We start from the raw sequence: 72,089 nt of genomic DNA on the forward strand, positions 1-72,089 counted from the left end.
AAAAAAGAAGAAAATTTCATAATTTATTAATTTTATGAATCACCCTGCATACTAGCCAAGCTTCGATGAAGGAGAATATCCTAAATATTGTTTTGTGATTACTCGAACAAAACCTCTCCGGAATATGAAAGCAATACGACTCGGATATAATGCGATTCAAGCGTCTATACATATTTATTGTGCATGATATTAAGATGGTATCAAGCCTTCAACACACAAACCGTATCGAATCGCTTATTTCAGAAGCCTCATAACTGACAAAAAAAAATTCGAAATTGAGTTTAAACAGGTTTCTTGTAGTCGATTGATTGACGTGGGTGCAGCAACCCAACCAAAACAACGGTCTGTATACGCTCATTTGGCGTTCTTGTCAGCCCGAAAAATTATAACCCCTACAAATAACAATGGAAGGAAAAAAATAAATTCACACATATATATAATAGGAAGAAGTATGTGGTAAAGGAGCGGAGGAAATAGACTTGAAAATAATCGTCAGCGTATGCAAGATCAAAGAAACATACTAAGATTCAATTTTATGGATAATAACAATTACTATATCAAACAGATAGTTTAAATTTTCTTCAGTTAGCAACCATGGTATTATTAAATTAATAAAAAGTGCTATATTAAATCAATAAAGATTGCTCTATAAAATCAATAAAGATTGCTCTATTAAATCAATAAAGATTGCTCTATTAAATCAATAAAGATTGTTCTATTAAATCAATAAAGATTGCTCTATTAAATCAATGAAGATTGCTCTATTATAAATTGTTGAAGTAAATTAAGTGTTCTAAGAGCCAAATACATGAAATATTTTTGAAAACGAGTTCTATGTTGTCTGGGTATATGCATAGTACGAAGTATAAAATGCATCCCAGATATATGTAACTTCAGATTGAGAAATACCAACTTCTTTTACAAAACCGCTTTACTCATTTGCAAACATACAAAATATACAAGTAGTGTATATAGAGGGAGTATCTTTAATTATTAGATGGGAAGTAGAGATGTATGCGTGATTATTTTTACTCAGAATGATACGGATAAAAGACTTCTGTATGACGAAAAGTTTAAATTCAAAAAGCAAGTTGACTCCATTCGCAACTGGGGAAAAAGAAACATAAAAGAATCGCACAGTTGATAATCCCTATAACGACAAGATGAAAATATTTTACGTATCAATGAATATATCAGATAAAGCTGTTACAAATGTATCGTTTCCCTTTCCCACACAGATGTTTCGTAGTAAATTTTCCTATATCGGACGTCATATCTGATGTAGACCAATCTGATAAAGATGTATGCACAAAAAACAACACCGAATGCCACTAATATGATGTATTGGCATTGAAGATAATGCTGCTTCTAGTTTTTCTTTCAATATGGGGTTTGGGATTCGCTGGTATGGTTTATGGATCATTTTTGTTGTATGAAATTTGCGTGTCATCAATAAGTTTTCATAAGCTTTTCTTATTCCCTGAATTTATTTTAATCTCCATTACGAAATTAAGGAAATAAGAAATTTACCCTATGATTCACTCCCGTAAAAACGTATTGAAAGATGTTTTTCCTTTTTTTAAAGAATAAATGTAAACAGGCACTGTAAGTATATTTTTAATTTTTAAAGGATACATTACAACTCAGCATTTAATCCCCTGCATTGGATTTATTTTTTAATTAGCTGAAATTATTGATTAACGGTAAAATATTAAGTTTGCCTTTATTTTACTGCCATCTTATAAAGAGATAAGATTTTGCTTAGTAAAGTTGAGTCGTTGTTTTACCTTGAATTCTATTTATAATTCAATCAATTTGGTGTGATTTTATAAATTTCTGAATACGTATAATTTCAGCAGCCGTCATAAAATGACTCCGACAAGAAATTAACTATATCTAAATAAACAAAAAAATATATAACATTTTTATATATAGCCGTACTTTTTACTGAAATGCGATCGAAAGATGTTCCGTATTTCAACTATGTATGTAGATATTAGGAACCTTTCGTGAATAAGGAATTATCAGGTTTTGTAGGCTTAAAATTTGGTTATAAAAAAGTTTCATTAAATATAATTTCATTTTAAGGTATATGAAAAAAGATATTTTTCATTCAACGAGAAACAATTAAATTCCTCATTCGACGCTTCATAATCAGCTTCATCAACTAGATTACCACCACCAGAGCCACTGTCATCGTATAAATTGCGAGGAATTTATTAATTTGTAAATATGTACGGCCTGATTATTTAATTTCCCTTGCCGCAACTCACGAGCGAAACGCTTATATATGCTAGAGACATACTTCCAATTAGATAAAATCTCCAAATAACGTGCAGAACTCAGGTACATTATGCATATCGCGAGAGGTTGTATAGTTTTATTAAAATAAAAAATATTTTTTATACGAACACCCTGTACTCAAAAACCGAATTACAAAGATGTCTCTCCCGATAAGACCAAAAAAAATTCGTCGTTTATAAGCGTAATATTCATTGTGATATTTGAATTCAAAAATTATAAGAAAGGCGAAAAAAAATAACAATAAGCTCTAATGGACAATGCAAACTTTTCCTTATTTATGTTGTTTTTTAACAACATTCCTCCGATTTTTGAATTATGATATTTCTACGAGTATTGCACTTATAACCGTAGAATCAGGAGGGTCAGGGAAACAACTTTTCAATTCGGTTTTTGAGGACTGGGCGTCCGTATAAAATGTCAATTATGCTATTTTAATGACTATACAACCCCTTGCAACATGAACGGCGTATCTGAGTTCCACACGTTACATAGACAATTTCTCTAATGAGAAGTATGCCTCTACGAGCAACGGTACGCTAGTAAAATGTGGCAAGGGGAATTATGGAATCGCCCTGTATAATACTATTCACGTATAAGAAACCTTCTTTTTTCGGGAACCAATTCAATTCTAACAGAAAAAAAGAGTTCTTTATACACCTTAAAACCCGGTATTTCCTAAAATACAAGAAAAAAAACTTGAGAAATGAAATTGTATGATCAGTGTTTTGACCATGTATTTACTATGCATATTCAAATATACGCTGAACCATAGGCAGTTAAATGATCATTTTCCAAATTTTGCCTGAATTTGCCTTCAAAAAACATAACTTTTTACTATCGCTAATACAGTAATACCTCTGTTTTCGTTAACTTCGGTTATCGCTGGTTTCGGCTTTCGTCGATTTTTTCTGCGATAAATTTGTGTCGGATTTCACCGATGACATTACGTCGCTGCTAATTTTCGTTCTTCTGCTCGTTATGCCATTGTTTCCCTTTGTGTGTGCAACACCCGCGCGTCTAGCCAAACAATTCCATGGAACCAAAGAAAGTTTCCAGAGCCAGTAGTCCTATCGAAGAAGGCCAAGAACACGATCGAGTTGAAGAAGTATATCATTGACAAATGCGAGAGAGGCATTGACATTGCTGAAATCGGCCCCACGTGCAGGAATTCGCCAATCGTATTTCGAAATCGACGAAAACCGAGCTATAATTGTATTACTTTTTTATATTTCTTATAAAAATGTATTTATTTATTTATTTGCACAACATTTAATATATTATTTATTAAAATTTATAAAAATACTTATTACAAGTGTTTTGTTCAACCGGCAGAGCACAATTTGCATAGGCAGGAAACCTCCACGAACATATCACTTCTAAAAACACGATAAAGTGATGAAAATATAAAGGAAATTGAAATAATAAACATAATTACATCAATAATCAAACACATATCTCGATTTTTCTTTTCAGTGAACATACCAGGATGCATTTCCAACAAACCCTACCCGATGGAAATCAACGCTACAAAAGAGCGTGTGGGCGATATATACTCGCCAGGTTTCAATGAAGGAAAATATCCTAATGGCGCGATTTGTGATTACACGATTAAAACCTCTCCGGGATATGTAAGTGTAATATAATTCGAACATAACACTACTCATTCGTTTAAAAATAATATGCACACCATTAGATACCATTAAACCTTTTATCACAAACTGAATTCATAAATATCGATATATCTCAAAGAACAACCACTACGACTCACCAGTATCAACCGCTCTTACACATTCCCTTTGCGGAATTTCTAAGGAATCGGTACACGCTGGTGCAACCTGGTGTAACGTGTAATGTGAGTGTATGTGTGGCCCAAACGTATTTATGTTGTCAGAGTTGTTCGTGGTTCGTGTTCTTGCTGGTGCTGCCATCAACTTCCACATCTCGAAGTGTATATGGTTAATGTTTAAATTCTCATGTTATGTAAGTATCATATTGAAGGTTTCCCTGCTATCTGCGGAGGGCCTTTTTTTTACAAATGGGGGAACGGCTCGCATTTCAAAGAACTGCTGTTCCCTGCCTCCACTCTCTCTTTTTATGTATTAACTTTTAATAACTGATACAAAAACATTGGAAGCTTCCATAACAGGAACTCCCCGTTAGGTGACACCTCCCGTGAACAGACATTTTTTGAACTGTTGACGGGTCACTATCCGTTAACGGACACTCCTCAGAAGCGGACAAATTTTTCGGTTCCCCCCCCCCTCCGGATGTCCGTTATCGAGAGGTTCTACTGTAATCTAATCCTTTTTAAAGGAGGACTTGGTGGGCTGTAGCCCAAAGCGGAAAGTACGGAGGGGCATCAAATTTGAGAAATAAGTCTCAAAAAAAAATTAGTAAGTAAGATAAGATAGGAAAAATAGCCCACAGGCGGTAAAACAATTAAATCTCCTCTGTCAGAGGAGCGAGGGACTCTACATCCGTGTCAAACGAGTAACCTAGAGAGTTTACAAGCATGTCAGTTACCAAAATAGTGCCCTAGAGAGTTTACAAACATGTTAGGGACCTACAGAGTATTTAAGCAAGTGAATAAAAAATTAACAAAAAAAATTGACCCTGAAAGTGAGGAACCAACTCAGCGAGAGACAAAAAGAGTGATAGAGAGAGTGTGGGATAGCAGTGATTAAAAGAGGGACCTGAAGACAGAGACGTGATTACGGAAGGGGCTTAGGGTAGCAAATTTGTGGAGTGAGTGTTCAATAAAACTAGAATAGGAGATTGAGAGATGAAATTTGTGCATAACGCAGTCATAAATCCACGCCTGTTACCGGCTTACCGGCTTAAAATTAATCCAATACATACTCTTCACAGTATTGACAGTCTCCCCATATAGTATTTAGGATTTATTATGCGATATGCTCCCTAATATTCACATCTGATCGGCGAAATTGTTTGTGTGTTTGAATCATGATTATTTTTAAATTAATTTTTGAAACTTTTTCTGTCATTAAAATTACTAGATCATAAAGCTGACTTTTATAGAGTTTGACCTGGAGCCATCAAATAAATGTGCATATGATACGCTTTATTTACTGGATGGTCCATCTCGGAAAGGAGAAGATCTCGGAGACTTCTGTGGTAGGAATGCACCGCCTTTTCCTGTTGTGTCGACTAAGAATGGGATGCATCTTAGCTTCCGGACCGATAATATGATTCAAGGAAAAGGTTTCCACTTTCGATATGAAGCCATTTTACCATCAGGTGAAGAAAAAATCATTTCTAAACAAAACTAATAATTCTTATTAAGGGCAATTAAATAAGTCCCTTGTACACAAATTGACGGTGAATCGTTGATCCTAGACGCGTAGTGCCAATTAGGAAAAGTATCCAAATAACGTGTATCAACCTCAGATATGTCATTTGTATTGAAAGGGGCTGTATATAGTCAATAAAAAAAAACTTTTTATTTAGTCACCCTGTTCTCAAAAAGTCAGCTGGAAAGTTGTTCCCTGTCACTAACGAGGCCAAAAAAAATAAATAAAAATCCACTATGCTTTATTTAGATATTTCAATTCAAAAATCTGGTGTAAAGAAGGGTAAAAACAGCGTGATGCGCTTGTCCGTTAGTGCATGTCGTTCTTTCCCTCATTTTTGAATTCTAATATTTCATTAAATATCGCATTGAAAACATGGCATTTTTTTGATGGGCTCAGGCGCGACAGTGTAAGAAATTTTTAATTTTTAGACAGGGTGCGTGTGTTTAAGAGGTTTTTATTTTATTTATTATTTTCATAACTATACGATCCCTTGCAATACGAATGGCGTATATACTTGAGGTCTATACGTTATTTCAATACTTTTTCTAATAAGAAGTATGCTTCTGGGATCAACGGTTCACCAGTTCCTTGCAGGGAAGGGACTTACGTAATGCCCTGTATAGCTTGGTGATAAGTTCTGTCGTTACAGATTTGATTTAAAAAATAAGTGATTTTTTTTTTACATTTGTTTTGAAAAGAGGTTTGTCCACGAGACCAACATAAATGTTCGAACAACCGGTGTTATACAGCCGAACAAAAATGCAACGGCAAAGACGATTGTTTGGATGGATCTGACGAAGAAGGATGCAGTAAGTATACAACCGTGTACTTAATTTTTTAATAATAAGTGCCATAAATTTTTAATCCTTGTAGTAATAAGTTAAATTTCTCAATTTTCCGAAAATGTTTCAATTTCAAAAATTCAATTTCAGACTTGCCTTTGCCGAGCTACAGATGTGGCGTTGGTCCTATAAAGCCAATAGAACTCTCCGATACGGGAATGGACCGTGTTATAGGTGGTATCGAAGCTCGACCTCACAGCTGGCCGTGGCAAGCGGACATGCAATTGACATCATACTATCCTAATAGTCATCAGTGCGGTGGCACGTTAATCCATCCTGAGTGGGTCATGACGGCAGCTCATTGCATCCCAGGGTAAATAGATATATCTACGGCAAAAAATCAAAAATGTTTGTCATATAATACGAAAAGACTTCATGTAGAAATATAAAGCAAAAACCCCACACGAATCTCTGAGTGAACGTTTATTCCTCAATATTTCATCGTGAAATTACAAAGGGCATTTTTTGTGCAGACACCTCTCTGACAATATTTCGTTTTCAATGTTTCATTTGTTTCAAATAGGGGAGACTGTTATACCTTGGAACATTGTCTTTCAAACTTTTCTTTCTCTCCTTAATCAGTCTTGACTGTAAAATATAACTCTGATTTCAATTCATTTTTGCTACTAAGTTCCGAGACTTATTTTATTACGGAAGAATGAATAATACAAATATTACTGGTAAAAAAATTTATTGAGCATGTTTAATATAAATTGTACATTGAAATGTGAAATATATAGATAATGTCGCAAATACCTGACTATTAATGTATAAACATACAAAAGTAACATTAGTAGGGATAGGAACATATTTCTCTTAACCATATGTTAATGGAAGAACAGAAATTCGTGAAGCTGATGTTCTTGTAAGAGAGAAGCATGGATCTGAATGCAAAATACATCAAAAATGTGAAAAACGAAAGAATGAGAGTGATAAATCATTAAAAGTTAAATTTCCAAGGATAAATGTAGAGCAATTTGAGGCTGTGCATTGTTCCAACATACACGATCTTTTTCGTTTAAGGTATACGATGTTCCATCATTTGTGAGAAATATTGATTGAGCACTTGGTATGGGTTATCAGGTGATTGCACAAATTATACTCACTAAATTTAGCTCAACTTAACTTGCTATGTTGAGAAGAAATGCAGCAAACACAAGAACACAATTTTATAACTAAACTATGCAAGATCACAGACAAAGAGCTGAAATAACGCTAGTTGTATGGCTATGTACAGGGTGATTATAAAAAAACTATCCCGACATATGGGCCCCTAACTATCATACCATTCACAGAAACTGAATGAAATTTTTGGCATAAGGTATTTTGATGTATGCGCTCAAGAATGATATGGAAAACAACAGTGTCACTCTAACAGTTACGGTTACAGTGAGAAACATTCGAAAATATCAAATGGCAACACCAAGTTTTTTGTATTGGAATGTGATCTCCATTGTGAAAAACCCTAAATAGCGTTCGAACGGCAACTGTAGCATGAAAATCACCGGCGGTAAATAGGCTAAAAGTGAGGACAACCAATAAGGACAGAGAAGCAGCTTAAAATAAAGCATTTTATTGTGTTTCACAAATTTTCCACATGACCTTGTGGAGGACTAATCTCAGCCGAAGAAACGGTGTGACGAATGAAACGAACATTAATGCTCTGGTGCACGGCAAAGTCCTTTTTACTTTTCCCTTGCCTAGCTCCGGGGATTTTCGTGCTACAGGTGCCATTCCAACGCTATTTAGTGTTTTTCAGAGTATGAAGATCGCATTCCAATACAAAAAACTTGGTGTTGCCATTTGATATTTTCGAAATTTTCTCACTGTAACCGTAACTGTTAGATTGACACTGTTGTTTTCCATATCATTCTTGAGCGCATATCTCAAAATACCTTATGCCAAAATTTCATTCAGTTTCTGTGAATGGTATGATAGTTAGGGGCCCATATGTCGGGATAGTTTTTTTATAATCACCCCGTATTTCTAATCTGTTACACCACAAAAACATCGGCTAAAATGCAATGCTGTAAAAACTTTTCAAAGTTTCAAACTTTTCAAAGAAACTTTTCACTTTTTCCAAAGTTTACTATGCTAAAGGTACAACGGTTTGTCATGTATATATTATGAAGCAGTATTAGATATTAACTGTAGAAAAATCTGAAAATATATTTAGTCAATATTCTTTTCAGTCATTTAAATTGTATCCTTCACTATTTCTGTTGTTTTCAAGTTTTACAACGCCTGACAAATGGAAAGTGCATTTAGGAAATCACAACAGATACGAAAAAGATAAGTACGAGCAGATTCGTCTAGTGCAAAGAATCATTTTATACCCGGGGTATACTGGTGACGAAGTGAGTTTGTATTCCTAAAACATGCACACACATATTATGATTCTGTCTATATCCCACCTTATTCAAATAATCTTGTCGCCCAAAGGATCATATGTATATATTCTATGATAAAGGATCATATGTCATCTCCATATGTATAGTTTTTATGATAAGAAATATAAATATTTTCTCGGTGTATTTCAATTTTTGGAGAAAAAAAAAATTAGTCACTTTCTTTTCTTGAAATTCTCTCTGCTGATCTTTCATCATTTATTTTTTGTTCCGTTTCTTCATTGCTGATGCTAAAACTTGGAAGACTCGTTGATTTTTTTTTTTTTTTTTTTTTCGTGTAGATCGACGGGAAACCGGTGAACATGTTCCATGACATCGCTCTGATGAAGCTGAATGCACCCGTTGAGATAACGGATGGTGTACGGCCAGCCTGCCTACCCACTGAAGATTTTGTCGAAAAAGTTGGAACGAAATGCCAAGCAACTGGATGGGGACAGACTAGAGGTTTGAATATTGTAACATTAATGTTTGAAGAACCATTTAACATCGACGAAAAGAATAATGATAACGCCGGTTAACTTGTTCTCTCAAATGTTATGTTTATTCATTCGTTAAATGCAGTATATTGCCCGATGAACAGATACACTTATCATGAAATTATACTACAAAGTTCTTACCATCATTGAAGTGCAAGTGCAAATTTATATCAAAAACATTGTTTTTGTAAAATGATTTTGATTAATCAGGTTACAACAGAAACATTTATAATTAACGCGCAGAAAAAAATGAGATTTCTCCAATGTAAAACCTGAGAAGATGAATTTATTTACCCAATTTTTTTCAACGGTATACTATAAGGTACATGGCGGTAGGTGGAACAGCTTTTATTTTCTTTAGTGCAAATTCAACCCAGCACCTAAATTGGTGAAGTCAATGAAACTTTTGAAAAATATGGTTATACAGGTTTTTTGAATCATGCTTTTTTCTAGGGCTAAAGTTTTAAATATATTTTCCCTGCGTGTTTATTTTTCAAGATTAATTTTCTTTTTAGTTTGCGAAAGGTTTCACATGCTTCGATGAGTGAGGCAAGTGAAACCTATGGCTGATTGTGCTTTAAAATCATTTACCAAATGATGATTATAATAGTATCATATATGAAATAAGTGCAAACTGAAGGAAGAAAGATCATTTCTTTTGGTTTTGCTTCTCGACGAATCTCACACATTCTTCACTGAAAAAAAATCAACATCTTCACTGACTTTTTGTTCGAAGGGAGGTTAAGAGCCTGCCAAAAACCTCCAAACATTCAGTGAAAACTTTGACACCTTAAACGAAAAGCTAAATCAGATCACTACTGGTTGCGAAAATCCAAAACTGCTGACTCATGAGCTTTAGGCCCCTTTCTTCCATTTTATTCTACTACAGATAATTCCAATGCGAATATGTACGTGTTTAGCATATATGTATTTTTTGGTTCTACTTGACCTAACCCACGAGAAACGGAAAGTGTTGCCTTTTTAATTCCTACTCTCCCTGAACAAATATCATATGGTAACTGCATTAAAATTACGGATTAAATAATAAGAAGGAAAGAACATGACACCGAAATATCGATATTAAATTAATAAAAAATTATAATAAGTATGTTTAATATAAATTGTACATCGAAATGTGAAATATATATAGATAATGCCGCAAATACCTGACTATTAATATATAAACATACAAAAGTAACAATGGTAGGGATAGGAACGTATTTCTGATAACCATATGTGAATGGAAGAACAGAAATGGGTGAAGCTGAAGTTCTTGTAAGAGAGAAGCATGGATCTAAATGTAAAATATATCAAAAATGTAAAAAACAAGAAAAAAGAACGTAAAAATCATTAAAAGTTAACTTTCGAAGGATAGAGGTAGAACAATTTGAGGCTGTGCACTGTTCCAAGATACACGATCTTTTTCGTTTCAAAGGTATACGATGTTCACTAGTCCTTGGTATGATTGAGCACTTCGTATGGGGTATCAGGTGATTGCAAAGATTATACCACTTACCGCCGAATTCGGACTTACCTCAGTGTACCTTATTCTTAATTTTCCTTCATTGTATTCTTCAATTTAAAAGCAGCGCCTTCTGTTTCCCGATGATTATATAAAAGGTTGGCTGAAATTTCTTGCCACATTTCAAAAATAAATTCAAAATCAGGCTTAAAGGTGTTTTTAAACACCGCAGGATGCTTGCCAATTAAAAACAATGTGTTCAAAATAAAATAAAAAAAGAAAACCTCTCGCTGCTTGTACTTGATTAACAGTACCCAGGTAAAAAATAGTTATCTAATATAGGTTGGATAACTTTTTTATCCTCCAAAAAAAAAAAAAAAAACAATCTTCAGCATGAAAAACATTTTGCTCTAAATAATACTCTCGCACAGTATGTTTGATCTTATTTGATCAATATTTGAAATGCGACTCTTGGCGTCCCATGTGTCAGGAACAACAATTCAATTTAATGAAGACCATGTTATTATTTCATGCTTAAAAGGAATTTTCTGTGTTCAGATCGGTGTTCGAATTACCATCATTCAAATAGTAGTGTTTATTCGATGTTGTTGATTGTTGAATAAAGGAACTGGAAGTTCTGATGCTTTGAAGCAAGCGGAGTTGTACGTGCAGTCAGAAGATAGCTGCCCTTCTGGTAAAAGATATTATTCAATTTGCGTTGATACGAGAAAAGGAATTCAAGGAGTATGTCATGTGAGTAATTCGAAATATTTCCGAGTCTAATAATGAAATTTAAAATTCGACGTGTAACCTACAATCGCAATCGATCGTAATTTCACTTAAATAGCATCAGAAAATAAAATCCGTTAAATCGTAAAATAAATAAAAAATTCAACAACAAAATCTTGAAAGTAACTCTAAATACATAATGAAAAATTCACAATTATTCGTGGTATTCATTCAGTTATTCATTCTCCGCATTTATTCAATCATAAATTAAAACTATAATTACGAGGGGTAGTGATTGTAAAACTATAACTTACAATTTTTATTCTAAATTTTAAAAAAGAATATTCAAAAATTTTATATCGGGGTTTGTTACACAATTCTATAATTTTTTTGAAATTTTTACTACTTTCTTTGCTTTATAATGTGAAAAAGGTTTATGCAATTTAAGAGATAATATATACGTGAGAGGACCCCCATATAGGAGACCCCATCATAGTAATCCCACTTTTATATAGGAAAGACATTTTTCATCAACACATATATTATTTAGCACCGAAATTGTATAATTCATTACCATTGGAATTTCAGAACATGTCCCTTAAAAAAAATTCAAATATTTTCATTTCAATAGACGACTCTGGCATTTAGGATGAGTGCGAATTTAGCCATCATAGCTTTCTAAACTTTAAAATATATTTTTAATTTAGCAACATTTTCTCTTGTTTGTGCTGTAATTTTTTTTTGTTATTATGCTTGACCCTTTATATACTGAACGTATTTCACAGTCCCAGTTTATATAATTTGTCATGTTAACATTTTTGTTTAACCTTTAATTAGAACAATAATGACAGGCCGAATAATTTTAATCATTTATTATCATCATCATTATACTTATATTTTATCATATTTATTACCACATTTTCTCATTCTCATTCTACTTTTCATAATCTGGTGGATAAAGAGTTAACTTGTGTTTGTTTATTTGATTTTCCTTAATCACAACGTTATTCTTTTTATCGTCTGTACAGGCTTTCATTTGTCCCTCGATGGTTAATAAGTGTTTCGACAAAATTCAATTTAATTTTTCTTCATATGAAAAGAATAAAGTTGATTTGACTATTTATTCAACGGAAAAATATTTATATTACTTGTTCACGTTCAGTCCAATCGAATACTAAAGGGGGTATGTTACCAGACAGCGTAAATAATATTAACAAATCTGGTAGAAATTATTTTCTATTTTATTGTATTTCTTAATTTTATTCATCAGTGTCTGAATTGATAATTGACGTTTTGTATTTTGTTGTCACAGGGTGACAGCGGTGGTCCACTCGCATGCAAAGTAGATAATGAATACCTTGTTCTTGGAATTGCAAGTTACGTGACTCAGACCAACATGATTTTGGGACTATGTGCCGTTGGAGGAACAATGAATGTATACAATAGGGTCGCCAACAAAATTACATGGATAAATTCTATGATTATGAAGTTCAGTTGAAATTTGAATCGCTATTGTACAGAAGAGAAATATGTTTACTTCAAATAAATTTCAAAACCTTTCAATGATTTCACACATACCAATTTTAAACCATAAAATGAACTTTCGAAATGGAATTTGAAACCACCACTACAAGCTATAAATGACGGAAAGAACTTTGCATTCCAGTAAATAGAATATTTTGACAAATCTTATGGCAGTGGTGCTAGGGTTATACGACAAATTTGGCTGAAACATGACAGGTTTGTTAAATGTCCTGCTCACCCTAGTAATGTTTGATGTTTAAGAACGGAATGTATAAAAAAGTGACTTTCTGTGAGCAAAGTTTCTAATGTTTTTCGTATGAATTATTTTGCGTTTAACTAAAGTATTCATGCTCTATTTATTGCACACATATTTTCTATGATGACGAAATACTTACGGTATTGTTATCCACATACTTATAAAATTGAATGATCACATAACACATTGTCTATTTTCCTTCTTCTTAATTCCCATTTTCCTTGTACAAATGCGACTGTAAAGTGATAGATCGGTGATTTTATGCATAATCACTAACCGTCTCGGCAGATTTGATAAATTCCATTATCATTTTTACCAGTGATTCTGCATTAGTTCCAGATGAAGCTGGTAAGTTTTATACAAATACAAATACAATATGTGGAAACAATTATATAGACAAATATCACCTCTTCATTCAACCATCTATCAGTTTTTCCTGAACGTGGCACATGCACTACACGTTAAAAAATAAATTAAAGTTAAAAAGAGTGAAGACGAGGAAAATGTATATAACTAATAAATGAATTGAAGAGTGAAGTGGTAAAAACGATCTAAGTGCCAAAAAAAAATTCAAACACCGTTTTTTCACATTTAAGTAGATAGCTCAAAATACCTATATTATTAAACACCTTCGAAAGAACAAACACTGATGGGGAATTTAAAAATATATAGAAGGTGATTGTGAGTGAAACATAAAGAATATCGTTGTAGCAGTTTCAAATATTCTAAAAAATATATGGTTATAGAAGGGGTTTATCGTAGTAAAGAACACCGTTGCAGGAGAGGAGTTCAGCATTTGACTATAGGGAATTTCAAACAAGACCCGAAAAAATATCGCTGTAGAGGGATTCGTCGTTATGTCTAATATTGTTGTGAGGTGGTTTTACTGCATACAAATTTATTTTCTCCGGTATATTAGAAAGTACATATTTAAGTGGTAATTTCAGTACGGTATACGTGTAAACACTCGTGAGAGTTGATTACTTGCCGATGTCATTTTTCGAGAGCTACTGAAATTTTTCGTGTTTAGAGCGCTCTATAAAATTGCATCGAATTGAGGGAATTGGAAATAAAATTCAAGCTAATAACGAACTTTGCTAATGACGTTTATGGGTGGTATATATATACTGTTGGCTATACTGTTTATGGGCAACAGTAAAATAAAGCTAAACTGTATATTTTACCCTTAAGTGGCCATTGCAATACTTAACTTTAGTACATTAAATTGCTGTGTCGATGCATTGTGTCTATCAAACATACTCTGACAACACCCACTAACAACCGTATTTTTCGAAAGAAAAATATTTCAATACGTTTTTATGGGGATTATCCATACAGGGTCGAGGTAAACATTTGGGTGAATTCTTTGACGCGAGCTGGATCTGATAGAACATTTGACTTGGAATAGTTTAAAAAAAATTCCTAATTGGTTAAAGGCTAATGCAAGTTATGTTTTTGAATGTTCATTTAAATTGGTTTCCCGTTGTATAGCGTCTCGTGTTTGGGTCAAATTCTTTGTTATTATATATGCTCATGAAGACAGTGGGAACATCGTATTAGCCGATATTGCAGTTTATCCGATTATTTTATGAGCGGGCACAACTTATCAAAATACTCATTTACTTTGTAAATTATTGAGAAATTATTTTATCGGATATAAAAAAAATGATAGATAAAGTGAAAAAAATATATTTATATGATCGAAAATTTTACGTGTAAAATTAGAAGATAGTATCTAAAGCCAGAGATCGATGGCGCTGAGAAACAAAACTAATTTATCTTGGCACGCACATGGACCGAAACTGAAACTGCCTTGAAAAATGTTCCTTAAAAACCAAATTAAAAAATATATATTTACCGATATTTCACTGCGCCAAATTTCTCCACGATTAAACTTAGTGTAATACATTTCATCAATATAATATCTTACAACATAAATTTCTCTAAAAAAAAGGAAGTAAACATATTCCTATAGTTTTCATCAATTCAGAAATTCGTGTTTAAAGTCAAAGCAGAGGACACCAGTAAGAAACTTTTTTTCTTCCTGGTATGCGCATTTTTCATCGATTTTTCAATGTCTTGAACAAATTGCACATAATTTTTACATGTGATTACTGGTTACTTAAATAACATGTTTGAGAAGTTTCAACCCCCCACTAGTCATCCACAGTGGCGAAAATCTGAGTGACGACAATCGACCTGTCGCGGGAAAGCGTTGAAAACTCAAATCCTATCAAGATCAATCAACCGAGCCCCGTTACTAAAAGTAGCACTTGGTGTCGTCACTTACTAAAGCCCAATGAAAGATTCTTAATACAGTTTAAACTTAGTACTGTAGAACAGACCTCACTTATAATGGGCAGCTAAAAAAACTAAAATTGTGTAATTTTTATCTGGCGAGTTTGAAATACGTTTTAAGTATTTAAAGAGGTACTGAAAATTATCACGATAAACAATCGTTTGACCACATTTACAAACACGTGATTAAACATCGAATGTCTTCTTTTTTTTGTTTTGCGTAAACCTAGACACTCTGCTTGACTCGTACAGCTCGCCAGCCAGAAAAATTAAGATTTATGCAGATGTGCGTACACATCTGTTTCAATTCCTCCTATGTTGAATGCTGTTCTTATTTGATGTATAACAAACATTTTTTATAAGATAAAAAATACATTAAAATATTTAAAAATATTAACAACATATAAACAATGTATAACAATACAAAAATATAAATAATATAACTACTATACTCTCACCGATGTACATACACACCCTGTGGCATTACATTCCCCCTCCCATAAGAATTATTTGTCATAAACCGTACTTTCATTATAACGGACAATCTTCAGCCCCTATCAATGCGTTATAATGAGTTGAAATGAGTTTCTACTGTATTGCTGTACTGAACAGCTTGCCTACCTGCACCATATTTCGAAGAAGTCGGAACGAAATGTCAAGCAACTGGAAGGAGAGAAACCAGAGATAGGAATACAGTAGCATTAATGTTTTTGTTGATAAAATACCTTGAATCAAGAAAATGAATGAAGATAACACTAGCATAATCTATTCAATCTTGGGATTTTTCCGTTTGTTTGCCATTTTCATAAAATGGTGAACAAATTAAATGAACTGGAGAACAAATGATTTTCAGTTTCTTAACTAAAATTTTCAGTGTCTATCTGCATTATAGTTTTTGTTCTGCCCTGCACCAGAAATACGTTTCAAATATTTTAATTTAAACCACTCTAAGACATTTTATATGCCAATAATTTTCAATTGAAATAGTCTCTTCTCAAAACTATATCTTTGGTCAGATAAGGAACATGCTTTCAAACATCACTTGTTCGAATGTCTTGGCACGTTGTGTGTTTCTTAGCACTGAAGTGTTACATGCTTTAACGAGATTATTTCTCATTACAATGATTTTAAAAGTTTTCATGGTAAAAAAATATGGGTAAATTGGTGATTTTTGAAAATGTTGAGTAAGATTGAAATTAAAATTCGAGAAAAAAAACTTAACTATATATAGGAGTTAAAATCCTAAAAACACTCATTAAATTTTATAAAAATATCCCAAAAATTTGATTTGAGAATTAAAATTAAGTACCTAAAGTGATAGAGAGAGCGATATCAAGAAAATTCTTAAATCTTTCCTAAAGGCTGGTGATGTTTTCCTTACGAAAGTATGGGAGAACAGAAGATCGTGCACCAACCTCTTTAAAAAAACCGATAAATTTCTCTAAATATTATGCCGAGGTGAACTCAGAAACAAAAGTCATCTGATCTCCGCTGGGACTAGAACCCAGGCCCCCTTGCAAACCGGATAAACATGCCACCTCTCTATCACACACGTCTATCTTTATCTTCATTATATATAAAGAACGTCCTGTAAATGCTAATGCAGCTTTTATCTCATCAACCGTCCACCTTAAAGGTTTTAAAATTAAATATATAATTTCAAGATTTGGCATCTTATCCGTCAAGACAATGAGCCACTGTCATGATCCAATGTGGACTGATGAGAATATCACCACATTGATGGCTGCTAGGGTAAAACAGTTCGGTTTGCATATCCGCTTGCCAAGGCCAACACTGGGATCTAACTTCGATACCACCAACTACACGGTTCATTCTGACATCAGAAGATTCTATCGGGTGCATACTGCCGAGTCCACAAGTTTACGTTGGTAAAGGAAATTCTGCACGGATGTAAAAAAGTGTGAGAATTATCTTACCAAATTCGTTGAGATCTTAATGTTGCTAAGTTGTTTGAAGAAATAAAAATATAGCAGACTCTTGATTATCTACGGGTTACAAAGATTTTCAATTTTCAGAATCTTAATATACAAAACGTCTGTAATAAAAGTGTTGCCATGTTCTGAGCTGGCTATTCAACTGCCCATCAGAAAATTATCAGACTTTGAGAACTCTTTAATAAATTGACAGATGAGAAGAAGTTTTGAAATTTTTTTCGAAGTCATTTGCATAGATACCACCAGAAAACGTTCTTGCTTTATTATATCATGCAAATAAGAAAAAAAAGAGCATTTTAAAAAATGCACAAAGGGCGTTCGAAAATTGCCCTCTACCAGTTTTGAGAATAGAAATACAGCGTGTCACCAAATAAAAAGTCTAAATTTTCATTCCGTCCCCTTGTCCTCTAACGTCCTATTAGAAAGTTTTGCCCTCTTACCTCCTGAGGCCAACATAAAAAAATTCCACGTTTCTAAGCGGAATATTTGCTAAGATATTTGAATTCAAAAACCCAAGAAAAGTTATGGAGCAATAGTATATGCTAAACGGAGCGAACACACACACACACACACAACGCACTTTTCCCACATTTATGCTGTACTTTCGCTATTTTTTTCCGGTTTTTGAATGCGAATAGCTCACTTCGAAAGCTTGAATTTTTTCGTTGGCTTCAGGAGAGACAGGGCAACATCTTTCTAATTGCAAGTTAGAGGACAGGTGGGCGGTATAAAAATTTAATTTTTTTTATTTTATGACACACTGTATTTTCACTGTCAAAACTGGTACAAGGTAATGTTTAAACGCATTTTCTCAGCATTTTTTACTTTTTACACTGAAAATATAACTCCATGACCGACGGTTTATGCGGTAAAGGCCGCATTAGCATTTACAGGACACCCTGTATATTGTAATATCCCTGAAAGCAATTTACGACACAATAAATATTCTCTCTATTCTATCCTTTTCGATGTTTCTCTGCTACCTTGACAAAAATGAATTTTCAGTATTTTTATGGAAGACTGATTTTTTTTTTCTTCGTGTACAGATAATAGTTAATCACTGGATATTTAAAGATAACTCTCCTTTAATAGATGTTGAAGTTTTTACTCATCCGATTACTCGAATTATGCAGCTGCCATCTGTATCAGATTTTCCCAAAATCATGATTCGTTATGTTTTGAAAACTAAAATATTTTATCACATCGTTTTTTTCGCGATCGATCCGATACTTGTTATAATAAGTTCCTCCTGAGAATCTGATCGAACAACATGCTACACACGTTCGTTGCAGCATTTTTCACTTGTGTGACATGGAGCTTCGGGCAAGAATGTACTATGATTTTTCTTAGTTATATGAGTTGTTCCATAATGATATATTTTACACTCTCATGGAATTTATTTTGATTAATAATTTAAAATAAATCTTTCTTCAAGATGAATTTAATGACTAACAAACTTGTGATAAAATAATAAGGGAATTCATATATCAATTCAAAAATACAATGCGATGAAGAAACTAACCTTTGTTGTAATTATTTATTAATAATTAGTTATTATTTAAAAAAATATATTTTACGTTCAAAAAAATGTATATATAATTCAATTTAAGGAAAAAGAACTGATGGAACATAGTGATCATATGTGTAGAATTCAAATATCTCTATATACAGATAACGAAATCCCTTTCAAGTCTGTGTCACTGTGTCAGTATTATGCACATGCCTTCTTGTATAAACGTTCATATTTCAAGTCTTAATATTTATTTCAGTGGACATGAGAGGTTGTCTCCACCAGGAGATTAGACCATTGGTGATCGACGCCGTGAATAATCCCGTGGGAGACATTTACACGCCGGGTTTCCGTGAAGGAGTTTATCCGAGGAACGCAATCTGTGATTATGTGATCAAAGCTAGACCAGGTTATGTAAGTCGCGGAGATTAATCAACCATTTATTTAACATATTATGGAAACTAAAAGAAGAAAATGTTAATAAATGACGATAAAAACATGAATATAATGATAATAATAAATAATTACCATGTAAATTATTTGGTGGGCCCATTTAGTTCTAATCATATAAAAAACAATTTAAAAAGAATTGTTTTTCAAACAATACGCAACGAATTATCCAACCGAGTACTTTAGAGCACCATCAGTAGATAAAGGGTTAATATCAGCTCAGACTGACCCATTAATTAATAAAAGATTCGTATGTAGGAGGAGTTTGTAGAATGGAGGAAGGATAATTCAGAGTGAAGTTGCGTAGCAAAATTTAATTCCGTTGAAATATATACTAAAAGATTTCCTGACGGTATGTTCAATTTGCACGAATACATAGAAAATTTGAAAAAAAAAAATACTTTATGACTATAAACTATGACTATTAACACTAGAACGACGGGAATTTTGAACTACCTAGAATGACGAATAGCTTGTCATTTCTACCGAAATGGGAAAAATCAAAGTAAATAATTTTTCTTCACCGAATTTTCTTAAAACAGTATCTATTCAGTTTATTTGATTTATTTTTTCAATAAACTCTTGTTAATTTTTTCAATAAACTCTTATTAATGTACCAGTTGTTTTTTTTAATTTTGGACAAAAGGACTTGTCATGACAAAAATTAAACCCACATTTTGTTAGTTTGAACAATGTTTAAATACGATTTTTCGAGCTTTTGTAATTCATAACATCATTTTAATTCAGCAAGATTTGAAGTATAATACGTTTGAGAAATTCGCGAAGAGAATGCATGTACGAATGAAAACACCGTGAATAGCTGCCAATCTCAGCAACGTTAAAGCATGCACTTGCGACAGCTTTTCGATGCTGATCCCATTGTGCACTGAATGAATTCATTTTGTCGAAAAAATCAACTACTACTCAGTTGAAAGCATGATGTGTGGTAAAATAATTACTTCCCACATCATCCATGGAGTCCCCCCCCCCCAAGGCTGCGGTCTTTCTTGAATTTATAGTCCAAAGAAATAAAAATGATGAGAATTGTCTCAGCTCTCTGTCTGGAGATCTGTCCATTTGTTAAATCGTGAAAAATGAAGATTCCTTTCGCTTGCGACATTGTACCAGCAAATGCAGTACAGTAAAGCGCAAAGTTTCCTAGAAACGTTACATGAATTGAATAACGTACGACGACGACGAGATTCTTAGATTCTTCAAAACTGCATCTTCGAATGGTACAAAATGGGTGCTGGAGGAAAAGCAGGCACTATGATAGAGCATCTGTTCTCTCCCTCAATATTAATGTCCTCTTAATAAGACTGCCCATTTCATCATGTTTTGTTAAATATCTCAACGATAGCGGTTAATATGACCGCTACCGACATTCTAGATAGAAATTAATTTTACCACTAAACTAAGAAACGTAGAACATTTATATTTTAGAAATTTAACAAGATGATGACAAGATCTCTTACCATGATGAGAGAAGTCATGAAATCTCTCAATAACCAAAGATAAGCCATTTGGGTGTAATCGCATGTCAAAATAGCTTTGCGTCAAAATGGCTGCTTCCATCGTTCTAGTGTTAATAACAAAAGTGGTGGAGCACTGTAATAATTCAGATAGAAAGAATCAATTAATCAATAGATCACCTATAATTGTGTTAGAATCGTAATTTTGAGATATTTTTTTTTCTCACAAAAAACAGGTAATAAAACTGACGTTCAAGGAAATGGACCTGACACCATCTAACAGATGTGAGAGGGACAAAGTTTATCTCATGGATGGGCCGTTAGAAAGTTCACCAGACCTCGGTGCATACTGTGGGATCGAACCTCCGCTCTTTCCTGTCGTATCCGCGAACCACTCTTTGTACGTTGCATTACGGAAATATTCCGTTGATCGACAAATGAGAGGATTCCACGCTCGATACGAAGCCGTTTTGCCATCCGGTATACAAATTCAAACTACTTTGATAAACATAAACCATAAAAATAAGTTGTGCTAAGATAATTCAAACCTGCCTTAATCGAAAATATTTATGAAATATGGATGAGTCACAAATGTGTCTAACAATAAGAATTCTGTTGCGTTATTCAGTTACTAAATGAAAAGTATCATTTGCGATTGTCATTATAGAGATATGCCCACGTGGACAGTATAAATGTCGAAACAACAGGTGCTACACTGCTGAACAGAAATGCAACAAGAAAGATGACTGCTTTGATGGATCTGATGAAGAGAACTGCAGTGAGTAGTATATCATTTAATGATCATGTAAGATGTTTTATTCTTCAATTACACTGTTATCAATGCCAAGTTTTAGCTGAAGCTCTACGTTGTTCATTTCAGATGTATCAAGTTTTCATTAATCTATATCGAAATACTTCACATTGTATTGTCAGCAATTTGTTCTTGAGCATAGCAAATTTTTATTGAGACGTAGAACAAATCCTTTAGATTATTTCTACAGTACACTCATGAATATCCACGCAGTCCAATGCCTCGAGAGCCGTGGATAATCTGCAAATCGATTTAAAAAATATAGCAAACAACAAAAAAATCGAATGTGTTAAAAAGAGTTTTTACATTATTTTTTCAACTGTTGTTTTCGAATACTATACATGGGAAAGCTTTGTTGCATGAATATCATCAATACAGTGTGACTGCCATATGGCGTGTTCAGAGAGCTGTCTACAGCTTTGAATAATTTCAGAATCTTTGGAAACGTGTCACTCAAATAAATAGGAAAACATAAAAAAAAATCAGTTCTGACATTTACCACTAGAGTTTGCATATATTCAAATTGTAGTGCACATGCTATTTTTTTTTCAAACATGCACCAAATTACTTCAGCTTAATGACGGGGTATTCTAGTTATCTGAAGCAGAACTATTCCCATTCTCATTTTTAATATTATTTGTCATATTTATCTAATATAGCATGAACGTTTACTCTGCTGGTATCTCTATGCAAATTATTTTTCCGAAATTCAAATTTCAAAAATTATTCTCATTTGTCAATTAAGAAGTTCTTAATGTTTCATAATTTTCTGATGGGCAGTTGTCTAGACCAGTGTTTCTCAACCGCCGGGCCGCGGCCGGTACCGGGCCCTGGCATCAGTCAAACCGGGCCGTGAATGATGTTTTTCTCATTTATTCCTTATTAGCCATATGTATGACAGGGACATCCGCTCACAAAAAGAGAAATCAATTGGGCCCCGGGTTTTCAGAGGTTGAGAACCACTGGTCTATAGCTCAGAACATACCAACACTTTTATAACAGACGTCCTGTATATTAAGATTCTGAAAATTGAAAATCTTTGTAATCCGTAGATAATCAAGAGTCTACTTGCATTTTCATTTCTTCAAACAGCTTAACAACACTAAGATCTCAACGAATTTGATTAGATAATTTTGTTTTCTTTACATCCCTGCAGAATTTCCTTTACCAACGTACGCATGTGGACTCGGCAGTATACACCCGATAGAATCATCTGATGTCGGAATGGATCGTGTAGTTGGTGGTATCGAAGTTAGACCCCACAGTTGGCCTTGGCAAGCGGATATGCAGACCGAACTGTTTTACCCTAACAGCCATCAATGCGGTGCGACACTCATCAATCCACAATGGATAATGACAGCTGCGCATTGTCTTGGCGGGTAAGATGATAAAAATCTTGAAATTATTTGTTTACTTTTTTCTTCAAATGCGTTTAATAATATAAAATCTTGAGAAAAGAATCATGTCAAAACACACAAGCCATATATAGTATTTTTATTGGTTTTTGTTTAAGATGTGCTCAAGATCAATAATTATTCTTTTTCATCTATTCCGGTTTTTTTTTTAATTGAAGCTACCCTTATGCCAGAAATTGGCGAATTCATTTGGGAAACCATAACAAATTCAAGAGAGATAAATACGAGCAAGTGCGATTGGTTGAGAAAATTGTGATGTATCCGGGGATCACGGGTGATGAGGTATGTTGTAATCCTTTGAATGACACAATTCATAATAGAGGGAGTGAAAGACATAAATCAACTGAACATCCTTATTTTATTATACGTTTCAATATACGTTCAATATTCGTTTTTATCGAATATCAAGAATCGAAGACTACTAAAACTTAGTTTAATTTCTACTTTATATGTGGTGTTTTGAAACTATGGTTTCGTATCATATACGACGCCTCTAATGCGAAACATAATGTGGATTTAACCACCTCTTAAATTCAAGATATTAGAACTTCATGCAAATATTTTTTACTATGAAGATACTTGAACAAAACGTCGACTTTAAACAAGACATTGCTTTGATGAAACTGAATGCTCCAGTTGAGATCACGGATGGTGTGAGACCAGCATGTTTACCTCCAAAAGATTACGTCGAAGCGATCGGGACCAAGTGTGTTGTGACAGGATGGGGTGAAACCAGAGGTAAGATTTCCCCTTTAATAAACTCTTAATCGAGTATTGATGCCGAATTTTTCACTTGTGGAAAAATTTGTAGGTTTTAAACATATGTAAAATTTGCATGTGTCTCAAATTTATGAGAAGGTTGAATGCTTTCCAAATTTATGAAACAAGACAAAAGAAATTTGTTCAAAAGAAACCCCATGGTCACGATGGAGGATAGTGGGAGTCAAACTCTGGTGGTTCGTGGAATAAAAATTGAGAAACGTTATTCACTAATCGAAACCAACATTGATATTGTAGTATAATTAATACATGAAGTACTTAGTTTAAATATTAAAGAAGGATGTTTACGAGCTGAATGTATGGTTAACCCTACAATGCATGATTTTTTATTTTGAGCTGATAATTTTTTCCATAATTAATGAAGCCTATAGAAAGCCGGGAATTTTTTTTTAAAAATTCTATTCCGAATTGTACTCCATATACAGAGTCTTAAAGAGGACGGAAAACAGCATATAAAATAGATGTATTGAAGTATTATTACTTTCCAAATCCACATCTACCGTCTTTGAGATTCAAATTATAAAAAGAAAACAAAATTGGCTTGCAAACTTCAACGTAAAAGAAAAGTATAGATAAATCCATTTCGACCCTGCAGTATACGATTTTCTTTTTTGACAGGTTACAGACAAAGTACTTTGGTGGCCCAGTGGTAGATCCCGCCCTTACAGGTTGCAGAAAATTTACATTTTTTTTTTTAATTGAGGAGTTTTTCTGCCTTCCATGAATGGCTTTCGAAAGAAAATAGAAATGGGAATAATGAATGTTTCAAACATGAAGTTACCAATTGTCAACGGGAAGAGAAACATGTTTAAAGTAGATGTTGCCGATCGGCAACAGTATGCATTGTATTATTAAGAAGTGGTAGTAGAGTACCCATTTAAGTTAACCCTTTATTTTTGCGTGCATATTTCATTTGAATACACATAGGGAATACATGATCATAAAACTCATCAGATCTATTTGTTTTCCCAATTTTGTTGCAATTTATTGTTGTTTCGATATAAAATACGGCTGTACAAGTATCCAGAGAAAGCGTTGATTTTTTGCTCGTTGGTGTCACGTTTTGAGAGCTGTTAAAATTTTATGTGTTCAGAGACTTTTAAAATCTCACAAAATTGAGAAAATTAGAAATAAAATTCAGGGTAAAAAAGATTTTAAACTTTGTGAAAAAAGATTTGATCTGATTATAGATAACATTAAAAAATCAAGGCAAACTCTGTATTTAAATTTTAATTAATCATTTCAGCTAATTCAAAAATCCACTCTAATTAATTAAATTTTTGTGTTGATGCATAATTACATAAAAAATATACTAACAGCACCAATTTACATTCGTTTTTGTAAAAACAATTTTTTTAAACTCTTTTTAAGGGGGAGGGAGGGGTGAAATCATAGAGGGTTAACGACTGTTATCATACTTACAGGATCTGGAGGTAGTGATGTTTTGAAACAAGCCGAGCTATACGTACAATCAGACCAGGATTGCACTAATCACGAAAGGAAGTTCCATATCTGTGTTGACAGCCGCGGAGCACGAGCAGGAGTTTGTCACGTAACTATCACTCTTTTGTGAATTTTTCATCCACAAACAGATCGCATAAAACTGAATAGAGTATACAGCGATTTAAGAGAGTTCCAAGTAATTGAAAATTTATTTTATGATTCAAATAATATTCATGATGACCGACACTCTTCTGACTCTTGACCCGTATTTCACACCATTTTTTGATCATAACCACCCTATTATATCTGAAATATGTTTTTTATAGGGTGACAGTGGCGGTCCAATGTCGTGCAAAATACAGGATAAGTACCATGTAATCGGAATCTCTAGCTACGTGACGAGGACCAATTTTCTATCTGGATTGTGTGCCGTCGGAGGACAGTCTGTGTATAACAGAGTCGCAAATAAAATCGATTGGATTCAAGAAATGATTCGACGCTTCGATTGAGCGATAATAAAAAAAGGAGAAATACTTTATAGAAAACAACACAAAAAATTGCTTTTTCCGTTTTTTTTTTAACCTAGTAATAAATTGTCATATTTAAAATTCGTATTAATGTTTCAAATTAAACTGTCAAGACACTATTTCATCTGTGTTTTCAACAAATACGGATATGCGTGAGGATAATATTATTAGTTCTTTTTTCCGTGATATTTGATCTTATTTTGGGTTCCTGTATGTTAGAAGTACATGACACTCATATTTATGGGAATCTTTTTCAGCCTTTTTGTTGGCCCTGTTGTGGCCTTCGTGGTGGTATTTGCATTTCTGACTACATCATTGTTCAATTACGAAGATGATTTAAAAAGTAAGCAAGTAAGGTATCAAAAACTGTCATGGGTTGAGATGAGTGCAAAGTTGTCGTGTCATGTCATGGAAAGAGTTGTAATTTTTGTGCACACAAAGTTCAATAACGGCACGACAGACGAACAAGAGTTAGTCCGGCAAAGTATTTTTGATGACAATGTATGGCAGTTTGAAGATTTTACTGATCTTCAAATTCCATTTATGCAGTGACTTGAATATTATACTGAGAGAAAATATTCAATTTTTCGTAACCGTTGATAATCAAATATTCAGCCGCTCTTCCTCCCGTATCACTTGTAGCATTCGTTATATCTTTTTATTGGTACGATGGCATTGTAAGACATCGCAGTTTAATTTCGTTTAACTCGTTTGTATCCACTATATTTATTTGAGTACAGCTCAACAAGAATGCGTATGTGTTACAAACTCTTTCGGGAAAAATACTCGTGGTCACAAATGAGTTACATATTTAAATTCGTGGAACTACACTATACCAAGTGTGTATACATATCCATCGCACATGATGAAAATAATTATGAACATATTTTGTAAATGTGAAGTCAATTTGGTTGGACGCGTGAGGAACTATTTTAACACAATTGTGTGCAAATAAATTACCAGTCCATTAGGGGTGAAGGATACATTATCACCGAATAATTTGAAACATTCAGTGACTATACAGATTTGCTTTGATTACGACTCTTACAAACAATATGGTGTCAATATCAAAGATTCCCCTCGAAGACTGTGTGAATAGGATGAAATCTTTTGCGGTCCCCTCTATAGGGAATTTAGACGTGTAAAATATAAGAAAATAAGTGCATAAAATATAAATAGCAAAATTCGTCTTCACTTGATACGAAATATTTACTCCCAATCAGCATTTCTAATTAGTCATTTATTAATAAGTAGTGCGTAGTAATAATACTAGTAGTAACTAAATTTTTATAATAACTAGTAGACTTTTTACTTTTCTGAAAAACAGACTTTAAAAGTGTTCCACAACTTTTCACATAATAACGGTACTTGTAAACGTCTCCATTTCAGTCTTTTTGACCAGCCCACTTCGCAACATATGTAAAAAATTAGAGATACGGTTATCTCTGAATTTGTGATTTCGACATAATACTATTTGGCGCCATGTCATTTACATGTGTAATTTAACCTACACGATAAGTAAGGAGTAAAAAGTGCGATTTTTTCAATAGCTGTGAGATATTTTTGTAACAGAAGTTAGAAGCAATCTCTCTCTCAGTTCAATTTCATGCGTATTTCTTATATATGGTGAAGTGGGGTAGATCGATGGATCGTCAATGGGCTATGTGCCTTCCTTAGTGCGAGTCCTAGTAAGAGTTGCTACTTTTCCAACAGATACCCTTTTAGTTAGACATTTCGTAAGGAATATTGACATGGGTATCTGTCTAGTTTTTCAAGTTCAAGTCCTTTTTCATAAAGAATAGAATTAATTTGTGAAAGAAATCATTATGACTGAATACTAAACGAGAGATAAAAGAAGAACACTGGGAAGAGGTGTTCTCAAATTTTCTGGAAGTTCATCAATATAGTAATATTCGTAGGATTATAAAGCAGAAGAGTTCTCTGGCTGGAAATTTTTTTAAAGATAAAATTATTTATTTACATGCTATAATTTTCAACCTGTCTTTCGGGAAGGTAATATTCAGGAAAGGGAAAAAATTACAGATTTTCTGCGATTACAAAAGTTATCTTGTGCAATGCTTTCTCTGGTACCAAACTATAATCATCAGAAAGGAAGGAAACATTGCACAGTGAGATGGCACTCGGGATATCTAATAATCAGCTCCTATATAGGCTTCGAATACGGGAGTTTGAGTGTTTTTCAATCCTATCAAGATATAAATAGATTAATTCTGTGAATTTTATGCAGATAGACATCTCTTGCATTTTTTTGATAGCTAAAAACTGCATTAAATAATTATCTCAGTAGCAGCTAGAACTAATTTCTTTATATATTTTTTTAATATTTTCTTTCCCTGGATCTTCGTTGAAAGTTTCACAGTCGATATTCCGAGAAATTCCATCTGCCGTTTATTCATTGATTTCCCACAGCATGTACGTAGATTATTATCTATGTGTCTTGTCAAGAAAGTGATAATTTTATTTATTCATTGTCGTTGTGTGTATTCCAATTTTCTTCGGAGATACTTCTCGGAACTGATTCTGGCAACATGTTGACAACGGTTGCTGTAGCGTTATTCGCTTGCGTGACATGGATTGCGACACAGGAAGGTAACTTTAAGTGATGATATATTATTATCTTGAATTTCGTTCAAAAAAAGTGACGGTACAAAAAATCCATACTACTTGCTGTTTGAGCTTAGAGTAACTATTGGATGTTGAAGATATATAATAATAAAGCAATATGTCGTCTCGTTAGAAATTGTTTGCGATAAACATAAAAGAGAAATATTTTTGCATTACCGTATCATTGATTTCAGTCGATAGAAGCGGCTGCTTAGCCCACAAGCCATTGGTCTTGGACGCCATGAATCAACCGGTAGGAGACATCTACTCACTAGGATTTCGTGAAGGTTATTATCCAGTTAATGCCCTCTGTTATTACAGAATCGAAGCAGCACCCGGTCACGTAAGTCCATATTCAGAACGTAAACATGTCAATTGAAACTCAAAATATAATTTTTGCTACCGTCAAATGGGGGTGAGATGAATCTAAATTTCAGGTGTTGCGCTGTGTCACTACTCCTTCCAACTTAGAGGAATGAGATTTTATGCTATTATTATACAAGTGCTATAACGTATAATCGTTTTTCATTACCTACTTACTAAGGAATACCTACTTACGTGATTGTGTAAACTGCTCTTGCTTTAAACCATAGTAAATAGCACATTTTAGTAAACCCCCTTAGAAATTGCTAGAAAGAGATTTTAATTTTTCAAAAACATCATGTGCTTTCTTATTATTAATATTTTTTGTTCAACGCAACAAAAAATAAGAGTCGAGTATCGCTAAAAAGACACACATAATTAACTTTAAACACATTGAATTGAAACTTCAAGTGTTAAGAGATGTTTTTTTTTTAAACTTGGAACAATAATTCAGGCGATTGTAGAAAATATCAAAATGAAAAGAATCGAAAAATGTTATTATAAGATTTTTTTTAACTTGTCAAATTCGCCGATTTTAAATGAAACCCACTATGTCCTATTTTCATTGGGTGAAAGTTATCCCTATATAACAATATTTTTCTTTTCTACATCACCAATATTTGCATTCTATAGAAGAAAAAATAATTTTTCTGTTTTCCTCTTCATAAATTCAACGGGGATCTCGTCACATAAATCTTTCTTCAATTTCCACGAGAAAACACTAGTGAGATTTGTGATGTCTTTTGACGTGAATGCGTCGTTTAAATCATCTGGTGATACTAGGAACACTCACAAAAAGTTGCGTGACGAAATTCTTTGTGCGTTTATATCTCAAAAACATACGCAACGCACGTGAAAAGCAATGGTAACGGCATATGCACATTTCGAAGCTGAATTCAATTATATCACTTTGATTCCAATATCTCTTCCCGTCCGGGTTTCCAGACCCTCTGCCGTGATTCGTAACAAATTGTTTTCCGCTATATCACGAGCAGTTTACAACGAAAATAGACGACATTGATATCGTTTGTGGGCTATTCCAAATACAAAGCCGATGATAATGGCATTATGAAATTATGTTATTACTAATGAAATAATTCCTTTATGTCAGTACCAACCATTCGATTCAAGGCACAAAAAAGCGTATTCACGTCAAAACTCGCGGCCGTGTCTGTGACGCAGCCAACCCTAATTTTTTATTGAATTTATATGTGTAAAAATTATAATGAAAAAAAAAATTGGGCAAAAATTCAATGCAGTATTATTTTACCTCTGTATTTAGGCACAACAAACGCTTCTAGCACAGTTAGACTAGTGTGATACTCTTCCAGTACAGCAACTACTCAAAATTCTTGAAATAAACACATATTTTGATGCAATCTCCCAATACTTCCAAAACATATACTCGCGTGCATTTTGATGAGATCAAAATACACACATGTGTATGTTTGATTAGAAAATTGAAATATTCATCTGTTTCATCTTGCTAGATAATTAAACTGACGTTCAAAGATATGGATATGAAGCCATCTGTCAGATGTCAAAACGGCGCTGTTTTTGTGAAAGATGGACCATCGGTAAAGTCACCTGACCTTGGGGTCTATTGCGGACTAGAACCTCCATACCTACCTGTGTGGTCAACAAGCAATACAATGCTAGTAATGTACGAGAAAGCAACCAATGTCTTGATGAAAGGATTTCATGCACAATACGAAGCCATTTTGTCATCCGGTAAGCATAGTAGCATTCATTTCAATGTAAAGAAAATAACTGATTTCCATTCCCGATTTCGAAAGTTTAAAAATAATCGATCATCTCTAAAACAAAGTGAGAGAATCTTATTTGTTTTTCAATAACGAATTTATGCAGAACTTTGATTAATATGAAGTAGGAGAAAAAAAAATATAATAAATGACGCACAAAATGAATTTAATGGCAGTGAAGTCTCCCATACCAGATACTCGCCTATAGTGGACACCTCCCGTTAACGGACACGTTTTTGAATCACGTCAACGGGCTCCAATGCGTTTTACTACTCATTAAAGGGCACTCCCCGTTAGCGGACGAAATTTTTGGTTCTTCATCGAGAGGTTGCACCGTGTATGAATTTTAATAACTGATGAGAGAGAGAGAGAGAGAGAGAGAGAGAGAGAGAGAGAATTATGCCCCACCCCACGCATTCTGCTGTGGGTTTGACTAGAGACGAAATAAAGGTCCAAGCGTTGCTCGTGTCACCGAATTCGTACCACCGAAAAATCAGCATCACGTAAATGGGGTTTTCGTTTGCAACCGTGGGTGGCATTGGCGAAGAACAAACCGCTAAGACCTGATGGCTCAAAAACGATGCTAATTAGTATGATGTTGATGCTTGAGCAGGGGGTGACAACCTATTATAGGTGGTTTTAAAATGAAGAAACAACGAACTGTTATCGAGGCATTGGATGCCTACGCCGTTATAAGGGGCACAGTATGAATTACCAAACCCTCTGTAAAATGTCGCATCTATTTAAAAAAAAAAAAAAAACATTTTCCGGTTTTCGCAGGCGATAGTGATCCTCCCAACTCCGAGAACAATAAACCGAACAACAAAAATAGCCAGTGTCTCTGCCTACTGGCAGTTAATCAACAGGTTGTAAGGGATGTGGGACTACTTTCGAGTGTGGAAAAGGTATTACTACTTCTATGGGCTGGTCATTGCGGAAATAGGAAGGTTTTCAAGAAAGCGAAATATCTCGGGATTGCCGCTTAGACGGTTAATGTAATCAGACTGTAAAAACATTTTCTTTTGTTTTTTGACTAGACATCAACTCCGGTCATATCCATATTCATGTACATCACCGCAAGATGTATTGCTTTTGATTGAGTTAAGTATTTTGAGAGACAAATCTATATGCCTTTGGGATTGGGATGCCACATCTATTTTCTGAGAGGATATTTTTCTCTTTATCCACGAACCCATCAGCACCTCGGTTCAATCACATGAAAATTTTAACCTCTGAGGAAAGATCCCACTTTCTCCTTTGAATGACTAATTTGTATTTAATTACAGCCATGTGTCCACGAGGGCAGTACAGGTGCAGGAATAACAGGTGCTACACAGCCGAACAGAGATGCAATAGGAAAGATGACTGCTTTGATGGATCCGATGAAGAGAACTGCAGTAAGTATTAACAATGTTGTTGCTTTATCAAACCCTCCTAATAAGAACCGAAAATCCGTAATCAAGCATGAATAATACATATTTTATTTATACGTGTTTAAGAAATCTCTATTTCCCAAAAGTTGGCTCCCAAAAATAAATGGGTTTTTTTATTTATGAATGATTTGACTCCTACCTAGCACCAACAGGAAAGTCTGGAAGCCAACAATATGTGAAGTTCGCAGTTGAGTGAACATAAAATAATAATAATAATTATCACAAAAAAAAAAAAAAAAAAAAAAAAATGAGTAACTTTGCCTGGTTTTAATTTACACAAAAATTGCCACGTTTTTAAGACAAATAAATCACACTGGTCGAATGGTCGACGCGTTTCGGCTCTTCAATGGAGAGCCGTCATCAGGACCTCGTGGTCAGAACTCACACGAATGAAGAGTGATGTTTACGTCTGGTCGTCCGAAGAGTTCGCCTTTGTATTTGCTGCGTCCGAGTGGTCTTTGGATGCGAATTGGGGAGCCATCTGTTGTAAAGTGTTGAAAGTTTTTTCACGACTGAGGTTAATAAAGCCTGTCCAAGCTGACGAAATAGGTGGTGTGTTTCTTCCATCATTAACGAGGAAATTCTGGCATGTTCTGATGAAATATCCCTCGAGAAAATTCAATTCCGAATTGTGTGTTGCTTTTTTAAAAACAAATGCTTTGTCAAAATCAAAATGATGTGAATGTTGCCAGCAGTGTTGGGCAATAGCCGAATTATCCGTCCGTCCCTTCTCAACATGCTTTCGGTGTTCGAGAACTCGAATATTTAGATTTCTTCTAGTTTGGCCAATATATCCATTTTCACAATTCTTGCATGGGATGAAGTAGATACCAGATTCTTTGGAGGGTGGGATAGGATCTTTCAGATGGGAAAAGGTGAGTATATTTGTTGGCTGGAATATTGTATGGAAGTCAAATTTCTTGAAGATAGAAGAGATCATGAAACTTGAAGAAACGAATGGAAGAACAACGGTATTAGAAAACTGTTTTGAGTCAGCTGGGAGCAGGTTCGTGGTGCATATCTGGGTCATTTTTTCTGAGGACCTTGTCGATGATAAAAGGTGAAAAACCCCGATTAGAAGCGATGTCACGAAGGATATTGAGTTCATTCTGGAGGGAGGCTGAATCACTGCAAAGTTTTTTTGCTCGATGAACAAAAGAAGAAAATGCCGAAAGTTTCTGATTGGGAGGATGAAAGGATTTTGCATGAGGTGGCATGGAGATAGCGAATGGCTTACGGTACACAGATGTATGAAATTCAGTGTCTGTCTTTTTAATGAGCACGTCGAGAAAAGGCAGTATATTATTTTTTTCCATTTCATAGGTGAATTCAATATGTGGGTCAATAGAATTCATAAAATTGAATAACTCAGTGACATTGACATCAGTCTCATCAACTAAAGTGAATGTGTCATCAACATACCTGATCCAAACTTTGGATCAGGTATGTTGATGACACATTCACTTTAGTTGATGAGACTGATGTCAATGTCACTGAGTTATTCAATTTTATGAATTCTATTGACCCACATATTGAATTCACCTATGAAATGGAAAAAAATAATATACTGCCTTTTCTCGACGTGCTCATTAAAAAGACAGACACTGAATTTCATACATCTGTGTACCGTAAGCCATTCGCTATCTCCATGCCACCTCATGCAAAATCCTTTCATCCTCCCAATCAGAAACTTTCGGCATTTTCTTCTTTTGTTCATCGAGCAAAAAAACTTTGCAGTGATTCAGCCTCCCTCCAGAATGAACTCAATATCCTTCGTGACATCGCTTCTAATCGGGGTTTTTCACCTTTTATCATCGACAAGGTCCTCAGAAAAATGACCCAGATATGCACCACGAACCTGCTCCCAGCTGACTCAAAACAGTTTTCTAATACCGTTGTTCTTCCATTCGTTTCTTCAAGTTTCATGATCTCTTCTATCTTCAAGAAATTTGACTTCCATACAATATTCCAGCCAACAAATATACTCACCTTTTCCCATCTGAAAGATCCTATCCCACCCTCCAAAGAATCTGGTATCTACTTCATCCCATGCAAGAATTGTGAAAATGGATATATTGGCCAAACTAGAAGAAATCTAAATATTCGAGTTCTCGAACACCGAAAGCATGTTGAGAAGGGACGGACGGATAATTCGGCTATTGCCCAACACTGCTGGCAACATTCACATCATTTTGATTTTGACAAAGCATTTGTTTTTAAAAAAGCAACACACAATTCGGAATTGAATTTTCTCGAGGGATATTTCATCAGAACATGCCAGAATTTCCTCGTTAATGATGGAAGAAACACACCACCTATTTCGTCAGCTTGGACAGGCTTTATTAACCTCAGTCGTGAAAAAACTTTCAACACTTTACAACAGATGGCTCCCCAATTCGCATCCAAAGACCACTCGGACGCAGCAAATACAAAGGCGAACTCTTCGGACGACCAGACGTAAACATCACTCTTCATTCGTGTGAGTTCTGACCACGAGGTCCTGATGACGGCTCTCCATTGAAGAGCCGAAACGCGTCGACCATTCGACCAGTGTGATTTATTTGTCTTAAAAACGTGGCAATTTTTGTGTAAAATAATAATAATATAAAATAATAATAATAATATAAAATAATAATAATAATATAAAATAATAATATAAAATAATAATAATAATATAAAATAATAATAATAATATAAAATAATAATAATAGTAATATAATTAGTAAAAGCAAGTACAATAATATGAAAAATACTAATAACGGGAAAAAACACTAATTATTAAAAAAACAACTGTAAAAAGTAATAAAAAAGAGAAGAAAAAGAAAAATAGTGAAAAAAGTAAAAGAAAAACTTCAGATGTGTGTGTGAGAATGATGAGGAATTTAACGATTTCTATAACGAATAAAAATATATAACACAGTGCAGTAAAGAAAGTCCTTTGGCCGCGCCGCATTTTACTGGCGAACCGTTGATTCTAAAGGCATATGTCCAATTAGAAAAAGTATCCGTCCAACGTGTAAACCTAAAATAAGTCATTCCTATTGCAAGGGATTATATAGTTATGAAATAAAAAAAATTATTAATTTATTTATAATCAATTAATCTTTTATTTATAATCAATTAATCTTTTATTTGCCTACCATGTCCTAAAAAACTCAAATTAGAAAGTTGTCTTACCGTCTCTCCTAGGCCAAGAAAAAAAATTCCTCGTCTCCAAGTGCAATTATTCGTGGAGATATTTGAATTAAAAAAATAGGAGAAAAGTTGGGGGAACTAATTTTCCGTTATTTTATGCTGTTTTTCCCCAGAATTTCTCCGTTTAAAATATCAGTGAATATAGCACATAGAAACTTGTTTATTTTAATAACGTTTTATATTAATAACGTTTATTTCAACAACTATACAACTCCTATACAATATATGACTGACATATCTGAAGTCCACATGTTATATTGATACTTTTTCCATGTTTTCTATGTCTCTCTAGGATCAACGACTCGCCAGTACCCTTCATACCCTGTATATTTTTTTTTATTTTAAAATAAAAAATATCTTTGATACAACTTTTCCCCCAATTTTAAGCCAAAAAACCAGGGATGTGTGTGTGGGGGGGGGGATCCTTATTCACGTTAAAATACAGTACTTGGTTTTGGAACACAGGCATGGTTACTAACATTAACCAAATGGAATAGCTTACCCCCGGAGGTAGTAAATTGTAACACAATTGACACGTTTAAAAAATAAATACGATAAACATGTTGGGGTAAATCGAGAAGCGATCCATACTTAGAATAAGACAACCATAAGTATTCTTTATGGGCATTGTATAATATTTTATCTTGTGTAAAGTAAAGTGTAATAATATTTTCTTGTCGTTCTAACCAGAATTTCCTCCGACTTCATATCCTTGTGGTATAAGCTCCATACATCCCATCGAGCAAATCGCTGACGTCGGAATGGATCGTATCGTAGGAGGCATCGAAGCTCGACCTCATAGTTGGCCGTGGCAAGCAGATTTGCAAAAAAGCTCAGTATTCCACACTAACAGTCATCATTGCGGTGGCGCCCTCATCAATCCCCAGTGGGTTATGACCGCGGCTCACTGCGTTAGCGACCATGGGCGGTGAGTAAAACGCTGATAACGTTTTCTATGTGCTTTATAATGATTTTGTGTTATAAATTGATTCGCATAGATTTATCTCAGCTTTTCTATCTTCGCTTTGAAGTGATTCTTCGCCGCGTGAATGGAGAATCCATCTGGGCAACCACAATAAATATAAGAGAGACAAATACGAACAGATCAGATCCGTTGTGAAGATCGTGGTCTATCCCGGGAAAAAAGATGAAAAGGTACATAATTATGATTTACGTTTCTATTATGACTTCTCTCTTCACTTTTGGCATTAGCATATTATCTAATGTTATTTTTTTCTTTTTTTTGCAATGTGATTTTACCTCACTTAAATTGAACTCATCCAATGTGACATTATTGACATAAATGCTGATACGAGCATATCTGCAAAAATTTTCGTTTATTTATTTGTTCGTATTTAAAAAAATCGTTGTTCTGATACATTTCGGATTCTGTATGTAGCCAAACTAATTAATTCAGGTGTAATCGAATACGAACTTAATTGGATTTTATGTGCTGGAACTATTGATATCTCTCCGTTCAAGTGGGGTCGACTGTATATTTCAAAGCAGTAGAATTATATGTACTTTTTAACCAACCGCTTATACTCATCCCTCAAGCCAGGGTCACACTCGTGTCAAGACTGGCCCAATGGTCATTCGCAAATATTTGCTCCCAATATTTGCCTTTCCCTGATGCAAAGAAGCAGCAGGGGCATAGGCTGTCTACACACTGGCCGACCTTGGCCCAATATTCTTTGGCGAATATTTGCCAAGAAAATTAACAGAACCTGTTTTTCCAGAACACTCTTCGTGTTTGTTTGATTTCTTCGACCAATGTTTGGCCGGACGGATTGGCAGATCGAGAAGGAAGGCGTTGCCTTTTACTTTGGGTTGGAAGCAGGAAGGTACTCGAGACGAGCCTTCCAATACCTTCCAGCCTCCAACATTTGACGATTATTGCCATTATGATAGAGCGGCCACACTACTTGCCCATGGAATGTATTGGGAGAGCCTTGACACAAGTGTGGCCATGTTTTTAGGTTAGTGTTGTGTGATGAAGAATTTATTCGTATCACCTTACCATTTGAAAAACGAGACATGTCATGAAGTTTATGGTGGTTCCAATGCTATTTAATTTTTTTTAATAGTTCCATGAATTTCTCATAGCATAGTACTTCCTCTGTAACACAACTTTGAATGATTTTTTAAATAATTTTACAATCGATTCCCTAATTCAGGCACCGCTACAAAGAAGATATTCTTCTTATCATGACTTCGCTCTGATGAAACTGAACGCACCAGTAGATATTACAGAAGGTGTAAGGCCTGCGTGTTTACCTCCCACAGGAAAAGTCGAACCAGTTGGAACAAAGTGTTTTGCAACTGGATGGGGTGAAACCAGAGGTAAATTTTTATAACACCTATACCTACCTAAAATTGGTTCAAAATATGGATTATTGTATATGTTGTGTGAAGAAGCCTGAAATAGGCCAGTTTCTGAATTCTGATTACATTGTTAGTCCATTCCGTAGCAGGGATTTACTTCGAGTAGTAGGCGGTGAGTAATCTGATAAGATTGAAATCGTGGATGTGTCCGAGTCTTGAGGTAGGCTAGCAGAAGGTCTAGTCTTGGTGTACCATATATGCATATGAGTCTCCATAGAATGTATAAGGTTTCCCATCTTTTTAGTGAGGACTTGCGACCAAATGATTTGTTTCTTCCATATGTTTATTCAACATGGATTTACTTATGCAAAATGAGCATCGCTGGTGTACGGGCGCTGTGTAAAATAGTGCAGAAGGTCCCCTTTACCACCACAGTTACAGAATTTGTTGTTGGAGAGTCCGAAGCGTTTTAGATAAGTTGGCGATAGGTCATGTTCTGAATGAAAAATTGTCTTCTGACGTATGTGTCCTAACTAAATACTGAGTCAATACTTGAATACCAAATATGGTGAACGGGGAATTCTCTGTTTGGACAGTGGAGTTCCTCAAGGAAGTGGCCTTGACCCCATACTTTTTTCCCTTTTTATCGATAAACTCGATCAGGGTATCGATGGGATTACTAGCGAATTCGCAAATGATGTGAAGCTAATGGGGGTAATCGGGAATCAATGCGATAGGGATAGATAGATAGAACCGCTCACAGCCCCGGACTGATGCAAAGCACCTTACTTCCGTTACCTCAAAAGAGGCAGAGTTGTGTCGGAAAAGTTAGCAAAGATTTATAGTGGTGGCTCCCCTTGCCCCGTGCTCGCAAGTTTCGAATTACTCGCGTCGTTCTCCCCATGAAGACAGCCATCAACTCGATGCAACGTACAAGCCATTTGACTAAAATGGGTGACTGAATCCAATGACTAGGGAGAAAAATTGCACGTGCACCCAGTGGCACATAAGGGCCGGAGACCGCAGCCTGGGATTTCAAAAGAAGGATGGAAAAGACTTGTGGACAAGAAAGAAGAAAAAGAAGCTGGCATGTTGAAGTGGGAGAGATTTGAGAATGGTCTAAGTACACAATGCATACAAATTGCATATATACAGCGCCTCGACTGTGACGGGAAACGAAGAAACAAAGCCTCCGTCCACAGCGCTGAACAGTGTGTTCTGCTCGCTCTTCCCCTTACAGAACATGCAATATATACACACACAGAATGCACACATAGCCCGCACTGCGACGGGAACAATCAAACAGAGCCTCCGTTGACAGTGCTGGGGATTCACATTTGAATTACATGCATACATTATTTACTTTACAAAAATTTCCCTTTTTTATACTATTGGGAATGCACATAAACATTACTATGAAGGTAGTATTGGGTACAAATATCACCCTGAGCTCATACAAATATATATTCAAGGTTACAAAATTACTATCATACTATAAAAGTGCGGCGGGAACAATCAAACACAGCCTCCGTTCACAGTGCTGGGTGGCAGCGATCACATTTGAATTTCTCATACATATATTTACATAATATATTTATATAATATACACTATTTACATAATATAAATTTCCAATTTTATATAACTGTTGATACACATAAACATTACTATGTACGTCACATATTCACAACAAATGCCATAATGAGCTCATACAAATATTCAATTACTAAACCACCATCATACTATGAAATTGTATATACAAAAACATTCATAATTTATACAGGGTGTATTACTAAAATATTATAGTTTAGCAGCGTATATAAGTGCGCCCCTCTATGTTGAATCTGCATCTGTTTCAGATTCTACTTCCGAATCATTAGTGGATTGTTCCCTGCTTTCAGTTATTATCAAAATAGTTTCTTTATTATTCATCAAATAGCCCAAGACTTGTTATAGTTTTCTCGTTGCAGATCTTTGCAAAATAATTTTCCGTTTCCACAAGATCTCTCTTCCGCTCGGCGGCGCCTCCAAATGGTATCCCTTTGTGTACTCACACTGTGTCACATAGTGTATCACGCTTCCCGGATGGCCGCATCTACACGTGCTGGTCTGGCTGATTTTGAACCTTTGCATGTATTCACCGAATGGACCGTGTTCTGTGAGGAACATTATTATTTCTCTGGGCATGACTTCTTTCATTTTACCCACTTTTGGTATAACGTCGAAGACCTTCCTTCCAGTTGTGCATATTTGCCAATGGTGTTGCCATTTATGCGATAGGGAGTTGCTCCAGACCAACTTAAACAGGATTGCAGCATGGGCAAATGGATGGAGCATAACGTTTAACGTTGATAAGTGCATGGTCGCTCATTTTGGTTCGAAAACCCACGGTCTCTTACGAGTTGAATGGTGTCACAATCCCGGATGCAACTAGGGTCACCGATTTGGGAATTCTCATTGACGAGCGGCTTAGGTTTTCTGAAAATTGTTCAGCGGTGGTCAAAAAAGCGAATAGAATGTTTGGTCTCATTTTCAAAAATGTCTCTTCGCGTTCTCCTAAAGTAATTCTTCCGCTTTTTCGAGTCTTAGTTCGTCCTGGACTGGAGTATGCTGTAAGGTTTTGGAGACCATACATACAGAGGAACATAGACTTGGTTAAAGGGGTGCAGAGAAGAGCTACGCGTGTCCTTATTGGCACATGAGGCTTGAGTTATGAAGATAGACTTCATTTTTTGAATATGTTTACATGAACGCAGGTGTCGAAGAGATATGATCAAAGTGTTCAAAATTTTCAATGGGCTGGATAGGATGGACCATGAACTTTTAGTACACCGCCAATCGACTGCTTTTACAAGGGGACACCAGTATCGATTGGTGCGGGACAATGCAAGGCTATGGTGTCACAGGGAATTTTTCTCTAATAGAGTGGTTAATAAATGGAATAGCTTACCCCCGGAGGCAGTAAATTGTAACACAATTGACACGTTTAAAAAGAAATGCGATAAACATGTTGGGGTAAATCGAGAAGCTATCCATTCTTAGAATAAGACAACCATAAGTATTCTTTATATGCGTTGTATCATATTTTATCATGTGTATATATATATTTTTTATAATTTTTGTTAATTGCATTTTTAATTGGGTTGCTGTATTTTTGAAATATATGACATCCATATTTTTATGGGCATCTTTTCTCAGCCACCTCGTTGGACATTTTGCCTGTTGTGGCGTTGTATTTGTATTTGAAGGTTTCCCAATAGTTGGCTGATGCGAAGATGAATTTAGGAAAGAGAGAAAATTGAACTGCCCTTGCGGGGAATAGAACCCATATCCTCTCAGTTGGCGTATGAGTGCCCTAGACCAAAACGGCAACGATTCGCAATCTTTCCTTAGAGCTCGTGTGCTCTGAACGGGAACATGGACGGTCCGACTTAACTCAAGCCAAAATTCATATTTTAAAAGACATTGCCACCAGATGGTGTCACTCTTCATTTCTCTCTTTCCTAAATTCATCTTCGTATGGATAGCGAAGAGTGGCATCATCCTCGGATAAGTCGCCATCTGGTAGCAGTGTCAGCAATTATGAGCTCCGGCTTGAGTTTGGTCTGACCGTCCATGAACGGTCGCGTTCAGCGCACACGAGCTTTAAGTAAAGATTGAGAATCGTTGCCTTTGAAGTCTGGGGCGCTCCCCGAAGCGCAAGTGAGAGGAGGACTTGGGTTCGATTCTCCGTAAGGGCAGTTGAATTTTCTCTCTTTCCAAATTTCATCTTCGCATCAGCCAGTTATAGAAAACCTTTGTATGGATAGCAGAGAGTAGCATCATCCTCGCTCAATACTTGTATTCTCTAAAATTTATTTTTATTACAAATGGGAAGAATCAATCATTTGTTCTTCTTTTAGGAACCGGAAGCAGCGACGCATTGAAACAAGCGGAGCTATACGTGATGTCAGACAAAGACTGTGGACATTATAGGAACTTCTCAATTTGTTTGCATAGCCGCGGAAAACCTGCTGGCGTGTGTCACGTAAATCTCCAATTTATTAACTAATTTCACAACTATCTAAAGAAGTTGGTCTAAAAATGACGCTTGTTTCGAAAAATTAGAACGGCTTGGAAATTAGAAGCCGAAATTTACAATATATGATGAATGAAAGAATGAAGGCCAGAACTCAGCCATCGGGCTTATCCCGTTGCTGAAATCTGTTCCAGCCCAACTTCATGGTAGAGTCTGGAACAAAAAAGGATGCCAACCGCGTTCCCACAGGTGGGCAACATCCCAAGTATCAACTACGCCCGATGCCGATCAACTTCGGTGATCGGACCGGTGTTTCCAGCATGGTATGGCCATGGCTGTATGGATATTTGCATTTCCATCTTCTAAGACGGTTCTTCTTGAGCATATTGGTGGCAAGAAAGTCGCATAAAGTCGATTAATTTCGTCCCGTAATTCCAAATTGCCTTTTCCTCCTTGTTTCACAAAATTAGAACATGCAAGATTCACAATCAAATATGTGTCATGTATTTCGTGCTTATTTATGTAGACCTAGAAGTTCCATCTTAATATTACGGTGAGAAAAACGGGACATTTCTTCTAAGGCAAAATTACTTATGTATTTGATTGGGCATTATGAGAGAACGCGTGGTGAAATCGTACGAATGCATTGTATTGTGGCCATCTTTGACCTTGACTGTTGATTTTATGCATCAATAAAGTGATTTCTCCGGCACAGATCTGGATTGAACCTCAACCATCGCTCCTATTGTGGCTATTACAGAGCTGATAGCATTCGGTTTGCAATTGATCATCTCTATTCTTAGCACGAAACTCCACAATCTCTCTATAGGATGAGCATCAAGTACAGTTGTCAGACATCATGAAACCACCGAAGCATCGATGATGTTCGATGAACATTGCCGAATTCTTGATAGAAAAATCAGCGTTTTCCGTCTTCAGAAAACTTATTCAGCTGCGAGAAGCAAAAAATAGACACCAATGAATCAGAAGATATCTCTGGACGAATGCTTACCTTTTGATTCTAGAAGTTGGAGACATGTATGGAAATGGAAATTTTATTAACCATCAAGATTTTCACTCTGTCTAAGAAGCTATATCGATGCGGCAGCAATTTACATAGAAAAAAATCGTGATGACGAATGAAATTTCCTTCTCCATACAAGTCCTCAACTCCTAAAATCAAAAGGTAGAAAGTCTAATGTACATCTGCATCCAGAGAAGTCTTCTGACTCATTTGTCTCCATTTTTTTTTTTCAGCGACCGAAGACTTTTTCCAAAGATGGAAAACACAGATTGAATCAAGAATTGACAATGTCCACTGAATATTGGCAGTATAGGGCTCAATTAAACTACTTTATGTAACTTTTATGCCACCGACATGCTCAAGAAGAACCTCTTAAACGATGTTTGTGTAAATTACAGCCATATTATGAATTGCGGATTCCTAACTTGAGCATTTCAGGAACTGTGCTCGTTAATTTTTGTGGGCCGTTTTAATGTTTCAAATAAATGTGTACATTATTCTTTTAGGGAGAAAAGCAGAGATGTGAGACAATCGTTAAAACGCATGCGTTTGATATTTCGTTATTATCTTGTGTTCAACTACAGTGACGAGTATTTGAAATATATATATATTAATATTTTATTAAATTAATTTTTTTTCATGGAACTTTGTTCATGGTACTTGCATCCATCAGCAAATTTGTCTCTTTTCAGGGAGACAGTGGTGGTCCATTAGCATGTAAAATTCGGGATAAATGGTATGTCCTTGGTGTAGCCAGCTATGTCACAAGATCGAATATGATGTCCGGTCTGTGTGCCGTCAAAGCAATGTCTGTGTACAACAGAGTTGCTAACAAAATCGACTGGATTCAGAATATTGTTCGAAGATACGATTCGGAATGATATGAGAAAATACACATGTACAATACATTGATTTTCAATTAAAAAAATATTATCTTCTAAATGGTATGCAAATGAGAAAAAAAAATAGAATAATCTTCATGTTTCTATTATATATTCATTATTATTTCTTATTGAAAGTTATTAAAATATTTTCTTAACGACTGATGAAACTATTTGCGACTTCATATAATTTTCTAATAGATCATTAAAAAAATAAAATATTTTTTAAAGAAAATATTAGTTTACTTGATATAAATATGAAGGGAACACGCACTACAAGTTGTTGGCAAACCGTGGATTCTAGAGGCATACTTCGAAATAAAAAATGTATCCAAATAATGCGTAGACCACATTAGATAAGTCATTTATATTGTAGAAGGTTGTATATATAGTTATTAAAATTTAAAAAAAAAACCCTTTTAGACGGACACCCAGTCTTCAAAAACCAAAATTGTTGAAATTATTTTATCAACATCCATAGAATATGAGAGATCCGACACCTCCAGCTCCCGTAACTCAGGTACCAGCTCCCCCGTTGAGGAGATCACCTCGTCTTCACCCCGACAGAGCCCTGGTGGCACTGTTTGCAAGTGAGAATCAGGAGGAATCCGTAATCTGAAGAAGCCTGAAGAAATTTTCAACCTCTTCAACCGTGCTCGAGGGTGAACTAGACTTGGTGGATTGAACTGTTCGAGTGGTTTTTTGCCTGCTCCGCCTTTCTATCATACAATCAATCCTTGATCGATCAAACTTCTGATTGCACCTTATGCGTTAAAATTTTATACATCTTTCTATAATTGTTTATTATCGGTGCCCGTTACACACGCACACACACTTTGACTTTCACTCGATTCATTACAATGCACTATATGTAATCTTTGGCGTATCAATAAATTTTTGCTTTGCCGGAGATGCTCGGGTCATCCCGGGAGCCGAAATGCTTACGTTGCTTCTTGCGACAGAGCCTGGGTGTCTCGAGGTTTCTCCAGTCCTCAAAAACCCAATTAGAAAGTTGTTGCCCCGTTTCTCTTGTGGAAATGAAGAAAGAAAATCACGTCTGCTGAGATTGAATTCTAAAAAACGAAGAAAAGTGAAGTTGTAAAAAAGAACAAGATAATTGGGTTGATCATGTCGCACTACGGTAATTTTCTGCGTACAAAGGCTAATTAGACCGGGACCTACAATTTATTGCCAATTCCGAACAGCAGGCTAGTTTTTTATACTCATCAGAGGTTGATGAGCTAACCCATAGATGGGGACTCCCTGCGGTAACAATTTTTCTGCGGTCACGTTGGCCGTTTCTGTTGTACCCCTGTATCAGGAAAGTTTTCTGACAAGAATGAAACGGGTATCGAACTCGCGCGATACCTCTAAACATTCTTTGGTACTTTAGGCGAGTATTTTATCGATCTGATTGGGGTAAAATGCGTTTTACCTGCATGTCATTTTCAGTTTCATTATGGAACCGAAAAAATCATCAGGATTTCAAAGGAAGTTTTTTTATTTTTAGAAATTTCTCACACATCTACTATAAGTGACGGTTCTCGCATTGCGGAATTTACGTGCACCTCACGGGACACCCCGGGCCATCTTAACACATGAGACCCATCCGGGCACGACACGGGGACTCCATTTACAAGGGGCATTCCACAGTAACATCTAGCACAATGATCTATGACAATAAATATGTAAATTAAGAGTTGGTGTTTAAGCCCACTGTCATTGGGACTATGACACTCTTATTGGCTTTGGGACTATGATGGCGTTGGAACGGCAGTAGAGACATACTTTTTTAGATAAGTATTGAAAATTCTGTTTGAGTCCCGTAGAACAGCTTCTTTATCATCAAGGGTTCCACAGGGACAGCCCTATAACTATCAAGGGTTTCACGAGAAGTTTTACGTTGGAAACCCCCTGATCCAGATAGTCTGTAAGAATGTGAGTGACCAAAATATCGTGTGCAAGTATGTGAGTGATCAAAAGAATGATCGGATGAGCGATGGAAGAAAACAGTGACAGAGTATGTAAAAGAATGCGAACGACCAAAAAAATGAGTTAGACACAGAGACATATTTACAGGGTAGTGAAGGGGGTTTAGCGGGCTGCAGTCCAGGACGGGTAATTCGGAGGAATGAGTAACCAAGAAAAGTAGACTATAATGGGTGAAGGATTGAAAATTTTTTTATGGCGAAAAACTATAAATCTGCCTCCGGAGGGGCGTGGGGGAGGGCAAAACCCTGATCGGAGTCCATAAAATTATGTGGGCTTCGTCAAATTTCCGCTTGGGAAAATGAGACATTTGCGCAAGCGACACTCGCTATTTATCATACAAATCGGGTGTATTAACGTGGAGTTCCCCTATGCACACGAGAAGTCCCACGGGCGTTACCTGAAGGGCCCATATGTTAATGAGGTAATTTATTGAAAAATCAGGCGGTCTCTTCCTTCTCCAATTCAGAACAAACAAAAAGGGGTGAAACAACATTGAATGCCTGGTTAATAAATACCCTCCGTTGAAAAGGACGGTTATAAAAATGTATACATATTGAAAGCGGCTCTGTTTTGGTTGGAAAACAATAGTTGTTCGTTATTAGTGCAGTGGTGTCATCTGTTGTGGAAGGAGCAAAGCTGAGAAGATGCGTGCACATGTGTCCCCACGTACATGTTTAGGAATTGTCTTGCTCGCTTTCTAGTAGCCCTACTTGAAAGCTTTATCTCGCATATTCAGCACGCAAGTTAAGGGTCTTCAGCTCACATTTGGCTCTCGAAGCCTTTTGTCGTTAATCGCTGATCATTTTAAGAAAACGCTTGAAAACGATCCAACTGTAAAAAATAAATGAAAGAAATACTTCCAGAACAAAATGATTACAGCTCAGAATTACTGAAAGAAATAATTTTAGAATTTTTCGAGCAAATAATTTCAGAATTAATGAAAAAAAAATTAACTTATAAATCAATGAAAAAGATAATTTCATGATTTCTGATAGAAAGTATTTCACAAGCTATAAAAGAATATTTGCACACACATAATTATTGGAAGAAATTATTTCAAGATATATTGAGGAAGGAAAATAAATTCAGAATTACCAAACTAAATAACTAAAGAATCATTTAGACCAGTGTTTCCCAAAGTGGGCGATGGAAAAGTCCAAGGGGGCGATAGAAGCCACGGGTATAACATAGGATCCTATGGATTCGCTTGAGTTGGGGGGCGATGAGAGAAAAATTTCTCTGAAGAAGGGAGCGATGGAACAAAAAGTTTGGGGAACTATGATTTAGACTATTTCAGATTAAAACTAATCAGAATTAATTAATTTAATCAGAAACTAATTGAGTCAAAACTTTTTCCGACTCGATAATGGAACTCACTGGAATCCACTCACTGGAATGGCGTAGAATCGCCTGCAGATCTGAAGATGTGCTACAAACTAGTCCACCAAATTGTTTATCTACCATCGAGAGAGCCTTTCTTTGATATCATAGACAGGCGAGTTAACCTACGTAGGCATCGCTTCCAAATAAGAATACCAATGGCTAGAAGGGATTGCTTTTTCCACGGATATAGATGCCGTGTGGCAAGAATATGGAACAGTCTTCCATCAGAACTTGTATGTGCCTCCTACGCAAGATTTGCTTCCACTATTGGGGATTTCAACCTGGCTCCGTATGCGAAGTGCTTCCCGTACTGACTATTTTTTTTTTTTTTCTTCCAGTATAAGTGCATTTCATGCCTTCTGGGGTTATTGTAAATAAATAAATAAAAAATGTATTTAAGATCAAAATTGATAATTAATCGAAGAAATAATTACAGAATAAATGAAAACCCTTTAATTTTTTCTATCCGTGTTTTATTCGGGGGGGAGGCCAAAAATTGGCCTCCTTCTATTAACATGTCACTAAATTACATGAGCTGGGGTCCCCCGGGAAGTTTCGTGCTCAGTGTTCATTGTTAGTGCAGTGGTTTTCTAAAGAAAACGGCTACAGAGATATCCGCTGTGCAAACAATATTAGACAACCTGTATTGGTTATAAACGTAGCCCGGATTATATGCAATAAAGAAGTGGCGAAATATGCTTTTAAACTATGCAAATATGCACTTGAAAATGAGCGTGATCTGAGTGTTGTGACACATGTTCATATGTCTAGATACACACTGACTTTTCTTCATTTCTGTCCATACTTATCAGTAGAGCCCAGATTATATGCATCAAAAAGTGGTAAAATATGCCCTTAAAAAAGACAAAAAAAAATTCATTTAAAAACCCAAAATATACATTAAAAACCCTGAAAAAGTTAAAAATTCCAAAATATGTACAAAGGCATGCGTTAAAAAATTAATTCCACGACAAAAAAACAGATAAAATGCATATTTTTATCTGCATATATTGTTTTATAAAATTTAGTTTTTAAATTGCATATTTTCTTGTGAATGTTCATCTACTAAAAAGCCCAACATATGCATGTACTGCATATGCACAAATACCTTTTACATATTTGTTATTATAGCATTTCTAATTTCTAGTAAGTCGTGACTGTGCTCAGTAACGAAATACCAATGATAAAATAATTTATTTCTATTTCTAAAAAAAAATTGAAAGCTTCAAACATCTCTGGAAACTGGAACAGCTGATGATTGGAAAGTACTATAAAAACGTCTCTCTATTAATTCACTAAATACCACCTGCGGAAAAAAAACCGATGTCATGAAAATATTATGAACAATATTTATTTGAAAAATTATTTTTTTAAAAAGTGATTGACCTTGAAAAATATTCTTTTATTCGGAAAATTCTTTGATTTTATGAATTTTCATGCATTAATGCTAAGAAAAACCGAAATACTCAAATGCATATGCACATACGCATTTCCATATTATCGGGCTCTAGCTATAAACTGCCAATATCCAATTTTCAACAATTTTTGGAAATTATATATCAACAGATAATGGAATATTTTTTCTCTCAAAGAGAAATTTCCTTTCATTTAGCAATACATATTTCTTTCAATAACCATAATGCATATCATGCATTCAATTCAAGAAAGCTTTAATATACTAATAAAATCGATATATATTAGGTATGAGGGAATATATGAATTTAAATTCATGTCACAATAAATCATTTTAATGATTTCCTTTATGATAATATTCTGTTGTCGGATTTTTTTTATCACTAACCGATTTTGATATTCGTTGAAATCGATTCTATCGCGCGTGTTGATGTTTTTCCCACAGCCTGAACTGCAGTTATCAATGTGTATCTGTCACGCAGACAACTAATATCAATGCTTCCATTTCCCAATTACTTAGTCTCTCGATACTGTTTCTCTCCGTCATGCAGTTCATTAAATATGCCGTGATTTTGTTTTTGTGCTTTTGTAGAAAGGCTTTAGCAGGTACTGGAAAATTATTATTTTGCTTTTTTATCGATAGAAGGAATGGCGAAGAATTCCCAATATGCTAAAAATATTGAAGATTTATGACAGGTTTCTAGAAACAATTTAGAGTCTTTCCGTGAAAAAAAACATAGAATATGCCTGGATCTTGTTATATATCCTGTCCTGTAATTCATAATCGGGTTTTTTCTGATCAACCGTTCACACACCGTACAGGTATGATTTTAATTTAGAAAAATTCTCAAAATGTGTTCAATAATCACTGTGTACCAGTTTCCGGAGAGAAAATACAGTGTGTCATAAAATAAAAAAATCTAAATTTTTATACGGTTCCCCAGTCCTCCAACTTCCTATCAAAACGTTGTCGCATTGTCTCTTCTTAGGTCAACGAAAAAAAATTTCACTCATCTAATTGCAATATCCGCTATATATAAATATAGATTTTTTTTTTTTTTTTTGCCTCAAAAGAGACAGGGCAACTACCTCCTAATTGGAAGTTAGGGGAACAAGGGGACTAAAAAATTTAGATTTTTCTATTTTATGAAACAGTGTATTTTCACTCTCGAAACTGGTTGTGAGAGATTTCTGAACGCATTGTGAGTAGGTTTTATTTTAAATTAAATCTGTCTCTACTGCGAACGGTTGATGAGTACAACAACACTAGTGGTGTTGGGGAAACGTTAAGAACTAACTCAAACGGACGACGGTCTTCGAACCCGAACAAACAATTTTCATCAAATCATGGTCGCGAAAACCTTATCAACAGTTGATATGTCAATTATTCAAATTTTATTGTCTCTTCAAAAAATAGATTGTTCTAAGAATATTTTTTTTCATACATTCAATAGAACGTTTGTATTTCCTTGAAATGATGGAGTGGGGGGGGGGTCCTTTATAACGACGTTTTCTGGGACCACGTCTTCGATCCAGTCGAGGTGACGTAACGAGTAAAAACAGAGGGTGATCGTAAAACAACTTCCTTTTTTCTAGGCATCTATAACTAATGGATGCAGCTTCAAGAAGTTATCGCTATTCAGAACCGTATGGTGATAACAATTTATTTGTCTGAGTTCGCAAATTACTACTACTCCATATCTTGTTGAATTTACGATTATTTTATTAAAATTATAACTTCAGAACAAACTGGTTAACAAAACATGGTTAAAAACCATACAACTTAAAACAAGTAACTGGTGTGCATAACCGTAAATAAAGACCAAGTTGAATTCAAGTGAAGAGCGAATCGTCAACCACATTTTTATACAAAGCTAGCGGTAACGTAACATCAGCGTATGTTATATGGTGCGATAACGGTGCAGCAACATAATACAGTGACACACTACATTTAATGAAGAAATGACTCTGACCATAGTATATATTGTGGCTTTTGATGATACGGAGTGGAAACAAAGATACATTCTAAGGAAAATAGTACATAAAATAGTCACTAGGAAACATTTTAGTTTTTTTGGTGTGAAACAGGTAGATAACTGCATCAGATGTACATTTGTTATTTAAATGGTACGCATTTTGATTTTTATAGGAAGTATTTCTTCTATTTGCATTTGTAGTTAACCGGCCGGGATGTTACGGCCACGAACCGTATCCACTAGTAATTGATGCCATCAGAAACCCGGAAGGTGACATATACAGTCCGGGATTTGAAGAAGGTTCATACCCAGATAATATGTACTGCGATTATTCAATAAAAGCTGCTCCAGGAACGGTATCATCACGGTCATTTTATTATTACGTTTGTTTATAGTAGGAACTACAGTCAAACTCAGTTATAACGACATCATAGATTCCATGACATTTTGTAGTTACAACCGTGGTTAGCGTTTTTCAAGAGCTATTTTGGTGAAACATATAATCAGAAGCAATCGTAAAATTGTTATTTCATTATCGTATAGTTGACTATATTTATTCGAAAAAATACGGAAAATCAGGATCGAAAATACGAGCCATCGCCGAAAATGTTGTCAAATATCGACGACATCAACAAATACTGCTCGCAAACAACCTTTGATTACATATACAATGCTACAGCACATCTGCAGTGATTTAAAATGTATTTCATGGGTAAAAAATAGTTTAAATATGAAAATGTTTGAGATGACTATTTACAGTCATATTAATTGCGGCACAGTTCATAGGTAATGCAAATTACCTTCATCTTCGATTCTAGTAAAATTATGTTAAGTTCCGTAGAAAATTTTGTTAATTTCATTTTTAATTGGGTTGCTGTATTTTTGAAACATATGACATCCATATTTTTATGGGCATCTTTTTATCAGCCACCTCGTTGGGCATTTTGCCTGTTGTGGCGTTGTATTTGTATTTGTATTAAATACGGGAAGTAAAAGGACATTACACGGCACACAGAAAAAAGTTGGGAATTATTGCGGGAAAATACCTCGATGTCTCGCATACGGGTAACGTCAATGAGGAGCAAGTCGGAGTGTCAAATATGTAATTTTTTCTTTTCACCGTTAGACACCAATAAAGCAGCAGAGAAACACCGCCCGTTATGTGATGAGCACTAATTCTATAGAAATTTCTTCAGAAATCTCCATAAAAACAAAGCGAAAGAGACGAAATATCCGAGTTCGTTGCTTTCTCATGGACGTTATAAGCAGAGTTTGTTAGCATTATTCTCTATACGATTCAGCCCGGACGTTCGTTATAGCCAAGGTGCCGTTATAACTGAGTTTGAATAAATTAAACCAAACTTTATATAGTTTTTTATTTAAACAAATGTTGTTGTTTTTTCCAAAGCGGAGACAATCTTGCATATAAATCTCTACATTTTTTTCTTGGTTAATCAGATAATAAAATTGACGTTCATTGAAATGGAACTAGAAGCCGCAAAATTGTGTGTAAGAGACAAAGTGTTCGTCATGGACGGACCAGATTCGGGAGGAAAAGATCTCGGTGTCTATTGTGGTGAAGAACCTCCATCTTATCCAATAGTTTCCACGCAGAACGGTATGCATCTGAGTTTTCGCTCGGATTACATGATCGGTAAGAAAGGCTTCCAAGCACGTTACAAGGCAATTCTTCCAACAGGTAAATGGGGAAAATCATTCCATAAGTGAAATTAAGAGTTATGATATCCTGTAGCATTGGTGTATTCATAAAACTATGTTTTGAAGTGCCGTATATTCGTTTCTTCAGAACTATGTGCTGCTGGGGAACAACGGTGCAAGAACAATAGGTGTTTCAGAACCAGTGAAAAATGCAACGGCAAAGATGACTGTTTGGACGGAACTGATGAGGAAAATTGCGGTAAGATTCCATCTATCTCGATAAAAGATAAATGTGGAAGACCTTGAACTGTAGATATCAATTTTTAAATAAATCAGTTTAGTATGTATGGGTCGCATAGGCGGAGATAGAGATGAAAGTCTGGTGGCGGGGGGGGGGGGGCTGGTGATGTCAATTCACATATATCAGGGGTTCTTAACCATTTTCAGCAGCGACCCGAGATCAATAACATGATAAACTTAGCGACTCATCAGTCTATTTTTAGTTTGAGAAAGATTAAGTATTTCTGTGATTTACAAAATTGTTGTTTATTTTGAGAAATTAGTCAAACCAGTTCATGGTATCTTAGCAGGTGGCCTAACAGGGCTTGAGCCGAAGGCCGTGAAATCAAATAGAGGGCCTCAAATTATTTAAGGCTTTCACTGATTCTGAAATTATACAAAGCTTTCACTGAGAGAGAAGAAGAGATTTTGAAATTACTTCTTTTTCATAATATACTAAAAAAATTTCATTAAATCACGAATTCTGCATTTTTCTTAATTTTGGAATTTCTGAATTTTGACTTCTAAATTCTTATTTGTTCTGGAATTCTCTGTCCCGTTAATTTTTCATCAATTTAAAATGATTTTTTTATTAGTTCTCAAATTTTGTTGTTTTTCTATCAATTCAGAATTCTCAAGAGGTCCCCCCAAAAATGTCTGGGTCCCAGCCCAGGAAGCATTAAGGCACCACTGAAACCAGTAGTGCAACAAATGCATTTTAACCGGATTAGTGAAAAGATTCGTACGACCCATATTAGGAGCCCCTGCGACTGAAGTTTGGATCCCGACCCATAGGTCAAGAACCCATGACATACATGAATATGCATTACTAATGTAACATTAAATCAGTTGTATCCGCCATTCACGCCACGGGGAAGGGGTTATGCCTCCCATACACCCTTGTATCTCCGCCCATGAAGGGTCGAGCCAAATCGCATCGAAAATTTTAAACCAAAAAAAATTATTTCAGGTATTTGAATTTATGCAGCCTAGAAAGATATGCTGCCATCTATAATAAAAATTAAAAGGGATCTCGTTGAATATTATTAATCATCTTTAATCGTTGTGGATCGAGCGTTTCCAAGAGAAAGAAAAACTGTATATACTCAATATATAAATACTAGTCATCTTGGTCAACCTTTTATCTATTGACTGCACATTAAAGTATTTTAATACAAATATTATTACGTTGAAAAAGTTATCAAAAGGGCATGTCCTCGAAATATGATTGATGTTCATGCACCGCAATTACTTACACATTAGTCCTGCAACATTCAGCGTAGGCTAGACGTGCTTGACTTTTGTTTGACAAAATCCTACTACATGGAGTCATCATTCATAATCAATTCGATAGGTACAAATCTTCGTGTTAAAGTATGTAACACCTTAGAGTTGAGACACACACAAAGGTTCAAGCCATTTGAATGAGTGGTGTTCGAAAATTTTTTCCTTATTTAACAAAAAAACTTAGTTTTGAGAAAAACGAATTTTAGTGAAAAACATTAACATGTGTAATGCCTGCCAGCGGTTTATATTGAAATATTTTAAAAAATATTTTTATTACAAGTGGAACAAAAACTTTTTTGAACACAGGTAGAAGCAGAAAATTTTGTAGTATTTTAAATTGGAAAATTTTTTTTTTTGGAAAATTTGAGTACACCTTAACTAAAAAATTTACTGGATAATTCTTTTTTGTTACCAGTATATTTATTATCATTTTCTTTTTCTACTTTTCATAATGTTGTAGATAATGGGTTAAGATCTCTGCTGTCTACTATAAGTTGTTTAGAAACTGACATTTAAATGACTTAGCTTCGTCACTGAATTTTTTTTTGACTGGTCTATATTCAAATAACGAGAGAAACTCCTCGAGAAATATAATGTCTTTGAATGTGTATCTGAATTATTATGAGCCGTGTTTCTTGCTCCAGGAATAAAGCCAGCTCCTTGGAAATGTGGATCTGGAAACATTCTTCCCGTAGAAAATAGCGCCTACACCGATCGAATAGTCGGAGGAATCGGAGCTAGATATGGAAGCTGGCCATGGCAAGTCGACTTGCAGTTCATGAATTTCTATCCAAATAGTCATTACTGCGGTGGGACTCTCATTAATCCTCAGTGGGTCATGACTGCTCAGCACTGTCTGCAAGGGTACGTGAAATTGTTCATGTCAGTAAAAATGAAGAGTCAATGAAAGCTTCTCTTACACGTTTGGGGTGATATAAAAGATGGTTCCAACTGTTGGGAAAATTAATAGTGCGGTGAAAGTTCTCTCTCCGACATTTAGCCAGCATGCGCAAATCCTTTTTGACGAGATAAATAGTGTCACAACATGACTGCATTAGCAGGAACATATATTTAGAGCTAGGTATGTCACATGAATGTCTTAGTCGACACGGACATGATGTCGAAATATAGTTTACGTAAAGACATGATTATTTTAAATAATCAACTATGGTGCTTTTTTGAAATCAGTCATCGCAACGTAAAATTCCCATCATTTCAAAGATAGACTTTCGGAAAAATATCAGGAAAACATTTCCGTTCTAATCGCATTCCATAGATGACATAAAAATACATTTATTTCGGACATTCGACATAATCTAATCACGAAGTTAAGATGGAATGTGTTTTTCCTTTTAGCTCAGGCCATGCAAGAGACTGGAGAGTACACGTAGGAAATCACCACAGGTTCAAAACCGATGATCACGAGCAGATGAGATATGTCGAAATAATTGTGATGTATCCGGGATACACAGGAAGAGAAGTAATTATTATAAATCATCGACTATATATATATAACGATTATTTGCATAAGTTTCCATCATACGAGTAATTGTTGAGTGCATACTAGTGACTGATTTATACAAATGGGAAATATTCTTTGATACTGAAGGTTATTAGCAGCCTTGAGAGCTTCATCGTACTTATACAGGGTGTAAAAAATGATTGGAGTGGTTTCATGATTTTTTCATGCCTATCGAGTCGACATTAGTCATCGAATTTAACATTACAAGACAGATGTTTCTCGAAGTTTTGTTTGTTCTTCTGTTTACAGCCTTTAAGAGGTCATATATGCTTTATCTACTTCGCACCAGGGACAAAATTGACTATTAAAAAATGTTTCTTTTGACTGATTTGTGTTTACTGTATGTCAAAATGCCTAAAAAAGAAATTAGTTAATTAATTTGGTTGATAACCTTATACAAGGACCATTTGAGTTACTTACACATGTGAATACCTTAGGTCTTGAAAAAAAAAAGAATCTTGAAAACAAACCATTTAAAACCGTTAAAATGTGGTACAAATATGTGTACCTCTGGAGCAAAGAGGACATAATAGGGATGTGGCGTTAAACGAAGAAAAATTGTTTGCTCATTTTGTTCTTCAAACATACCGCTAAATTACATGCGTCTGATTATGAAATTTTCTCACGTCTCAACTGAAATTTAGATTTTCAATAAACAGGATGATGTGCCGCCTTGTATCCATTGCAATATCAAATGCTTTGTTTTTCAATGAGATTGTTAAAATCGATGAATAGGACATATAGGAAATAATTAATCAGCAAATGTCGTTATTGAATTCCTTTTCAACCATTTTGAATATACCAAAAAAATACAAACAATAATTTTGTGACAGTTTCTACGGAATCATTAATTTGAATCATGAATTAAATGTTTTGATCATGTCAATAATGCACTGATAAAAACCTTGAAACTGCTCTAATCGTTTTAAGGTATTTATTTACGCAGATTATCGGCAAACCGATCAGCCTTGACGACGATATCGCCCTAATGAAGCTAAATGCTCCAGTGAACCTCAACGATTACGTAAAACCAGCTTGTCTACCGAATCTTGGACAGCTCCTGGATGTCGGAGCTAGATGCTTCGCGACCGGATGGGGCTTAACAAGAGGTAATATAAGTAGTAGTAATAATAATTTCACCTTCATATTCCAAGTTATACCTTGAATATTAATTTTTAATAATGTGAACGTGATCCTCACATATTCCCAAGGGATCAGTATGATCCGTCCAAGGAATTTGTTAGTGTTATTAAACGTCCATGCCCGAACCGGGATTCAAACCCAGACCTACACAGTGAGAGGCTAGCTCCCTAACCTCTAACGTGAATGTTTATAAAAACCAAATTATACAAGATCGTTATAGATAATTTTAGCTAGCTACACATGTAGTGCCCATTCTGCTGGAGGTGATTTGATGATGAAACGTGCTACATTGGATATGTGGACCTATAGACTATGGGGCAGGGGTCGGCAACCCTTTTTGGCTGCGGATCAAAATCAACCAAAATGTGTGTATTAAGACGTTTCGGGTATATACTTTATAAACTCAATATATAATTGTACTTCATTTTCGGAACTCAAGTGGGTCACTTGAAATTATGAAATGGGTCACTCGGTGCCCCGCGGGTCGTAGGTTGCTGAGGCCTGCTATGGGGGAAAACAAATATGCAATAAAAATAGTTCGTTTCTTGACCACCAGGTGTTTAACCCCAGTTATCTTCTTCCCATGCTCCAAATATCGTATATACCAAGTTTCAATGAAATATATCCACCTCAATGAGCATTACATTGGTCGGAGTAGTGTCAGTATGATTTATCTTAGTAGTGTCACGTTAAGTATACTAATTATACTTATTATACTTTCAACCATGTGTAGCGCCTATTGAAGTAGACTTACTTCATTGAAACTTGGTAGATACGTTATTTGGAAAATGGGGAAAAGTTACCTGTGATAAAAAAAAAAGTCACTTCTTCACCTGGTGGTCAAAAATTGAACTAATTTTAATATAATCTTTTTATTCTCCCATGGCCCATCTAGCCTATGTACTAAGTTTCCTCAAAATACCCTTCAGAATGTGCGCTACTTACGTCTGAGTAGCGTCAGTTTATTTATAACCACTCTGTAATGCGTAATGCCCAGTCTACTTGGAAAGTTTTTTAGCGTAAAAAAAAGTAACAAGGGGCTCACATGTTACATGCTTGCATAAATTGCCTTTATGAAACAATCATAAATTGATATTTTTATAACGAATTATCATTTTGCCAAAAGGGCATTTTTTAGCTGAAATGCCTTTCTCATGTCATAAACGAAGCATCCCAATATTTCCTTGATTGTTGACAAATGTTTAGGGACATATTTTCGTTGATGCGGAATGAGGGAATTTTAATAATAGAAAACCTGGATATTCATCCGTGAAACAAAATGAAATTTGAGATATTTTGAGGTAAAAAATATTATTAACAATTAGAGAACATTTTTAGAATTTACAATATCAAATCTCATGTTTCATCTCGATTCTGCTCAATTTGTAGGTTCTGGCCATCATAGTACGTTAAAGCAAGCAGAAGTGTACATATTGCCAACCAATCACTGTCCAGGAACTAATGATACCGCAATGATTTGCGCCAAGAGCAGGAATGGCCTCCAAGACATATGTCATGTACGTAATTATATCAAACTGATTATACGGGACGTGATTTACCTTATATACTGTATATGTAGTTATAACAAGGCATGTGATTTCAATGATTTTCATACAATCCCCCATAAGGTATTACTATGTTAAAATCTTGATATAGAAATTTGAATATCAGATAGTCATTTCAGTTTTCTACGTTTTTACGAATTTATTGAATTCACTGAATAACCATGAATTTAATTTTTTTCAGTGAAATTGGGTTTTTTTTTGCGGTTAATTTGCTTGAAATTAAATATATATATGTGTATACAAAGGTATCTTGCAAGTCTTAATTCGGCATTCATCTCATCAACCGTTTGTCGTAAACGTATGTGGTTTCAGTCTAAAAATGCTCAAAATATGTTGAGAAGTCACTTTGTATCAGTTTTGAGAGTGCACATGCAATGTACCACAAAATAAACAAAAATCTACATTTTTATATGGGGGGGGGGGGGGACACCCTCCCCTAAAAAACCCTTATTAGAAAGTTGCCTTGTCTCTCTTCTGAATCCAACAAAGAAAATTTCACGTTTCTAAGTGCCATGTTCAAGGAAATATTTGAGTTCCGAAAATCGGGGCAAAGTTGGGAAAGAACGGCATAAACTGAAGAAAGAAATCCAGTCCGTTAGGGGTTCATGCTGTTTTTTCCCAATCCTTCTCCGGTATCTGAATTCAAATATTTCAGTTAAAACATGAGGTTTTCCTGAAGTTGTCAAGGTTCTTATTGAAAGTTAGAGGACAAGAGGATTGCATAAAAATTTGGATTTTTGTATTTTATATCACTCTCAAAACTGATACAGGGTGATTTCTGAACACATTTTGAGCATTTTCTGAATTTGAACCATACCTCTTCGGCGAACGGTTGATGAGATAAAGATCGAGTTAGGACTTACAGGGCACCCTGTATACCAAACGTTAAAAGTGATTATCAATAAGTTATTTTCACTAATTTTTTATAATTATCAAATATCAAATGGCACTCATATGAATTGTCGTTAAACCTATTGAGCATAATGGATATTAAATGGTTTTATTTTACGTTATATCCTTCAAGGGCGATAGCGGTGGACCATTAGCTTGCAAAGACGGCAACCAATGGAAAGTTTATGGAATTTCAAGCTTTCTCACTGCCACCAACATGGTAGAAGGACTATGTGCAGTCGGTGGAACTGGTTCCGTGTTTAATAAAGTTTCTAATCACATAAACTGGATACATAAGACAATTCAGATGTACAGCTAGGATTCTAATACTTGGACGTTCTTATCCATAAAAAGCATTTCAAATATTTTCACAGTTTTATTTCTTAAAATCGATGATGCTTTTGAGAACCGGTATCGAGGCGGAATGCTCGGAAAAACTTTTCCGATGAACAGAAAAGGACTTAACAAGTTTTCAATTTTATTTTTCCGGATGTTTCTTGTTTCCCATGAGTTAGGAAACCCCAATAAAGTATTCTTCTAGAAGAAAAAAGTAAAAATATACGTTTTGCCTCAGAATCATTGTGTATTTCCAGGTTTCTTTCTTCAACTGAATTGGAAGAATCAGCTTAGAAGTCGATGGAATACGCGATGAAACGCGGGAAATTGAAGATATGTATTTCTCCTGAATCTTATTTCACGTTATTTCCTCCTATCATTTCTCCATCCTTGAATCTGTGCTCGGAAAGAAAAATTCATGGCTCATGCATTTGTTATAAAGTTACGGTTTCTCTTATACCGAGAGATGGAGTTACTGTTTGGGGGCATCTAATGTTTACGGGAACGTATATTAGGAAGTCGTGTTATGATCAAATATTCGTTTACCTTGAAAGAAAATATGTATCCTCGAGGTAGCGATTTTTTTATTCGTTCGCCTATAAATATGTATTCAAAGAGGAGTCTCGGGAGTTTCGTTCCAGAATTGGAATCGATCTTATTTTCTTCTTATTTCTTAGCTACCGCACAATAACCTTAAGAATATGAAAGAAACCTTCTAATCTCTTATACACCTGTGTATTCGGTAACCTAGGGAAACTTTCAAAAGGTTAGATTATGATGGGAATTGGACATATAGTGGTATAAAATGAGATAAAAATGAAGGTGAATCGTATACCGACAATGAGGGTCTGATATCTCGCTATGATGCAATTTCAGTGACAAATCTCTCATATTGAAAACGCTATATTCACAAAGACATGGTGATCTTTCTATTTTTAGCGTTCAAAATCAGATTTTACAACCCAAAATATGACCAACACTCGTTCATGTTCGGGTTTAGAACCGAAGACGTTCGCAACACCCACATAAGATGTTTTAAAATTTAGGTGTTCTTCTCAAAAAATTTGGTTGTTGATTTTAAAATTCAAATAACACATGAAAAAAAAAGAATTGAGAGGATAACTCAGGTGTGATAGTTTCATTCCCGTAAAATGATTAAGATGATATAAAAAGTTTTTTTATATAAACCCCTCCCCCTCCCCTAAATAAAAAAACAAATAAAATACCGTATATACTCGTGTATAAGCCGACTCCCCCCCCCCCCACTTCAGGACCACCAAAACCGCAATAAATTGAAAACCCGTGTATAAGTCGACCCAAAAAAATCCGTGCATTTCAGAGAAAAAAAATTCTTATATTTTCATGCAAAATCAATAGCTTCTTACGGAAATTTACAATAGAAAATAATCCAAACTTTTTAATCCGTTCCCTCTGAGTATCCAAGCTCATCGTAATCCATTAGATCATCATAGGGTGAGGCATCTTCGTTTTTATCTTCATCTAGGTTGCCATTGTCACTTTCAAAGAGGATATCATCTTCAGTTCCGTCCATCGCATTGCTGAGGCAACACTTTTTGAAGGATCGGATGACAATTTCGGCGGAAACAGAATTCCATGCCTCATGTACCCATTGGCACACCAGGCCAATGTCAGGTTTCTTCAAGGCACCACTTTTTGTGGTTTCTTTATCATCGGAACTCATCAACATTCGATCCCCAAATTCCTCAAATAGTCTTTAAAAGGCCTTATTAATGCTCACGTCTAAAGGCTGTACAATCGACGTTATCCCACCTGGTATCAAAGTCAATGATGTTTCCGCTTTCTTTGCCTCGGCTTTGACATCATCGGTTCTGTGGGGTTTAAACATATCCCATACCAATAATTCCGGTTTCTCGAACACTGCTACAAAAATAACTACTGATTATGGAGTCGATATTTTTCATCAAAAACTGACCCCAAGTATAAGCTGACCCCCCCCCCCTCCCACTTGAGGAATGAGTTTTTCCACAAAAAAACTCTGCTTATACACGGGTATATACGGTAGTAAAAATTTGTACGTCTCTCTCTGATATACATATAGACATTTATATGGTGACTTTTGGATTGAGATTCATGAAGATATAGATGGCTAAAATTCTTCATAATAATAAATATTTGTAATATGGTAAAAAATATAACTCAGCGTAAGTATTTCAATTCAACTAGAAATCGCTATTTTTTGTTAAAGTGAGACGTGAAGCGTCTCTTAAGATTGATTTCATCAGTTACTAGGTGCATAAAATACATTCTATATTGTTGCTATATTTCGTTGATAAAGAAGCAGTTCTTGATACTTCTAGGAAACAGATTTCCATTTTGAATATCCCATTTTGATGCATTATACTTATGATTACACTTCCATTTTAAATAACATCAGACATGGCTAAACAAACCTATTGTCCAACATGCCCAGATCACGCACAATTTTCACTAGCCATATATTTCTTTTTCGACCAAGGTTCGAATGCGGGCATAGATTTAAAAAAAAACACCAAAATTTCAGTTTTTTCTCTTTTTTCCATCTTTTTCTTCATTGGTGATAATTCAAGTGTTCCTACACACTTTACGGGTTCTCGACTAGTTTTAGATTTTTTTTATTGATAATCTCATTACTTTCAAATTTTTATGTTTCTTTCAAAATTAATTTTTGAGAGTTGTTTGACATCATTTTCAATTTTTTTATGAAATTATTTTTATTATCGTCTTTCAAGGAGTAAATATAGTTGCACATTATTTTAAGTTATACTTATATTATGTAATTATTCAATTACATGCTCAGTTGGGCATGTAACTGAATTTTCATCAATTCAGAAATTCTGCATTTCTATCCAGAAAGAAATAGTTCTGGGGTTATGCAGTTTCATCTTAATAAATTCAGAAAACTTTCATGATTTTTGTAATTCTAATATTTTTCATAACTTCTAAATCTATTTTATTTATTCTGAATTTTTTCATTATTTCTGAAACTCTGAATTTCCATAATTTCTGGCATTTCTGAATTTTCATCATTCCTGGAATAATAAATTTTCATCATTCCTGGAATAATTAATTTTCATCATTCCTGGAATAATAAATTTTCATCATTCCTGGAATAATAAATTTTCGTAATTTCTCTGGAATTATGAATTTTCGTCATTTTGTAATTTTGTTTCATATATTCCGCATTTTCATAATTTTCATTCTATTAATTATCGATTCCTCTCTTTCACAGAAGAAAAAAAATCGCCGCCATTATTTCCGAACCGGACAACGGATTTTATACCCCGATACCCCGGGCCATTTGAACTATGGAAATTTGATCGTCTGCTAAGGGCGGCCCTGGGTACGCTTAGAGTAAACCGAACGCTTTCGGTCAAATTAAATTCGGCTCCAGAGTATCTAGTTTCCGAAAATGCTATCAAGTTAAAAGCATCTCGATATAAATGGGCTTTTCCTGTAAGTGGAATGTGGCGCTCTGACACTCCATTCTACTGAAATAGGTATCACTGCTATTTTATGAGTACATACAGAAAGTTTAGTTAGAATTTAAAAGTTGCGTGAGTGTTAAATCGTCGAAATCAAGTATCTTATTGTTAGTCACACAGGTACTTAATGCAACGTTTTTGAAAAAAAATAAATCTATTTTAAGAGGCTAATATCTTTTTACATTTTTCCAAGTCCTCAAAAACTATTCTCTAGTTGAAATACCATTAAAAATATTATTTAACTGTCTGTTTATTCCAAATTTTGTACATATATTTTTTATTGTATACAGGGCGGGATTTAGGTTTGATGCGGGTATTGTGAAGGTAATGGGGCCCGTTGTATATGCTCTTTGTCAACAAAAAACTGTCGATGTTTTTTGTGTGGAATATATGCTACGGGCGATTAATGTGAACACACCGGGACTCGGGGGTTTCTGATTACAATAACCGAATGATAACTATATCCGAAAATTTCGTTTGGTAAAATGAGACATATATTAACGGGACAACTCTGTTTCTCTTTCCCACAAAATTGGTCGAAAAATTTTCAATGCCGTTCCATTTTTTTCATTCTCTTCTAAAATGGGACTTATTTTTTACTTTGAGCTGTAATTCTGCATTTTTGTTATTCAGCCAATATGAGGCATTAGAATGGAATTGTGTAATGTTTATCACGAAGTACGATATTTTTTTTAACTTAGAATACTTTTCATAGATCAATTAAGAAATTCTCTTAAAAATAAATTCTACAAGAAGCTGATGAAGAGCTGGTGAAGAGCTCTTGGTCGTACAATTTTTTGGCATCCATATTTTTATGGGCATTTTTCCTGTTGTGGCCTTTGTATTTGCCTATATGGGGGGAGCCATTGCAAAAGCAGCTCCATACGTACATGGATCACAACGAATACTACGGACAAATTACGACATTGAGTAAAAGACCTTTTGCCAACAAGGGATGGGAGAGCTAGCACATTGTAGCATCCTACATAGCCATGCAGCCTGATAAAACTAACTTAAAGGGAAAAAACTAATTTGGTTAAATCTTAGCTGCAGAATGCGCAAACAAAAAAAAAACTTTCGACAGAAAAAGATAACAATATCCAAAGTCCCGATAACAATAAACGCGTTTTCTCCCATGTTATGGTATTGGTTCGTTCCGTTCTTTGCAAAAGTGATAGCATTACCATAATGAACGTGATTTTAATATGCAGCGTTGAATGTAGGCTATATGATAATTTACGAACCTCATACATTAATGCATTATAAACATTTGTAATTTGATCATTTTTGTCACACGACGGTCATTTGGTCATTTTCTGCACACGAGGGCTAATTAGACCGGGACCTACAATTTATTGCCGATTCCGAACGGCAGGCTTATTTTTTTTATACTCATCGACAGGTTGGTGCGCTAATCCCTCGATATGGGATTCCCATAAACATTTGCAATGTAAGGTACCGAAAGTCCGAAAATTCAATGTCCAAAAGAATTTGATCTTTAAGCAATTTCTCCAAAAAATAACAGTTTGAGATTTTAAAAGTCTTTTGCCGACCTCGGGGTCCTAGGCTCCAGCCTCTCTAGCATATAAGAAAATCCGGTACTGATTGGCATATGATATGTTATACATAAAATGGTTTACATATATCTCCAATACTTATTTTTTTTTTCCAAATTTTAAATATTAACAAAAAACCCAAATATTAATACCTTGCAAACATGATAAAATAGCATGGTATCAAATTTGATCAAAATCAAATTGAATTGAAATTAAGGAAACACTATTCAGTACATGAAGTGGTGCAAAAATTATTGAGATATATATTAATAAATACTGAAGTCAAAGAAATCTATATGTTTTGCCTCATTTTATCAACTAAATCGTTTTCTTTCTTTTGAATTAATTTTTCTTGAATTGCATTGATTTCATGTTATTTAATCATGCGTGCAAGGAATAAATAATGTATTTTTTCTCAATATTTGAAAATTCGCAGAAAAAAAATAGTATTGGATATACACAGGGTGTCCTGTAAGTCCTAATGCAGCCTTCATCTCATCAAACGTTCGTCGAAGAAGAATGGTTTCAGTTTGAAAAATGTTCAAAGTGTGTGTGTGTTCAAAAATCACTCTGCTCCGTTTTGTGAGTGAAAATACATGGTGTCACAAAATAAAAAAATCTAATTTTTTGTACGTACTTCTGAGCCTAACAAAATACCATGTTTTCAATAGCAATATTTGCTGAGATATCTGAATTCAAAAATAGAAGAGAAGTTGGAAAAAAGCAGCATATAAAATTACGCATGACGCTTTTCCTCATTTATGCTGTTCTTTCCCAACTTTTATTTGTATCATCAACATTTATTATTAAAGTTTATATAAACTTTTATTCAATTTTTAAATTGAAATATCTCAGAGAATATTGCCCTTATAGGAACGTATTTTTTTTTTGTTCGCTTCAGAAGAAACAGGGCAATAAATTTCTAATCAAAAGTTAGAGGATAGGGAAACTGTATAAAATTATTTTTATTTTGCGACACACTGTATTTTCACTTTCAAAACTGCTACAGAGTGATTTTTGAACACATTTTGAGTATTTTTCAAGCAATAATCATACCTCTACGAGGAAAGGTTGATGAGATAAACACCGCATCAGGACTTACAGGGCAGTCTGTATATGCCATTGTATTGGCTTAGCGAAGCATAAATAATCAAAAATATATAAAAACATTTGAAATAAATCAATAGTTATATAATATTTTTAATTATATTCCAACTATATATATCTATTCTATAATATAAAATCACAAACTCGAAAAGGGTCTATTTCTAAACAACCGAAATTAGTGACGATTTTATGTTACAGAAATGGGTGATGGAAATCTGTTACGTTTTTGTGTTACGGAAGTCGGTTAAGATTTTGGGTCAAGTATTCATTTAACTCAAGCATATATCGGGACCCATTTGACCCATCGGGACCATGTTATGTGCATGTACCGAGAGGTTCCCACATCCTACAGCAGGGCCCTTGACTGGAATTTAGATGGCGAGCCCCCAAACCAGCTTTTCAGGGGCCCCTCTGTGGTTAATTTATAGTGTGAAAAATCAAAAAGTGATAAGAATCGTTCCGGCCCCTGTCAGCCCTGACCTTGTGGGGGGTCATGCCGAGAGGTATGTATAATATACATATAACACCAGTGCTCCCAACACACAGGGTCCGGGTACCCGGGGGGGAATTGCACGTATAAGTTAAAAGTTTTCATTTCCAAGGGCCCTTGATGGATCTCATTGTTTTCTTGCTGCTTTAACATTGAAAAATTTGCGATAGCCGAGCAAAAGATATATCCAGTCTGGGGCCCTATAAAATTTTCGAATTCGGTGACGGGTAGTTGCGTGGGTGGGCCCGGATTTTATTCGTTTGTGAAATGAATACAAATGAAAATTGTTTTATGGCACTCGCACCGGGGAATGACCGACAAGCCTCCAAGTCGGGGGCCCCCCATGTTTACAGGTTTCGTTTTGGGGGCCCTGAATGAATCTAATTTTTTTCTGTTGTAGAATTCGCAACAGCGGAAGCCCGAGATAAAGCCAGTCTGGGGCACCACTAAATGTATGCGAATTGGTGTCCTGGGTAATTGGTTGGGGGCCCTGGATTTTATTCGTTGGTAAAACGAATACAAATGAAAATTTTTCATGGCACGCGCACCGGGGGATGACCGACAAGCTTCCAAGTCGGGGGCCCCATGTTTACAGGTTTCATTTTGGGGGCCCTGGATGAATCTCATTCTTTTCTGTTGTAGAATTCGCAACAGCGGAATCCCGAGATAAAGCCAGTCTGGGGCCCCACTAAAAGTATGCGAATTGGTGTCCCGGGTAATTGGTTGGGGCTTTGGATTTTATTCGTTGGTAAAGCGAATACAAGTGAAAATGTTTTACGGCACTTGCTGCGGGGGATGACCGACAAGCTTCCAAGTCGGGGGCCCCATATTTACAGGTTTCATTTTGGGGGCCCTGGATGAATCTCATTCTTTTCTGTTGTGGAATTTGCAATAGCAGAAGCCCGAAGTAAAGCCAGCCCCACTAAAAGTATGCGAATTATTGTCCCGGGTAATTGGGTGGGGCCCTGGATTTTATTCGTTGGTAAAACGAATACAAGTGAAAATTTTTCACGGCACTTGCTGCGGGGGATGACCGACAAGCTTCCAAGTCGGGGGGTCCCATATTTACAGGTTTCGTTTTGGGGGCCCTGGATGAATCTCATTCTTTTCTGTTGTAGAATTTGCAACAGCAGAAGCACGAGATAAAGCCAGTCTGGGGCCCACAAAAAGTATGCGAATTGGTGTCCCGGGTAATTTGTTGGGGGCCCTGTATTTTATTCGTTGGTAAAACGAATACAAATAAAAACTTTTCATGGCACGCGCATCGGGGGATGACCAACAAGCTTCCAAGTCGGGGGCCCCACGTTTACAAGTTTCATTTTGGGGACCCTGGATGAATCTCATTCTTTTCGGTTGTAGAATTTGCAACAGCGTAAGCCCGAGGTAAAGCCAGTCTGGGGCCCACTAAAAGTATGCGAATTATTGTCCCGGGTAATTGGTTGGGGCTTTGGATTTTATTCGTTGGTAAAGCGAATACAAGTGAAAATGTTTTACGGCACTTGCTGCGGGGGATGACCGACAAGCTTCCAAGTCGGGGGCCCCATATTTACAGGTTTCATTTTGGGGGCCCTGGATGAATCTCATTCTTTTCTGTTGTGGAATTTGCAATAGCAGAAGCCCGAGGTAAAGCCAGCCCCACTAAAAGTATGCGAATTATTGTCCCGGGTAATTGGGTGGGGCCCTGGATTTTATTCGTTGGTAAAACGAATACAAGTGAAAATTTTTCACGGCACTTGCTGTGGGGGATGACCGACAAGCTTCCAAGTCGGGGGGTCCCATATTTACAGGTTTCGTTTTGGGGGCCCTGGATGAATCTCATTCTTTTCTGTTGTAGAATTTGCAACAGCAGAAGCACGAGATAAAGCCAGTCTGGGGCCCACTAAAAGTATGCGAATTGGTGTCCCGGGTAATTTGTTGGGGGCCCTGTATTTTATTCGTTGGTAAAACGAATACAAATAAAAACTTTTCATGGCACGCGCATCGGGGGATGACCAACAAGCTTCCAAGTCGGGGGCCCCACGTTTACAAGTTTCATTTTGGGGACCCTGGATGAATCTCATTCTTTTCGGTTGTAGAATTTGCAACAGCGTAAGCCCGAGGTAAAGCCAGTCTGGGGCCCACTAAAAGTATGCGAATTATTGTCCCGGGTAATTGGGTGGGGCCCTGGATTTTATTCGTTGGTAAAACGAATACAAATAAAAAATTTTCATGGCACTCACACCGGGAGATGATCGACAAGCTTCCAAGTCGGGGGGCCCATGTTTACTGGTTTCATTTTGGGGGCCCTGGATGAATCTGATTCTTTTTTTTGTTTAACATTGTACAATTTGCAACAGCGGAAGACCGAGATGAATCCAGTCTGGATTCCCCACTAAAAATCTGAGTATTGGGTCTCCACTACTGGATGGGGGACCTGGATTTCTTTTGTTGTAAAATTGATGAAAATTTTAACTTTTCGTTGCCCCTCACCGGGGAGAAGTCCGACAAGCTTCCAAGTCACGGCCCCATGGAAATGTTGACAGGTTTCATTTTGGGTGTCCCTTGATGAATCTCATTGATTTCTGTTGTTTAACATTGTAAAATTTGCAACACATCGGTAGCCTAAGATAAATCCTGTCAGGGGCTCCACTAAAATTCAACGAATTGAAGTCTGGGGACCCCATAGGCAAGTTTTCTGGGGGTACTTGATGAATCACATTTGTTTTTTGTTGCTTTATTATTGCAAAATTCTCTTCTTCAGTAAGCTGGTGCTTTCACACTTCCCTTTACATAGCACGCTGATGAAATTGGACGAAATAAACAAGATATGTTGTGAAGAGAAGTTTGGGGGAGGGGGGTTGGCCGCCAAAGGTGGCAGGGTGGCAGAGCCTCCCTAGTATATATGTATATATATATATAGTATATATGTATATATATATATAGTATATATGTATATATATACATAGGGAGGCTCTGCCACCCTGCCACCTTTGGCGGCCAACCCCCCTCTATATATATATATAGAATATAGTTTTTTTAGGGCTTTTGAACAGAACTCTCAGACTGCCAGTTTTGAGAAGTGTCATCTCAAGTATTACTCGGGAACGTAAAAACTCGGATATGACAAAAAAAAAACTGATAAATGTTCGTTATTCACAGTTTTTATTCGTCTCCTATAGTGCAGTCTGACTCCGTTATAACGACCTTGAAGATTCAACAATATTTTGCCGTGAAAACTGGGGTGTCGTTACAACCGCGGTTGTTTTTTTTTTCGACACTTTTGTCGCAGACGCAATCAAAGTTGTGTTTTCATTGTGATTGGGAGACCATATTTGATCGAGAAAAATGTTTACTATACTGCACTATCGAAAAGAAATTTTCCGGAATCATTTTTATTACTTGGCTCCTAAACTTTACATTGCATAACCTTTAAAAATTCAAAATTTACCTACCTACACAAAATTCAAAAAACCATTTTCAAATTAATCTTATCAATAGACGATATTGACGTATATTTTAATATTCAATAGTGAAATTCTTATTACTTGTATGCCTGTCTGTGTAATAGTTCTATCTAACTCAGCGGGCGCGGTAGCCCAGGTCGATAAGATACTCGCCTAAAGTACCAAAGGATGTTTAGAGGTGCCGCGAGTCCGATACCCGGTTCGTCCTAGTCAGAAAACTTTCCTGATATAGGGTACAACAGAAACGGTGACATAACCGCAGAAAAAATTGCTACGGCAGGGCGTCTCCCATTAAGGGGTTAGCGCACCAACCTCTCGATTAGTATAAAAAAACAAGAGCCTGCCGTTCGTAATCGGCAATAGATTGTAGGTCCCGGTCTAATTAGCCCTCGTGTGCAGAAAATGACCGTGGTGCGACAAAAATGATCAATGATCAATGATCTAACTCCACATCAGATATGAAATTTATTTGAATGTCTTATATGAGAATTGCATTTGAATATAATTAATGTATTTGTAATTGTATATAATTACGAATGTGTAATTTATAATTATTTATTTATACTGATTTATGTATAGATATATTTTCTTTAACACATTTAGCACCTACTCTTTTCTTTTAGTTTCATCATAAAAAATTGTGTACGTTCGACTGTACAGGCCCCGGTCTCTTGTCGACTAATAATTTTCTATACATTGTTATTTTTATGACATATCTTGAACTGGAATAAAATAAAATAAAATGCTGGAAATTTATATCATGGAAATGAGACATTACCACAAATATTTTCGACGACATCGCCAAATAGTGTTTATAAATATTCCTTGGGAAGAAATACTACGCTATAGCAAGTATATAGTAATTTAAAATATGTTTCTCGAAAAAATAAAAACAACCTCGTCATGTATGCGAGTAAATCTACTCTATAATATAAAATCGCAAACTCGAAAAGGGCCTGTTACTAAGCAACCGAAATTAGTGACGATTTTATGTTACGTTTTTAAGTGACGGAAATCTGTTACGTTTTTGTGTTACGGAAATCGGTTACGATTTTGGGTCGAGTATTCATTTACTCTAGCATATATCGGGACCCATTTCACCCATCGGGACCATGTTATGTGCATGTAAAGAGAGGCTCCCACATCCTACAATAGGGCCCTTAGGCTGGAATTTAGATGGCGAGCCGCCAAACCAGCTTTTCAGGGGCCCCTCTGTGGTTAATTTATAGTGCGAAAAATCAAAAAGTGATAAGAATAGTTGTGGCCCCTGTCAGCCCTGCCCTTGTGTGGAGGGGGGGGGGGTCATGCCGTATGTATGTATATGTATAATATACATATAACAGCAGTGCTCCCAACACACAGGGTTGGGGTACGCGGGGCGGATTGCACGTATACCTTCATGAGAAAGTTAAGTTTTCATTTCAATATCTCATTGTTTTCTTGCTGCTTTAACGTTGAAAAATTTGCGATAGCGGAAGCAAAAGATATATCCAGTCTGGGGGCCCACAAAATTTGTGAATTCGGTCACGGGTAGTTGCGTCGGGGCCCTGGATTTTATTCGTTGGTAAAACGAATACAAATGAAAATTTTTCATGGCGCTCGCAGCAGGGAATGATCGACAAGCTTCCAAGTCGGGGGCCCCCATGTTTACAGGTTTCATTTTGGGGCCCTGGATGAATCTGATTCTTTTTTGTTGTTTAACATTGTAGAATTCGAACAGCGGAAGACCGAGATAAGTCCAGTCTAGATTCCCCCACTAAAAAGCTGCGTATTGTGTCCCCGCTAGTGGATGTGGAGCCCTGAATTTTATTCGTTGTAAAATTGATAAAAATGAAAAATTTTTGTGGCCCCTCACGGGGTGGGGTGTCCGACAAGCTTCCAGGTCAAGGCTCCATGGAAATGTTGACAGGTTCTAACTCGGTGCCCCTGGATGTATGTCATTGATTTTCGTTGTTTAACATTTTAAAATTTGCAACACATCGGTAGCCCAAGATATATGCAGTGTGGGGCCCCACTAAAATTCAGCGAATTGAATCTGGCACCCCCATGGGGAAGTTTTCTGGGGGTACTTGATGAATTTCATTTGTTTTTTGTTGCTTTATTATTGTTATTAAAATTCGCTTCTCCAGTAAGCTGGTGATTTCATACGTCCCCTTCCATAGCACGCTGATGAAGTGGGATGAAATAAACAAGATATGTTGTGAACAGAAGTGGGGGGAGGGGTTGGTCGCCAAAGGCGGCAGGGGGCAGAGCCCCCTAGTACGACAAAAATCTATTGAATAACAGACAATTATTGCCTGAATGCGATCAGCTGTAATTCTAGGAATTTCTTGTGGAAGCGCCATAAAAACTGAAGCAAAGGCAACGAAAAAGAGTCGTAATATCAGAAGTCATTGCGTTTTCATCGACGTTGTAAACAAGATATATTAACATTTTCCCCCCATGGAAATCAGCCCGGACAGCAAATTATTGTTATACCAAGGTAACGTTTCAACCAAGGTCGTTATAACCGAATTCGGATCAACGATTCAACTTCTCATCAATTCAGCCATTGGAATGTGATTTCTATCTGAATATGGTTGTCCATTTTCATATCATACAAAACAATATACCACAAAACCTTCAGGATCGAGTAAGCCGTAGGGAATAATAAATATCATCGGTATACCTGGTCTATATGTACGACAGATATTCGATCATTTTTGCGGTATTTATATCTAGATGGAATTTTGAAATCCTCTCGAATACGATACACGCCATCCTTACCCCATATACATTCCAGCCAGACTGCTCAATTGGCAATCCCCTGTGGACCTGTCAGTTTAGATGAGTAACACGCGACCTATCGGATGCATTAATCTAATGGGCAATGATGAGGTAGCTCCAAATCGTGAACTTCGGAAACACATATCTGTCTCTCCCGTTTATCATGAAAGCGTGAAT

The 72,089-nt window shown here is 35.6% G+C and overlaps 2 protein-coding genes across 2 annotated transcripts; both read left to right on the forward strand.

Annotated features, from left to right (window-relative positions):
- The first annotated feature begins 1,350 nt into the window (after positions 1 to 1,350).
- Positions 1,351 to 59,076, forward strand: LOC149089821 (transmembrane protease serine 9-like). Its single transcript, XM_089234777.1, has 28 exons — positions 1,351 to 1,405; positions 3,778 to 3,932; positions 5,322 to 5,562; positions 6,317 to 6,427; positions 6,551 to 6,773; positions 8,694 to 8,817; positions 9,150 to 9,312; positions 11,432 to 11,559; positions 12,848 to 13,028; positions 14,807 to 14,868; positions 28,418 to 28,586; positions 28,796 to 28,944; positions 30,455 to 30,695; positions 32,014 to 32,124; positions 36,046 to 36,283; positions 36,387 to 36,510; positions 37,533 to 37,698; positions 41,581 to 41,705; positions 43,413 to 43,595; positions 48,872 to 48,995; positions 50,567 to 50,721; positions 51,824 to 52,064; positions 52,173 to 52,283; positions 54,235 to 54,454; positions 54,947 to 55,070; positions 56,059 to 56,221; positions 57,645 to 57,772; positions 58,845 to 59,076. Exons 1-28 carry the CDS (start codon positions 1,360 to 1,362, stop codon positions 59,028 to 59,030), a joined length of 4,392 nt encoding a protein of 1,463 aa, XP_089090903.1. The 5' UTR covers positions 1,351 to 1,359; the 3' UTR covers positions 59,031 to 59,076.
- Positions 18,788 to 26,059, forward strand: LOC149089822 (chymotrypsin-like elastase family member 2B). The gene is made up of 9 exons (XM_089249732.1): positions 18,788 to 18,899; positions 19,338 to 19,492; positions 21,237 to 21,480; positions 21,668 to 21,778; positions 22,968 to 23,190; positions 23,385 to 23,508; positions 23,802 to 23,964; positions 25,431 to 25,558; positions 25,776 to 26,059. Exons 1-9 carry the CDS (start codon positions 18,839 to 18,841, stop codon positions 25,956 to 25,958), a joined length of 1,392 nt encoding a protein of 463 aa, XP_089105858.1. The 5' UTR covers positions 18,788 to 18,838; the 3' UTR covers positions 25,959 to 26,059.
- Positions 59,077 to 72,089: the final 13,013 nt, after the last annotated feature.

Source organism: Pholcus phalangioides, unplaced genomic scaffold (genome assembly GCF_987345545.1).
Source record: "Pholcus phalangioides strain wild (caught in Gottingen) unplaced genomic scaffold, Ppha-v1.0 ptg000001l_1, whole genome shotgun sequence".
Lineage (NCBI taxonomy): Eukaryota > Metazoa > Arthropoda > Arachnida > Araneae > Pholcidae > Pholcus > Pholcus phalangioides.

Coding starts and splice junctions, on each gene's coding strand:
- LOC149089821 (XM_089234777.1), top strand. CDS start 1,360: ATGCTGCTTCTAGTTTTTCTTTCAATATGGGGTTTGGGATTCGCTG. Junction 3,933..5,321: donor TTAAAACCTCTCCGGGATAT/GTAAGTGTAATA, acceptor TAAAATTACTAG/ATCATAAAGCTGACTTTTAT. Junction 43,596..48,871: donor TTGTTCGAAGATACGATTCG/GAATGATATGAG, acceptor TCTGTCACGCAG/ACAACTAATATCAATGCTTC.
- LOC149089822 (XM_089249732.1), top strand. CDS start 18,839: ATGCTACACACGTTCGTTGCAGCATTTTTCACTTGTGTGACATGGAGC. Junction 21,481..21,667: donor CGAAGCCGTTTTGCCATCCG/GTATACAAATTC, acceptor TTGTCATTATAG/AGATATGCCCACGTGGACAG. Junction 23,965..25,430: donor AGGATGGGGTGAAACCAGAG/GTAAGATTTCCC, acceptor TCATACTTACAG/GATCTGGAGGTAGTGATGTT.